We start from the raw sequence: 60,735 nt of genomic DNA on the forward strand, positions 1-60,735 counted from the left end.
TGCAGTTTTATATTTTCACGAACATTGAAGAAAAAAAGAAAACTGCATCAAGAAATAATAGAATCACTTAAGTGCATTTTGCATATAGCATTTCATGACATTGAACGTCTCATTTGATGTTTATAATGGCTTGCTGTCTCTAAGATTAACAATACTCTTGTGTCATTGAAAAATAGCTTTTGTTTTTTCTCCAAAGTTGCTTTGCTCACTTAATATTTGTTTAAATGTAAACTTTTGTCTCAAAGAGATTCATCTTTGATAGAAATATTTTATAAACCATTCTGTTACTGTGCCATTTTGCTAGTCAAGTGATTAAGCTGAGGTTGCAGAAGTACTTTTGGACCCAACGTTGCTAATAGAATCTTCTGATATTCTTTTAAACCCACTTATCACAAGAGTTAATGAATTTGTGATGTGCATAAAAATCATTTTTGTAGACATTTTACTTCACACACCACTCAGGATCAATGTCCAATCTCATTGTTGCTGGAAGCTATTGATACTGTGGGACTGTACATAAAGTTTGTGCATATATGATCATGAATGCATGTTTCCTTAGAGTCTCATGCCTATCATTCCCCCCTTTCTAAATAAATAATCTGATTGTATACACGCCAGTACAGCAAGAATAATCACACCAAGTCAACTGATGTTTTGACTTTATAATTTTCCTCCACTTCCTGTAATGTGAAAATGAGTATGATACCTGTAGCAGTGGGTCATGACCACTGCACAGAATTCAGTCATGTTCTTTGTCAGACACTGAAATAAGCCACAACAGTGATCAGTTTGTGTCATTTACTTTTAATTAACATGTGTCTTCTCTTATGACATTTTAGTAGCCTGCTAAGATATTTAGTCCCACCCATTGAGTTCTATAATAGAAATGAAGAATACAGTATTAGATATTTTGTTAGATGAAAACTGTGTTTTTTTAAAAATGTTACTTTTTTGGTTGCTTCTGGTGAAGTCTTGTACTTCTTTCATAGCCAATATGCATAATCTTACTTTTGTGATTTTCATTTTATAAGTGTGTGGGTGGTGCATGTTCATTACTTTATGAGGTTAGTATTTGAAAGGATGGTTGGGTTAGGTTTAATGTGAAGGTTAATAATTTGAAAATGTTGTCAGACCATGGCTAGTTGTTGATCTCTGGTGCTTTTCTTGACAATTTTTTTATAATTCATTTTTATGAATTTTTGGATCACTTTCTGAATTACAGGATTTTTTGTTATTAAACTTTTTTCAGCAGGGTATTTGTGGAACATGCTTTGAATAATAATCTATTATTCCTCGTTTAGAATAATCAGGATTAAAATCTATATTCAGATTGTAAAATGTTTAGGGAGAATCCATTAGTCTAAACTGAAAATGACACATGCAGAGCAAAGATGACTTTTTTGGTCCGACTTCGATATTCCCTGCCCATTATAGATGAGAAAAACGAAGTACAATTATTTTCATTGTGTGGAACTTAAGAGACTAGTAATGTAGACCAAGATTTTTTGCTTTTGAGTCTCTTTCCTCAGTTCTGCATTTTACTGGGTTTCTTTTTTAAACCCATGCCATTGATGATCTAATTAGAAAAGTGTTGCTGGGACCAGTTTACTATTTTGCCGTGTGCACCTTATTGTTGTTCATTACTCATAAAATTTTAGATTATAAGTTAATGTATTCACTGAAGTAAAAAACAGTCTGAACTTATATTTACGAAAGCTGTGCTTGTTTTTGGTAAGGTGAAGCAGTAAAATTATTGAATAAAGATAAAAATATTTCCTCTCAAATGTGGAGTGACATTTTGATACACTGTATTTGATGCTTTTCTTATGTTGGCTTTAGAGCAATTGGTAATGCATTAAAAAAATGTAAGAGATGAACTCATCCATTTACAGCTGTCTGTATAAAGACTCATCCGACAGGTGGGATGCTCACAAAGTAAATCAGTTTTCTGTATTTTAATAGGGCGGTCCGGTGGCGTAACAGTTACACCTGTTACCAATACAGTAAAGGTTGGCTGTCCTGGGTTCAGCTCTTGTCTCGGGCAGGTTCTTTCTCTGCAAATGGCATCTGTTTACAGGGCTGGCTGCCTGCTGTGATATAGCCTTCATTGCTGGCTCGGCTTAAAAAGCCAACCCCCACCCTTCTCTGCATTTTAATGTTCAGAGCTTTCTTAAATCTTTATGCATAAATCCCATGAAAACTGCATCATCTGATCGTGTGTCAAAAATCTATCATCTTGTAGAAGCCATGCTTTTTTTCATGTAAACCAAAATCAGTAGTTTTAAATATAAACCCTGAAATCAATTTTTATGTTTGCAATAGCACAGAAAAAACAGTCTAGGAATAGTGTTGAAGATATATATGAGCATAAACCCTCTGATTTGTAGGTTCCACCCATCCCATCCCTGGCGTTGTCTTGGCTAGTTTTTTGTCTTACTTGGCACTGGCAGACTACATATACCCCCCCCCCCTCAAAAAAAGGCAGAGATAGAGGGGAGGAAAAAACATGAACAGTTATCGGCTTCATGTTATTATAATACTGTTGAGACTTTGCATGATACAATCATCAACTTTAACAATAACTTTGATGCCTTAGAAGATTTGAACTGCAAGATCTCTGGGCAATGTGCAGTAGGCTTAGATGTGTACAAAATCCAATGCCTATAACCTACAATACAGCTGAAAATATTTTTCCTTAATATATCGATCAATGTTTGATACAACTATAAAATTTGTTTATAAAATGTATTCCGATAAAATGGAATTCTTTAAACAGTTGCAAGTAACAAGGTTGAACTGCACTGTAGCAGCATGTAAGAAAAGTCATGACGAATCAACATGTGCATGTGCAAAATAAATTCTCCCCATCTGACTGGAAACAAAGATGTGGACAGACATTTCACAGCAGCTTGACAAGGTCAGTCTTGTCTTCAACAAACAGTCCATGTCACTGGACTGAACTCTTGCCAGCAAATGGATCAACCTGCCAATGAGCATGACAGTTACAACAGAATCCACGATGTGCTAGACTCGAAAGAATTTGAGCATTCTTTGTTCACTCTGACCCTCCATTTGTTTTGTCACAGTGCATTAGCTGCAGCTCACTGGTCATCTACAGCCGTATCAGTAACTAATGTTGAGATAGTGTGTCAGGCAAACACACAATGGCTGTATGTGTAGCCTTAAAATACACTAAAGTAACACAGTAATACACTAACACTAAAATAACAACACAACCTCTCAGTTCTTAGTTCAAAACTTGCAATGTATTCATTTTATAAAATAGAATGCTACAAGTCAGCAAATCAAAACACATGTTGAAATCATGTGGTGCTACAAAGACAGTTCAGATAGGAATATGACAAAACATACAAACAGCAGATACAACTAAAACAGTGGATGAATACAAATGTACAATGACAATATGGATGCACAGCCAGGACATTGGTGTTATCAGCTAAGCAACTTTGATGGAGAATGTGAACTTTTTACTGAAATGTGAACACATTTTGGATGAAAACTTGTTATATTGAGCCACAATTCAGGAGTACACATAAGACATCCTGTTCAGGGCACACATTTTCAAGCAGCATCATTAACTGAAGGCCTCTTTGCATCTCCAAAACCTTTAATCGATGCTAACAATCATGTCCTTGCCCCCAGTCAATTCTCTAACACATACACTGTAAATAAATGACTGTTGGCACAGAACAAGCCACTTAGAAGCTACCATTATTTTTTGTAAATGTAGGACTAACTTCCATCCAGTAATTATTAAAAAAATTAAAAAGTAGAAACAGTCTTACAGAATATTAAATGATCATTATGTACATCCAATAAAAAATATGACACTGCCCATTGCAGCTAACCCTTCCCATCTAAGGGTTCTTTAGAAATGTGTTGTCAAGGGCTATGCCCTCACTTTTTAAAAAACTGATTTAATGCTCAGCGTCATTAAGCCACCAACTCCTAGCTACATTATCAGGCATAAGAATGTTACAAATGCAAGCTACCCATGTCATGCAGCGAACAATAATTTCATGCTGCTGAAAAGCAAACCCCCTCTCCAATCACAAAATAACCTTAAAAAAAATTTCACCTTTTTTTATCAATAACTTCAATCAGTGGCTTTTCAGTGCCTTCTATGCATTTGTTTTTGCAAAGGTGCCATTTTTGTGTCCATGCATGACAGAAATATTGGTCATTGCTAATTAACCATACCCATTGTTTTAAAGCTCACTGAGCTTGCTGCTGGTAGAGAAATGAATACTCTAGACTCTAGAGAAATGTTTTGATTACTATTAAGTTTGAAAATTACAAAAAAATCAACCAAAAAAGAGAAGAACTAGGTAGTCTGCTTTGTGACCAAAAAATAAAATAAAAAAAAAAACAAACTTTAAAATAGGAAAGTAAATGCGACCACTCAAAAAGATTCAGAAATTAATACTTTGAAATTATGCTGTTAATGAAATTTATCCTATCACACAGTTAACTCCTGACTGTAACTAATTTATCGTGTTAATCATGTAATTTTTACGCATTCTTATTCCCTTATCCCTCCTTACCACCGACACAGAACTGAAAAATGAAAATGACTGTACAAACACAAATCAATATGTGCTCTTTAAAAATTTGTTTAAAATTAAAAGAGGGGGGAGGGGAGGAGAAACTGGTGTTTTATGCCAAGCCAGCAACAGAAGTTATATCACGGCAAGGCAGCCAGACCTGCAAACAGATGCCATCTGCAGAGAAAGAACAGTGCGCCTGAGGCAAAATCTGAAACCAGAACAGTCAACACTTGCCACATTGGTGACCAGAACGCCCTTTAAAAAAAAAAAACTGTCAAAATTAAGCAATCCAAGATCTTACCTGACCACCTACAAAAACTTTTAACCTCTTGATATAGTGAAATGATTTATCATGAGTAAAAAGTTCTAGTTACAAACAGCTGATTAAACAAGATGGAAAGGTATGTGGCAGGTGCCTAAATGCAAGAACCTGCAATGCATTGGTAACAGTAACATTCTCTGGGTCTGCTATGAAACATTCGCTATCCTTCTTTAACGGTTTTCCTCACAGGACACGGACAAATATGGATGAAACATTTGATTCAGTTTTGAGCCTTTTCACATTTTTTGGGACTCAACAGTGAACCAACTTGACAATAAATGCATGACTTGATTAGCCGTAGGTTTGCAAAACTGCTTGCTTGAAAACTTTTAAAAATAGGCCCCTCCATACTCAGTGTCTCTTATCTGTCCAGGAGAGGACTTTTGGTGTTTTACACAGAGCCAGCAACTACGGCAAGGCAGCCAGCTCCGTAAACAGACGCCACGTCTTATCGGTCTAAGACATAAAATGATAATGTACAAGTCCCCTGAACTTCTATTTCTCCCTTTCATTTTCTCTCTCTCACACACGCTCATATAGCCAAAGGTAAATACATTTGGTATTTAGAATTCAACTAGTCAATGTCATCAACATATAAACTCCCTTTCCTTATACTTTCAAAGCCTCTTTAACCTTAAGACATGCATTCTTTCTTTTTTTTTAAAATCAGGGTTGGGGGACAGAACTAAAGCTTTTCATCAGAATCTGTAACCATGTTTTTTAAGCCAGAATAATTTTGTTAGCATGGTCTACTTATATTAGGTGCAATTCCAGGGGCGAAATGACAAAGTTCTGATGCATCTCGGTTGCGTCATAAAAGGACACAAGAAGAAGAGACCTGGGGGTTTTGAGAGAACGATAAAAGAAAAAGGAGCGTTTGGGAGAGCAAGAAAAGGACTAGCTGAAGACGAAGTATCGCTAACAAGAACGAGTAGAAACTTCTTAAGACAAAGACATACTGCGAGTCATTGACAACAAGCAGCCCGGTTGTTTAAGGACTGTATTCTGTTTTGTATAAAGCGATATTTTGCAGGCGGACGGCAGGAGGTCCCTTAATTAAAAAGGTTTCAACAATCTTTTCCAGAGTCAGGTATTGATTGTATGCAAGTGCGAGCTGGTCGCTAGGTCACCCTATTACATACTGAGGAGAATTTATTTTTCTATATTATTTTAGATTTGATCAGGAATGGTTCTTATCATCAATACAGCAAAATCTGTCAAATTTTAAACTCAGAAGTGAGACACTCCCACTACTCAAATGGTTAACCTTAACTACTTTTAGTACCTTTTAAAAAGACTAAACTTCTCCCCTATTTCTGTGCATTTAATTTACCTTCCCCTCCAACAGTGTTGCTTCGCGTTCCCTTCTTTGTCTTTCAAAACAGATCTCTATTACATCACTGGGAAAAGCAGCCACTCTCATAATTTTTCTTTTGTCACAACAGAGCAGCAATTGTGAGATGTTGAACAGTAAAAACAACAAAATGGAGAATATATGCACTGTTGCACACGCTGGAAGTGAACAGATAAATGATTGAAAAACTACACAGGATAAAGTAAGGGCACACAGTTTGCCCTGCTGCCTAACTGTCCAAAAGGGGTAGGGGAAAAGGGGGCAAAAAAATAATAGAACAAGAATAATGAATAGATTTATAAAACAGCAAAGAGATAAATTGTCAACTTTAACAAATTATTTTTGAAGGAAAATTATAAGGGATAAACATTGCACAGTCTTAATTTTACTTTTTTTAAATTTTTGTTTAAAAATCAATCCTTAGGATGCATGGATGAGAGGAAAATGACAATGGGATCTGCAATATGACTTTGATATAAATGCCACTGAAAAGATGAGAAAAATATGAAATAAATTCTTTAGTGTCAAGTACAAATGTATTCTCACACTAAAGAACTTATTATGTAACCAGTCACCAAGAACACTTCATAAATCTTGTCCATTCAATTCTCATAAATGTTTTTAACTATAAGACTTAAAATGTAATGTCTAGTTTTTGCATTTTGTCTTTTCCTACCATCTCTCTTACCACCCTGAACCCATGCATCAAAAACAAAGCTGTAATGTCAACCACAATCGGAGGCTACTCCACAGCTGTCACTGTTCTATGCTTTAGAAAGTGACAATCTATCTGAAGCTGTAATAACAGAGTAGCCTTTCATCCACAATCTTCAGGATAATCTGTTTAGCACACTTGGCCAAAGTGAGGTCCCTCTGTGATGATAATGTCCCCAAAGGGCTCTGTCTGCTGTACACATGCAGCCTGATGTTTCTTTAAGACCAGCAAGGTGTAGAAACGAGAAGCCACTTGCTTGCGGTTAAGGTTTCGTGTCAAGTCCTTGAAAGAAAGGTTCCTGGAGTAGTTGAATGCAGATCTCAGAACATGCTGCATATGTTGTGTGCGCTTGTTGAGGCGCTTCTCATCCTGCTCCTCATTCTCTGGCATGGCTTCCAGGTCTTCAAGATCTTCAAATGCCTGCAATCAAATGAAATACAGCATTAGACAAAAGACTACACTAATAATAAGAAAAAGTTGCAAATAAACTTAAAAATAACATGCTGATGTTAAAGTCACTTATGAAAATTTTTGCATCAAATTAAAATTCAATCATTATTTATCAAAAGCTTATACATTCAGATGTACGGATATGCATATTATATTATAATATATCTCTCGTTCTCTCACCGTGATATAGCCTTAGTTGCCGGTATGGCTTAAAACTCAAATAACCAACCGCCCCCCACTCCCCACTGTTCTCCATGGGATTTAGGTATGTCTGAATATGCCAGCAAATGGGATCAAAACAGACCTTTCTAATAGAAAGACTGTCATGTAAAAAAAGCCGGTGTTTGTTTTTGTTGGCATTTTTTTCAGTCTGAAGTAGCTCCCAATTGCCCACTTTGAATGGATACTTTAGAAAATCAAGTATCTTCTGCTCCCTTTATGCAGAACTGAGATATAAATACGGTAAAATACTAAGTGATAGACAACATGTACTTCTTTATATCTAAATGGTGTGTGTGTGTGTGAGACAGAGAGGTTGGCATGTGACTGGTAGTCATGTACATTTGCTTATAAAATCTCTCTCTCTCACACACAATGCAGCTTACTTCACAAAAGTAGGTAACCCATTCACAATTCACAAATTGGCAGACAGCACAAACACATGCTCGCAGACTTCTTGTGTCTGTGTTATACCAGGTTATCATTATCCCTTTTCTCTTGGCAAGTATATCTCTTGGCTTCACCTCTTCACCCAATTGCCTAATCTACTCACTCTTAAGTCTCATGGATTTCTACCTAATTCTTGCTATCTACCAAAGATTTATTTTTTAATACAAATATAACTACTCACAGGTGGAACAGATGCTGGGGCCACAGATGGGGGAGCATTGGACGGTGGTGGAACGGAGAACGGTGCCACAGAGGGAGGACCCTCCTCCAGGTTTGGATCTATCGATGGCTCTATTGTTGTGGGATCGGCTGGCATGTCAACAATGACATCAGGGATCTGTGCAAACAGGTCGTGATGTGAAACTACAGGTTCGGGTTCAAGATGAGGCACAGGTTCAGGTGCCGTTGAATGTCGTGGAGACTTTGCGGGGAAAGATTTATCTGCAAAGGATCTCTCACTTCTGCGGGTACGGGTGGTGCTTGTGGTTGTCGTTTCAACCACACTGGATGGTTCTTCAATTATTGTACTCATCTCTGAATGACGGGTCTGGTCTGCTGAAAAGATGACAGAAACAAGCTAACAGATAAAAAAATTTGATGAAAGTATTTAATTTTCAAGCTACTCTTAAAGTGGTTGTAACAGCAACACAATCCTACTCTGCTCTGTTCATAATATAAATTGAGCATCGAAGCAAATCCACACTAGAATCTTTTAAGGTAAGCATATAATAATTAGCACATTTATGTGCAGTTGGCATGGACTCCATTGCATAGAATCTTCCATAAAAATTTGCTTCAAAAAGTAGCAAAGAAGTTTTTATGGTATTTGTATGGAAGCGCAAATCACAGTTCCTGGAAATGCAGCCCAGCCTTCACAGACAGAAGCATTGTTCCATCACACAATTGCTGTTCAGCAAATGGTCATTGCAAGATCAGCTTCCCAGAGAAGCACAATGTCAGCCATATCAGAAACTAGTCATCTATTTACATTTCTATAAAGAGAGATGGTCTGTGCTTCTCCATACAAAAATTTGAAAGGAATGCATTATTTAGTAGTTTTATTGTCAATCGAATAACACAAGAAAATGCCATCTTGCAAAGTATATAATTAACAAATGCATCATATCAATCTACTGAAGACAATTATTTTACATCATCTAACAAGCGTCTTCCAAATTTTAATTTTGCCCCATCTCTCCCCTTTATTTAAGGATTGTTTGATCTAAAAATATATTAACATTCTAGATTTTACTGTACTTATTTCACTTGTAGTAAACTTATATTATCTATAGTTGATAGCCAGGACTCATTTATCACCTTGAGCATTTGGCACAGCTATTTGGTAGACAATATTTACAATATGACTATTTTAAAGTACCTGTTTTCTCCTCTTCTCGTGTGATCTCTGGAAGTGGTGCAGACAAATCTAACTGGTGTTCCTCACCAAGCTCAAGGTCATCAAGCACAGGCTTAGTAACTAGGTTCTTGGTGAACAGCTGTTAAGAAATACAATATATATAATCCACTTGACAGAGGTTCAGATGCATGTCACTCTATACCTCTATACCATTCAAGTCATGATTTTCTATAAAGATTTTGTTTGCTTCAAAACAAAACAAAAAAAATGGAATAAAACCATTCACCACAATGTAGTTTTGTATTGTCAGTAGTTCTAGAAGAGCCTCAAATTATAGCTTAAAAACTAAAACACAAATTCTACTTAAAGCAATGTATTAAAAGAAATCTAACCCAGGTTGTTGATTTGGAGACTATGGGTCTGCCTGACAAAGCAAACAGCTTTTCCACACCACCAGTTTCCTTCCAATGCATTAGTTTCTTTGTGGGTGGAGCAAGATCTAAGGTGGTGACAATGTCTGTGGTGTCAGACAGCTGAAGCTTCATCGTTTCACTTGGAATACCCTTCTGCTCATCAACAATAAGTTTACGCTTTCGCTTGCCTTTTTTCTCTATACCACCTGAAAAGCAACAGAATGAATTTCGTAGAAGTAATTGTTTAATTGCCTTTCACATTTTATTTTCTTTCTTAAGGACAAACAGAGCAAAGCCAAAAGGTAAGTTAACAATAGCCATTTTTTAAAAAATACAAAAGCTTTAATTTTTTTGTAGGTGTATGCAAAAAAAAAAAATTGCTTAATGGTCAATTCCAAGTAAGAACTCACACAGGTCTGACCACATTTAAAAATAAGGACCTTTTAAAAGGACCGTACACACACTGCAAGTTTATAATAACCAAAACACCACCAAAGAGTATACTGAACAGTCTAGATGTATGACCATCCTGTCTATAATCAAAGCAACTGTAATAACTGTAACCTGGAACAGCCGTGACGTCTAATGGCTCAAGTGCAAAAGCTTCTTCTTCGTTATGTACCAAAGTGGTCTGCTCAGCAGAAATGCTAGAGGCACTGGCTGCTGCCTGAAGAGGTACTGTCTCCTCAGCATCAGCTGCTCCTCCAGATGATCCTTTTGCATGCTCTGTAACAATACAGGTTGCGATAACAAGTTCCAATACTGCGGGTCATTACAACAAGTTGTAACAGCTACTTATCAAAATTTTACATAGCTCTTTCCCCCACTTTGGTTAATACAAGTAATTTTTATACGTTAAGCATACCATCAGATTTTCCCACTGCTGGACCTTCCTCTCCGTTATCATGGGATATTGGTACCTCTGGCATTGGTGTATCTTCAAACAATCCACCTGTCTCCATGAAATCTTGCCCTGTAATTGATGCCCACATCAAGAACCATGCATTAACATGACTGTAGGACAAATCATATTGTGGTAGACCAAAAATGTATTAAAATGTAAAATCTTACAGCACCATCCTGCTTCATAATCATGTATATATGCACATTATAAACTCACGAGCATACCGAAAATTGTTCAAGACATGGGGCCATCTGTGGCAAATATGGGTACTCTGGTAAATAACTAATAAAAATGTTATAAAATGATAAAAAGCTATTTTTTTTTTTTAGAAAACCTTTGTAATTGTAATTTGCATTCTAAACAACCAGCATTAAACTAAAAAAATAATTTAACTCAAAGACTTTGTCCGAAAAAAAAAATCTTACCAAAGAAATCTTGATCAACATCTCCAAAATTTCCATCACTGTCATCACCATCATCATCAGCCCCACCACCTAATTCAAACAAAAATTACTGAAAGCTTTTGTTATACGTAAACAGCAGCAACCAGAAATGTCAGATCAAACATAAGAATCCTCTTTATGATATATGAGATATTTTCATCAGTGTCCACTGATTCTTTGCGTAAGGTGTGAAGCCACTGGTATTAATATGCATATTTAATAATTTTTAAAACACTCACTTTAAAGCTTATAAATAACAACACACTATAAAACTGATGAAAATACTTGCAGCAAAGTCTTACCAATAAAGCCACCAACACCATCTTCATAACCATCTCCCTCTACAGGAGGTTCAAGATTGATGTTCATGGACTTTTCAGTGCGCGAGTCATTTGTTAGGGTTTTGTCGCGATCATCCATATGAACAGCACTGGTCACTTCAGGATTCTTGTAGAGAGGATCCTCAAGATGGGAGGTATCTCGCAATATTTCTCGTTCATCAAACCCTACATCTCCTGTTGTAGTGTATATTTAGATATCAGTTAACAACAATTAGCTGGAAAGTAAAGGGTAAGTCACTAACAATTGCAAAATAATGCATAAACACTTAAAACTGATTGTTTTAATGACTCTTTTATAATGAAAAAAAAGAAAGAAAATGATCGTATGTCTTGTTGGCTCCCTTGAAAAGACCAAAATGATTAAATCAAACTAAATGAGTAACAGTGACAGACGGTACCCACCCAACATACTGCATGTCATCAGAATGGGGATTCCATAAATTTGATAGAGCAATTACCTGCTACAACTATAGCAAGCGTTACTTACACTTGCTCTTTTGAGTGTGCCACCCTCTGAAACGCCAAGCTGTCCTTGGTAACAGTTTTTGTGTGCTACCATACTTTTAAAACTTGTTTGATTTTGACTGGTAAAAAAAAGTGCTGGTCCCTATTTAAGCCTGTCCTTCGTAAAATGGGAGAAGAGGCCCTTTTACCAGATCAAGTTATGAGACTCACTTCCATAGCACGTACATACACACACACAAAAAAAGGTCAGAAAAATGGTGTATGTGACCTTAATACTACTTGAGCCCTTAGTCTACCCACTTTTAAGCTTCTAGCTATTTAGGAAAGAGGTAGAGAGAAAAAGGATGAAAGATTGAGAGAAGTGAGAGCCCAAAACAAGCATTCTTGATGCCTAACACTTATCACGACAGAGCATACCAGAACACCTGCACCCCTAGAAGTTTATATAGCATCTTAACATCCTTAGATAATACTATTTTTTAAAGTCTTGTACTTGGTTATTTTAAACAACTCCAGCCTAATGGCACCGAAAAAAAAAAAAAAAAAATCCCAATTGGAGTCAGGCATAATTACAGACAGGGAAGGGGTAAGGGTGAATAGTGGGCATTGGAAATTAGTTCTTTTGTAGCTCCACAAACAATTACAAATCCATTACATGAAACATCCATAAACAACAAGTCATTGTTTCACTAGCACACCAGCAGGTAGAAGTCAACTTGGGGTCAAAGTCTTAAGAACAAGTGTGGTGTGTTTGCAAGAATGGTGGCAAAAAGATTCTCCTAACCCTTTTCCACCAAAAGATAACCGGTGCATGTCTTTTTCTATGCCTGCCGGACTCCAATTGGAATCTTGCTGGAGATGGACTGGTTCGAAGTCTTAAAAACGAGGATGGAATAAAAGGTAAGCTTTGACCCCAATCTAGCTGACTTCTTACCCTTTGGGTTGCCAGTGCCAGTCGGCGGACAAAAGTCAAGGTCACTTGTCTCATCATTGGAACCCATGTCCTCAGAGATCCCTGACTCAGCATCAAAGTCGTTGTAACCTGGATCACTACCAAGGCCAAGACTGCTGTCCAGACTGCTGACAATGGCCTTGTGTGGCTCAATGGTCTCTGGTTGCCACTTATAACTCTCAGCTCGTGATTTGCAGATTGTGGACGGCGGGCTTGCTGCGAATAATCTACGTGCTGCTTGACATGTCTGAGACTTCATACTACTACTACTTCTTTCAAAAGAAACATCTCGAGATAAAAACGAATCAGGGCTGCGAAATGCATCTGTGGAATGGCAAACATTCAAGCCATCTCTATGTCCTAGTGCAATAGTGGAAGTTGGACTTGCATCCATTTCACAGTTCGAACAACAACTGCAGTCTTTGTCTGAAGAGACTGAATGTAGTCTTTGAAAATCACTGCCATAACCAGAGCTGGCCGCAGACATAGCACTAGTTCTTCTTAACAACACTGCATTGCTTAATGGGTCATCTGTGCTCCATCTTTTTGAGACAGGAGAAATGACCATTAACCCAGCTTTTATAGTTTGCTCAGTGAGATAACTGGAAGGTTCATGCTCGTTAATGGATGGTGAGGCCGGTGACTGTCCAACACCCAACACACTGCAACTAGGTCTGCTGGTAATAGGTGAAATCCCTGAGGTATGTACTGAAGAACTTGGAGGTATTTTGTTACTATTGATATTTAAGTTCGGTGAGCTGCCATTTGCTGCTGTAAAATGCCATTTGCTTCTTGTTTTATCATTTACTGAAGCACAACATAAACAAGTCCTTTTGGCTTTAAATGGTATGTCTGTTAATGGAGAACCGAGTTTATCACAAAAAGGGGATGGGGACCTTGTATAATTCTCAGCACTGTCACATCGTATATTTTTATGGTGGGGATGTACAATATGGGATTGGTTACATATGACTGGAGATTCTGTGGGCTTATGGCTAATAACAATGTTTATCCATGACCCCTGGCAACTGCACCTGTTCTGGAGAGTGCTTTCAACAGTGTCTAATATTTGGGCAAAATCTAATGGGTGGCTTATGAAGTCAGTTTTGAACCCATGGATTATAAGTGTGAACTCTTCATCGTTGACTTCACCACCTAAGCTGTCCTCTTCTTCCAGATTATCTGTATACAATGACAAGACAGCAGCAATGCATATCAGACATAAGAGTACCGCACATCTTTCACTGCACTGAACAGGTACTAGTCTGACTTAAGCAATGCAATAAAATTGCATCATGAAGCCAGCAAGGAAGACACTCACCAAATCCATCATCTCCCATAAGAGGGATGGAACCTAGGTCTTCTCGCATTGTAATCTCCTCAGGACGACTTTGGTTGACAGAAAACTGAGCTTGAACATCAATGTCCCTGTTTTGTTGTTGTTTTTTTTGGGGGGGAGGTAAAAAAAATAAAATTAGCACAACAAAATAATTTGCAATTTACTATTTCCCACCTAAGCCCAACATTTCCAAAATACAACTGGGCTTTTTAGTCATTTCAAAATCCAAATCCAGATGTTTAACTCTTTCTTTTTTGAATTTCCCATTCTGTCCTTTTTCGCAGGTCAGTTCCCTCCCATTCCCAAACTTTACAAATAATAATTTTTAAAAAAGAAAGAAGCATTGACATTCCCCCTTAGATCTGAAGCTAACCAATTTAACCTATTTATGGTTTGTCATTTACCAAATGCAGAATAAAACACTTAGAAAAACATCTTAGAAAATGAAAAAAATCTTCAACATAAACAATAAACTCCTTATTTTCTAATTCACTTATGATTACAGTCAGATCATTTTCATATACAAAATACACCACTGCTCGAGGTGCATGAACACATAAACTTACTCAAGGTCTGCAAGAGCAGTCTCAAAATCATGAAAGTTTTCCTGAAGAGTGATGGCAGCAACTGCAGCTTCTCGGTTTTCTTCTGGTAGATCAACCACACCTGGCCGAAAAGCCATTTTTATTTTTACAAAGGCCTCATTGCAATCTGCTAGCAAGTATTTTGCTTTGCGTGAGTAGATTCTCACAACACCAAGCATAAGATGACCTGAAGTGCGAAGTGCCATCTTCACCTGCAACATAGGTCAATACCAATGAGCATAACACCACAACAATATATATACAGCATCTTTTCACAGCACTAAAGCCAGGTTCAAATTGTTCTATATACAACATACAAACAACACTCATGAAGGTATTAAGAGCACACCTTTTTAAAGAAGGTATCAAAAACATCTAACAGCTGTTATATTTTGTATTGTCATAGGTCATGTTTACTGATCTGTGCGCTGAAGATGAAAAAAAAAAAGTATCCTCCAGCAATCTCTGTTTTTGTCAGTCAAAAAATAGTATCCTACAAAAATTGCAATCAGTGTGCTAATTATATAGATCAGGACTGGCAAAATATGGCCAGTAAAATATAGAAAGTTCACACGTTTAATCCGCATATTTTTTTTATAAAAAGGGATCAGGAAAAAAAAACCAGTTGTAAAGAAATAAATCCATCAAGAAAAAGCTTTAGATACAATAATCAAACAAAAGGCTACAGAGACAGTGAACAGCAGAAATACAAGTAGAAATGAAGAGCCCACCAAACTGAAAGACATGAACACTGCTTATAAGATTTTAACTTCTTACAGCTGCTTACCATACAATCATAGGTTTTAGAATTCTTACCTGGATAATTGAGGGAAAATATGCCGTTCCATTTGACATATTTTATTTATTGACTATAAGCCCTGGGGGCATCTTTAGCCATAAAATCAAACAGCAACAATCACACAATAACCATCTCTTATGTGCAACAATGTGAAAATATTAGATGAATGCATGATACTAAAAAATATAGAGATTACTTAAACAGTGATATTGAAATCTGAATAAATTTGCTCAAGTAAATAAGTTTACTTTTGGGTTTGATAATCATCAGAAATTCCTCTGGATGATGCACAAAATATACCAGAAGCAGCTCTTTCCATTAAATAGTAAACAAAAGGTGAGCACACAAAAACATATAATGAAATTTATCACCTACCTCATTTAGATTACACGACAGACATGTTCTTAAATGTCTAAGTATATCAATATATCTTAACTGATGAATAGGGAATATATGGCAACTTAATCTAAATTTTATTAAATTTATTAAGTAATTCCCCAAGCCAAAATAATCTTTAAACATACTGTATTTCATTTTTTTACCATTTCTTTCTTCCTGTAAATTATGAATGTGTCACGCCCTTAACACAGCTGTCAAGATTTCAAGTGGCATTTATTTTAGTTTAAAAGATAAAAATGTTTCTAATATGTTAATTCAACATCTTTCAGCCTTGCTTGATTTCTCAAATTTTGAGTTTATGGATACTTTTCATCTGGGTTTATTTCAGAACACGTTCCCAAAGTTAACCTATAATCATAAACCAATGATCTTGTTTGAAGGAATTAGTTTAGTTTTTCTGCTACTCCTCAAGGACCGTAGGGCCTTGTTTGAATGAATTAAAAGCAAATGTAGTTGCAAGATGTATCAGACTGGAAAGGTTCCGCCATCGCTTATTATCTTTCTTTGACCCAAGTATCATTACCTACTGGCCAATGTATCTTGTAAAGAGCAATAAACTCACATCCATGTGGGGGAACTGCACTATTAACATCCCATTATTATTATTATCTCTGTTATCATCATCTGTTATAAAATATGGCAGACTTGCAAAATCAAGAAAAAGAATATGCTGGAAAACAAAACCTTGCAACATGAAAGTAGCATATTTCTGCTTATATAAAGAAGAGAGCCTTGCTTATTAGTTGTTGCTTTTTATATATTTATATACACTTCATATCATACAAGTGATATAAAGGAAAACCTTTTGACTGTCTCCACACACACTAAAAAGGCAAAAATTAATGAAACTTGAATCAGTCATAATTGTTTCTTCACAACACTCTTCCCGTAACCCACTCTGTTATTTTGCATCAACACCAAGTCACCTTAAGTCATAAAGATGCTCTCTGATTACCTTTGGCTTCAATATAGCTTCCACACTGCTGTCTATGTTGGTCTCAAAGACATGAGCCTTGGTCAATTTCTTGTCCCAATGTGCAGCCAGCCATATCCGGGCCAGGGGCCCTCTTTTACTAAGCACAAAGTGTGCATAAAACATTTTGCCAGGAAGCTTTGTCAACCTTTCTGAAAAAGGAAAAAGTACAACTCTATATTACTAATAATATATTATAAAAATACATTTTGTGGCTCCTGGCCACCTGCAGAATGCTGAGGAAAATGATACTAAAGTTATTTTCTGATTAAAAAAAAAACAATAAAAAACTCTAGCAGAAAAGAAATGCCCTAAACCTTCAGTCTGAAGTTGAATGGAAAACCCAATATTAGAGGCTGATCCAATTTCTTTTCTACAAGGGGCACACTGCTTATGACCTGTTTACACTATTCACTTAGTGTTGATGTGATATGGTTTTCATCATGTTTCAAAACAAGTGCTTCTTGCATCTATTTCCACTTAGTGACTGTCCTATTTTTTTTTTTTACTCTTGTTGCTTTAGCCTTTTCAAACTTTTATTTGTGCAGGTTTAGTGTTAGCAAGTGAAATGCAGTGTGCCAAAACAGCATGTACTCTAACACATACTCTCACATTATAATTTCCTTTTATATAAAGTAAAAAAATACAACTTGCATGGCAAAGGCATTTATCCAACTAAATAAGCTTAACCAATGTAAATACTGCTGGTGCACATTTTGAAATCTGCTATTGCTGAATTTTATCTTATCTGTATTCATATTTTAAGTATCAACATTTTATTTTCTTATTTCCCTTTTTTTGGCGACAGTATGAACACACATTATTACATAAATACCCTATTTAATAATAAAAAATAAAAGCAAAATTTGTAAAGCGCATACACACACTCCTAAGGAGCATGCTCTTAGAGCCTAAAAACAAGAATAAAACATGGACAGCATACAAGGGTCAGGAAACCAAACAAATAATACATGAACTATAAAAGAATAATCAACAGTACTAACGAAGAATAAAATCAAATACAGAAAACACAAAGAGGAACAAAATAACAAAAAACTTTAACGGCTGCTGGCATGTTTCACTTAAAATGAACCAACAAACCACATTGCAGTTTTGCCACAAGCCTCAGCAGCTCTTATATTATTCCAAACTCTAATTTTACTTAATATTTAAAGCACAGCTATGTGTTTCTTCACTGGTATTATGGGCTGCTATATTAATCATCATATAATACCTGAACTTATGCCAAATATAGGACTTCCAAAATCATGACAGAAAAAGTTTAAAAGTTGTAACAGCTGGAACAACATGTGTAATGTCAAGATCCTGAATAAAGATGAAAATTATTTGCAACAGTATCAGAAAACGGATCAGAATGGCAGATGGAAACCAATGTATATTTGTTATATTTCAACTGTGCCATGCAGTGTAACAATACAGTGACAAAATAAAACCTGCATACATAAACAAAAACGACAAATGTTTGCAGTGTAATGGAGATGTCCTACACTGATATTATTCTTTAAAACCGGAGAAGCTTGATGATTTTTTTCTCACTTAATCGAGTCCGACACTGAATCGAAACAGAAGGGGGTGGGGAAAGCGGTTGTGGTGAAGAAGGGTGAGTGCGTTTCAACATGTGTTCGTTCCTTCAGTCAATAAGCGCATTCTAACAGTCAATCCGATCACACGGAAAAAAAAGTATAAAATGTTTGAAATATGAAGTACACATCAATAAAACATACAATAATACAAGTATATTGTTCCACATTTTTGCTATGCTATGTCGCCCACGATAAAAAAGAAAGGAATATAAAATTGATAGCACGTTTTTGTGGTGCTGCTCGCTGAAATTTGGACCTTAACAAGTTAATATTGTGGTAATAATGTACTATTTTGTTTTATTTTACGCTAGCACACTTTTTACAAACTTTCTCGGTGCAACTAACTCCACGACAGCAATTTACTTCCCACAGCTAACAAAATTTCCTGCATTGGTTCCTGGAACTAGAAGGCTCGAATTTCTACTGATAGTATTCAACAGTATTAGTAATGATCGCTCAACATTCTATAGCTTAGGGAAGTAAAATTACAATGTACAGATCCATTTGACGAGTAATTGAAAGTTAACAAGCCATTGCAAATGCAGGAAATTCGGATACATATTCAACTGAACGTAACTGACTATTGAGATTGTACTCGTAGCATAGGCAAGCGACAAAAGTATGTCTAATGGTGCTCGTCATATGATATTGGTGCTTCGAGGTAAACAGCATGCCAGATTTTGCCATGATTTATTATACACTAACATTAAGAAACAACGATTTTACAGTTTAAAATACTGCAGTTCAAATTGATTATGTGGTCCAAATTCTGTGATCAATAATTTGTAGCTACTAACACGAAGGTGATAACATTGAGTTTGCATGCGACTGTTCCGGCGTTTTGCTTTTTGAAAATTAGGTCACTACTAAAATTGAATAAAAATAGTATACCGTATGCTCACCTTGCCTCTATTAATGTGATATGTACTCCAAAGTTCAGAAACTAATATAACACAGAAATCAAACATCAATCAGGGGGTCTGTTGCAACGGTATCCACGAAATTCCCACATTCTTTCACGGAAGAAAAGAAGAACAAGATGGCGTCCCTTTTGTTTCCCGCCCAAACATGACTTTCGAATACAGCCGCCTTACACCAACATAACCACCAGAAGAAAAGTAGTTTCTTATAAGTTTTTCCGCTTTTTAAAGCTAAATATTTTATTCATATCAGCAAATGAGCCACAACGCTAAATATTGTGATTTTATTAATCTTTTCTTCTTCAATATTTTCAGATAACCGTTTTCTTCTCTCTTGTAAAATGATTCAGCGTATGAATTTATGCAAAAGTCTATTATGCAAATTGAAATTGCCTCGTTGATTGTATACGTCAATTCAGGTTAAGTTAGATACGAGTAAATTTTTGGCAATCACTGTATAATTAAAATAAAGCAATTAAAAATATTAGTATATATAACTGATTCGGTGACTTTTTTTTGGCCAAGCATATTTATTTAAAGCTGCTTCGGACGAGGCAAAATCGTTCTATGACTAAGGTCATTTTTTGTTGTTGCATTTAACATTCTTCCGCTACCCCTCGCAGCTTAAAAGCGTATCACTCGACAGTAGTTTTCTTTACTAATGAATGGCGTGGACGCATTCCCTCCCTATTTCGTTCCACCAAATAAGAATAATTTTGACCTTGAAACCTGTCGGTAGTGACGAAATGCGGTCACATGACTACGCAACATGGATCCCCCATGAGCTTGCAAACTGTTGACAGTGCACACGTTCCTATCACACAATCTAAAAGCTGAATCTGAAGGAAGACGACAAAGGACGTGATTGCATAATGGATGAGGTGCAGGATGACGAGGAGGATGAAAAAGAGCTGCATGGTAAGTGTTCTTACATTCCTCAGACCAGCTCCACTCAGTGGGGTTACTCAGTGGGAAATCGGAGTATCTGTTGCGTGCAAAGCTCTCAGTTCTCACTGCCAAGCATCGTGGTGGCTACATTGTTCACGCCTTACAAGAAACAAATTCATTATTGATAGAGTATGAACGCAGATAGTTGATGTAACAGCATTTAAAAACAGATTATTTTTAACGAGCAATGATAATGTAACATCTTTTGTTTTTTGACATTCCACCATATTTTATTTCACTTTCCAAGCAACTCAGTTGTTCAGAAGTTCAGTGCAAGATCATGCTATGAAAGTATACAGGAACAAATCTGTAGTTGACTTATTCTTATCTCCAAGCCAGTTCTTTAATTGATATCTGTTTATGAAATAAACACAACGCCAGTGGTCACCAAGTGCTTCATGAAAGGCATCAAGAATTGTTTTCAGTACAACATATGACATACAATTAGGACTAACCTAAGGAAGAGAGGGTGTAACTGTAAGCAGTGAAAACATTATGACAAAATGACAGCCATAGACAAAAGAGACGTGTTTGACTTTATCATATAGAACTTCTATTAGAAGAGGAACAATATTACTCTCATAAATGGTGTAGTTATAAACACAAAAATATGTTTCAAAATTCAGAGTTTAGCCAGTCAAATTATCATTGTTTTCTGCAGTAGAACTCAGGAAATGTATCTGTTGCTTAATGCTTATGGTGGTGGCTCTGAGCCTTATGTACCTGATGAGAATTAGTCCAACATTTTGCAGGGGTGCAACATCATATTATTTCTTCCTGAGTCTCTTGCTGCATCATAAGAATATTTTATTTAATCCAGCCCTACACTTTTCAACAGACCATTTTACAGAAGCTTACCCACAACGATCATACTTAGTATTTTTTTTATTTGGTCCTAAGTTTCAGCAGTAAAAAGATCTAGCAAGTTACAGCAGGCTGCAAACCATTGTACCAACTCACAGACCTTTTTTTTCTAAATGTTTGAAATTTAAAGTCCTTGGCTGAACTGACGTCTGGTTAACTTAGAATATATGTAGACTGCAATGTTATAACTAATGTAACTATATCACCATTTTTTATGTCCATTAGTAACAAGTAGATAATGCTTCTATGTAGTCACTGATGTAGGAAAGTTTAGCTGGGGTTTGTTGTTGTTCTTGTTATGTCATTCATATGTTTAGCAGCTATCAGCATCCTTAATTGGGCAACTAAACCCATATACTCAGTTTATAGGAACATAATCAGGAAGAAGTGTTTTAGTATTTTAGAAAGTTTGAAATACAGCTCCAAATCATTTTGTTGAACTGTGTGTATTTGAAGTTTGCTAATGCATAAATATAGAATCAAAATTCAACTTAGATTTCTGTCTTTTATGTGCTGTCATAGTCATTAAAAGTTTAGCAGTCATCTCTATTCCTCAGTAGTTGGTTTAAGTGCATAGGTCTTGATACTACTATTGCACCAGTAAAAATAACAGTGATGATAATAACAGGATTCTTATATTGTGCCAGGCTCTAGCTTGAATCTGCTCATCACAAAAACATCCATACATACAATAGAGCCATTACTGGAAAACACATGTACCTACCTCTGCCTGGCTAAATTTGTCCTATTTTTAGAGCTTATTCAGAGAAACTAGGTCAGGGCGGTAAAACTTAGAGGTATTTTTTTATACAAACACACACATGCAGAGCATTTACTTTGTACCCATTCATCTTCCATGCCTCAATGAGGAGACTGAATGCAGTATCATTCTGCAGGTATTTTTATCTTTGTGCGGTGGTCCCCAACCAGACTTCAGTGGTCTATTGCAAGTTGTCAAAACATTTTCTTTCATGCACTATTATAAACTTTAAATCAGCATTTAATTTTTTTAGGGAAAAAACTCCAAAAAAGCAGATATTAAATTTGTAATGAATCATAAAACTTTGCAATTGGGCAAATGTTGGTCATAGTCTTCAGATTGTCTCAGTCATCCTGAACCTGAAAGCGCAGTAAACATTCTAAATTTATTCATTTTTGTATGCTATCAAGACTCAAGTTATTATCTCTAAAGAAAAGAAAGAGAAATCAGCAACCTTAAAGGTTTTATTTGCTGTACAGTTTATTTCTAATATTTTAAATGAAAGAATGAGGTTAGGCCATAAAGTATTTCAAAAATAACTTTCCACCATATCATATATTGATGCCAGATAAGTACTGGGACCATTTATTGATGTTCTGTATAACTTGTTCCCATAAACAAGGGGCAGTAGAACTAGGTCAATCCTATACAGGGTTGGAGGTAAACTGGTTTCAAACAGGTCATGAAATGCAAGTAGCTTTACTTGAGACTGTTGAATATCATTTCCACTCTCTAGTGTTCATATGACAAGTAGTGTGCATTGTATCACCAGAAATTACAGTGTTCATTAGAAGATTTGTGGTATTAGTGGGGAAAAAAGAGTGATTGGCAGCTTTTAATTTAGAAGTGTTTAAGCCACTGGTTTTTTAAAAATTATCATTAAAGAGCTCTGTTGTCGTTTGTATTAGATCCACATTTCCCTACTAGTTGCCACATGGAAGTGGCCATTTTTTTATATATTGCATATAATAATATCAGAGATACATTTTATGTGAAGTTTACAATCTGTTTACAGTATAGCATGCAGCTGATGTTTTACATGCGTAGGTGGAGTTAAAATAAAGCATACATAAAATGTGACCAGAACAGAAATTCTTGTTTATTTGAGTGATGCCTCAGGTATCTGCATTCTTCTTTCTTAGAAAATTGTTGTATGTTGTAGATATATTTTGATGTAAATAAGCATAGGGCATTTCTTTTTGGCTAAATGAAGCTGATCTTGAATTGTATTCTACACAAAGGGAAAAGGAGAAATGGTTTTGTTGAGTGTCAGACACCTGTCAAGCTATGTTTGTAAGGGAGCAGATGTTAAACAGTGTTGCCTGCAGCAGTTTGTTGCTTGTTTGGACACCTACGCAATTAAATCTGATTGTTTTTAACAGTGTTTTAGGCAAAATAGCGCTTCAATGTGTGGCTTTACTGATTTGGAATAAAAATGTGTTTAATTTAAAACATTTATAGTGCAAGAGCAAAAACTTTGATCTAGCATTGTGTTTATGCATGCAGCTTAAAATTAGGTATTGACATGGGTGGGAAGGGCCCTGCTCATCTCTCCAAAATCACTTTTTCATGTTTGCTTTGTTGCAGAAGTATCATTGAACTGATGATGTGTGGTTGTTCCTTATCTTTTATTGTGCAGAAAAGATTGTATCTAATCCCCCTGCTTTCTAAGGTATCTTATACCTTCCTAGAACTTGAGGCTAAAACAGAGGATTTAGACATCATTGCTAATATTATTAATATTATAATTTCATGATGCACAGAATTTATACTGAAGCAGAGTACAATACCCTTTTTGTCTGCAGACTCAAGGCGGCCGAAGGCACCGAGTAAAAAGAAGTTTGAAGAAGACATGGAGGTTCTTGGCAGCAGTATACGTGCCAAGGAGCAAGAGTTGGAAGCAAGTGTATCCTTGACTTGTCATCTTGAACTTTTTGTTACCTTTAGTTTGTATAAGCATAATATGCTGCATTAACTAACAGGGCTTTGGTGATAATATGGAGTGACTAAAGGTAACCACACACAGGGCACAGTATGTTACGTATAGTTGCCACTTTGTGTTTCAAGCATAGCCTCTGTTGTCCTAAGGCAGAACCATAATCCATCTGTGAATTTTATTCCAGATAAGAATCATGCTTAGTACTTCACCAGGAGTTATCTGTTTGGAATTTTGAACCACCATTGATAATATGCTTAGTACAGACTAATATGAGCATCTTCCTGTAGTCAGCTTTAACAGAAGAGTTTGTGAAGTAGCATCTGAAGAGTTCCTTATCACTGTCACAGAAAGTTGCAGGTATGCCAAATGCATCTGACCAGCTGAAAAACTTGAAGGTAGAGAAAAATGCAAGTATTGAACAGCGCAAGAAGATTGATGTGGACCTACAAAAACTGAATAAAGACATTTCAGAAATGGTATAAACATCACTTTCCCGTCTCACTTGTGAACTCACTCTTTTATTCCCTCACAAGACCTGTTTCATCCAGTGTCATTTTATGTGTGTTTAATGCATATCAATGCAGTTTTGAATTAATTCACTCATCCATATGTCAAGAATCGTTGTTAGTTGAGCATCTGTTGCTTTGTCATAAATATTTACCTTTAAAGCTTTGACTTCTAGGAACAATAGGTATAGAATGGAATGTTTAGTCTAGAGTAGAATGATGAACTTGGACAACTGTGTATGAAAAAGTTACTGACATGGATAAAAGAACTGACCCTAGGCTGGGATCATCTAGAAGAAATGTCTTTGAGATTTGTGGTCATTTACGGAAGTAAGTGGTCATTTATGTCTTATTGAAGGTCAATGCAATACTTAATGACAGTTTGTTCTCAGAGGTGTGCTTAAAAAGTGTGATGACCCATATGCTTATTTTCAGATGTGCAACCTATCTCGTTTGGAATCCACGCTGCACTACAGAAATGAAGACAAAATCAATGAAGCTATAAAGTAAGTTATTTTGTATATAAAGAAACAGTTACTAAAAACAGTTTTGCCACAGCAGTTACTTTTAGCTATAGAAATTTATTTCTTGTTTTGTTTTAACCATGGCTATATTGTTGACATTGCTATTTTACGGTCCTATGACATTTTTGTAAGTGTATAAAATTCCAGGGTCAGTGGTGTTGATAGCTATCTGGTTTTATAAGCCAGCCTACAGGTTTTCCAATACAGTATGTGTTTCATTATATTTAAGAATAGGATGACTGTCTAAAAAAATGCATGTAACTGACATTTTTATGAGTAAGCAGTATCTGTAGGTATGAGGATGGGTATAATGATAATGTTTATATCTCTTTGTAGTAGAGACAGGGTTCCCAGGTCCTTGCAAGGTCCTTTTAAGTCCTTTTATATTGAATTTTTGCCAAAAGGCCTTTTAAGTCCTTTTATTTGCCATGCGGTCCTTTCAAATTCTCACACAGGTCCTTACATTTTCTCTGTGACCCTTTTAAGTCCTTTTATCGATAAAATATTACCACAAATTTATTTCCGGAGTCGACTTTGGCGCAAAATACCGACGATTTTTCGCTGCATGTTTGGTCTACACATCTGTACAACACTAGTTGCCCTTCCGTATTCGCAAAAAGCACTCTTTTTTCAAAAGGTCTTTAGAAACTTACTCTTTCTTGAACTTTGATCTTCTAGTACTACTGTGCATAGCTCTATTTCTCTCTCTCTTCCCGTTAGAGTGTGCGTGCGAGAGAGAGACACGTGAACTGACTTTTGTATTACACCAAAGAATGGCTTTCAGGTTTTGCAATTATTATTACTTAGATTTCTAGAAAACTTGGAACATTAACGGTGTATGTTATCAGCGCGCTAAGGACACTTTTTAAGTTATCTAATCTAAATATGGCAGACAGGCATCAAAATTAACTCTTTGATTATTTATTACTAGAAATACATGTATTTGAGAACATAGAGAAGACCACAGATTCATAAATAATACATCTTTCCGACCACACAAGAGAAAAACTTAAGCATTGATGACTGTCACTTAGGTCCTTACGAATGCATGAAAGGTCCTTTTAAGGTCCTTTTTTGGCACCATCCCTGATCCCTGGGAACCCTGAGAGATCACATGTGTTTGTGGAAAAAGTAGGATAGTGATTCGCTTTATAACAAATAGAAGTACATCATCATTAATGGCAGATGATAAAGAAAGATCTGATTATGGTCAACTGTACATGTTAGGATTGTAATTTACAGTGGTTTATTTCCTTTTTTTTTAAGACGCCTAGAATGGAATATGAGTGTGCAAAATTTCAAGCTTTCTGAAGAGAAAAAGATCGTGGCAGAGATAGACAGTCTGCGTCGTTCCAAGAAGACCCTTGCGTAAGCATTAAGCAGGCTGTACACTTACAGAATTTTACGTGACTGGGTTTTTGGCAAACTTTCTCATCTACAAACATTTCATTTAGCTATTGGAAATCAGAGTTCAAGGTCACTTGATTTCATCTACATCATTTGTGATCAGTTGCTTCCCAAAATCAAAACCGGTGTTTTGTCTTACTAACATTGGTTTGATACTTCCTGGACCAGGCAAGTGGGGGGAGGGGGGATTCTGCTTTTTTTTTTCAATCTTTTCATCAGTCCATCCCTTGATAAGTTTATGCAACTTTCGCACTGTTTCTTTCTTTCCCAAACGTGAAAAAAAGAATACTTAGTGCATTGCTTTTCATTGTTGTCTATGTCAGTGCCCTTTTGTCTGCATTTACTTGTCATCCTTGACTGCTTCATCCATAAGTTATTGTGAGTTGTGTGGGTTTTTTGGTTGATGCTATTGCTTTTGAGAAGGTTACATTAGTGTGATAGCACCATTGTATCGCGGTTTACAATCTGTTTTAAATAACAAAAAATAATAAATAACAAATCATTTTGTGCTCTCAGATGTGGCTTATTATTATCATCTTTTTTTTTTTTCTATCACCATGTAGACTTTACCTGAGTCTTAAAAAGGAAATGGAGCGAATGAGAGACCAGCAACGCTTTATGCGTGAAGAGAGAGATGTAAGTTTTCAGGCTTTGATAGTGTGCTCAAGATTTTCATCTGTTAAAATCCTGTTTACTTTCTGTGCTCTTTTACTCCATTTTTTGTATCAGAAAGATGTTGAAATTTATAGTAAGATTGTTCCAAGGCACTGGCAGTCAACAAGGCTGAGGAGCCATTGATATATTCTAGGGCTTGACCTATTTTTATATCAGCAATGAATGTTTGAGCCAGTAGTTTTACACTGTGCTTTATGATTATCCTACTCCATGTCCCAGGTTAACTTAAAAAATGAACTCATGTCCTCATGTACATGTGAACAAATTATAGCTTCTGATCAAACCCAGCCTACTGTTTCTTTTAAAAATAACACCAACAGCATTTTGACACAGGATTATTTTTGTTATTTGGTTCCCTCTTTGGGTTTTCTGTATTGGATGTTATTCTTCGTTTAGTACGGTTGTTTATTCTTTTATAGCTCATATGTCATTTGTTTGTTTTCCTGTCCCTTGTATGCTGTCCATGTTTTGTTCTTAAGCACTAAAAGTATGCTCCTTAGGAGTGTGAGTATGCACTTTACAAATTTTACATTTATAATTATTATGTTACATGGTTTCAAAAAGATGAGCACAAACCTGCTTAAGAAGTCAGTTTGTGTGCCCTTTGCCCCTAGTATTTGTGAACTGTATCAGAGAAAGACAGCTTTTTGTTACTTGAGTAAAGTTGCCACTTCTGTATGTTGTAGCACTGCTTTCACAATGTGACACAACTGAAACAGCAAGAAGAAAAAGTCCGCAGTGATGCTGTCAAAAAGAAGGCTCAAACAGAGAAGCTGAAGAAAGGTAATGGGAACATTTCCTGCATTGCTTTTTCCTGTTGTCTTTGCCCTCATGGCTTTACTTTTACTTGTTATCCTTGGTTTTTTCATACATGTTAATCTATAAGTTAGGGATTCGTGTGTAATTATGTTGGTGCTGCTGCTTTGTCTATCTCACTACTAATTTTCATGTTCCTTCTTTAGAAACTAGTTTTATACACACTGTACTAAAAACAACACTTTACATTTGTCAGAGGTGGACGGTCTGTATGAGGCCAAGCGACAGATGATAGCCACATACAAAAAGCAGAGGGAGGAGTTCAATGACATGCGAGAAAAGCAGCGGCACGAGAGCTTCAAGAAGCGGGAAGAAGAAAAACGAGCCATTCAGGCAAGACTCAAGAAAGAGCTGTGAGTGATGAACTTTGTTAGAATTCTTACCTTGACCCTTGTATTAGTTGCCTGGTTAATAGCTGATGTTTTCAGATTTCCTTGACAGTTTGTAAAATGCAACTTGTCATTTGCCAGTTGTGGCAGCTTGTCTTTCCAGGTGTGATAAAGGTTACATCTAAAACGAACAACAACAGATTGTAGTCCTTGACATTTCGCAATTTTAGTGATTTAATAAAAGTTGGTTCCATTATGCTATCTCATATTTATAGCTGTTCTGTGTTTATGTACAATTGTGACCTTTTGCATGTATTTGTATCTGTTTTTCTTGTGAAGAAAAGTCCTTAAATGCAAATTTAAAAAACCTGGATCTGTAAAGAAGAGGAAAAACAAATCTTAGGGGCGCTACTCTGTGGCTTGACACCAGCTCACTTTCATCTTGTGTATGCTTGTAAGTGAGAAGCGGGCCATGAACTACACAGCATGGGTACAGAATAGTACTCCCCATCATGAGATACTGACAGTGTCCCTCAGGTCACACTATTTACCTTATGAATTTGGTCAAATCACTGTGATACTAACCTATATTCCCAGCCCAGACTTCAACCTCGCAGCTGAGCACATAGTGAACACATTCAATTGAGCGGTGACTAGATCAGTAGACCAGCCAATATTTTTGCTTGGGGACTTAAACCACTATCCTACAACACTTGGACACCTCTGGCACCTGTGTTCCGGTCCTGTTCATGGGTTTTTCTAGTGCCTTAAACACAGTCCAGCCACACTTCATAAAGCCCCTGCTAGACCTGGATGTCAACACCAGCCTAGTTCTGTAGATATGGTCATTCCTGAAGGACCGACCACCAAGGATGGGTCTCAGAGTTCCACCAACAGGTACTGTAGGGTCTGGCTCATCTGAAAGGGTAAATCTGTCAATGGTTGGAATGATTTTGTCAGACGAGCAGATCCTCAACACATATACATCTTCAGGGATGTGTGCTTTCCCCTATCCTGTTTTCTGTATATACAAATGAGATTTCCATTAACAATGCTATTCTCAAACTTTTAAAGTATGTAGGTGACATGGCCCTGGTGGCCTGCCTCAAAGACGAACAGTCCCCTGTCACAGTACCTGGCCTGTTGGGGTGGGGGGGGATGGAAGACTGGTTTTACCACAGCTTTCGGGAGCTGAATGTTGAGAAAACTGAGGAGATGGCCTTCGGCCAAGCATTCAATGGAAGAGATCGCAGTACCCCTCTCTCCCCACCAATCCAAATCAAAGGACAGCAGGTACAGAGGGCTGCCAGTTTTAAGTACCTCAGTACAGTGATGGAAGGCTTTCTGTTAGTGATCACATGAACCAAGTGTACAAAAATGCCCAGCAAAGACTGTGCCTTTTGAGGAAACTCTGCAGTTTTAATGTCAGCTCTGGGGTTCAGACTGTTTGCTGGTTCCTTGTTGAAAGCATTCTCACATTTAATATCGCTGCCTGGTATGGTCATATCCTTGTCAAAGACAAAGCAAGGCTGACCAAAGTTATCCACCACACAAATAGAATTATTGGTACAACACAGCTGCCACTTTCTGACTTGTACCTTCATGCAGTTAGAAAGATGGCATACAATATCACATCATACCGAACACACCCTCTCCATCCCATATTTCATCTGTTGCCCTCAGGCAGGTGCTACAAAGTGCCACGTGCATGAAAAACTGCCTATCAGAGGTCCTTCATGCCAGCAGCCGTCACTACTCTAAATAAGAGGTACAAATACTCATAAGGGTGCTCTATTACCTGGCATCCTCCTTGGGAGGTTCACATGTATAGGTGTAGGTATGCGTGTGTTTTGAATGTCTTGTATGGGATTTGTGTCTGCCCATTATGTTATGTGTGTGTATATATATAGATATGTGCTCATGTTATGTTTGTGTATGTGGTTTGGGTTTGTAAGCAAAAGAAAAATTTCTGTCTTGGACTTCCTTGGACAGACAATAAAATTTAATTTGATTTGTTAATGCTTCTCAGAGATGATCTAGAGGCCCAGAAGCGACCATATGAGGATGAGATTTGTCTCTGCAACACCTTGATACACTACCTGAATCGTTTTGTTGCCAACACTGATGTTGAAACTGTCAGCCCTACAGGGTTTGCATCTACACCAGTTTCTTCTCCTGCCACGGAAGAACCAGCCCCACTGAATAACCAAGGTTTGTCGTTTGCTTTCGACCTCTTCAGTGTGATATTCACATTTCATGGCTGTTTACCTGTCATTTGCTAAGGAGACAAGGAAAGAAATTTTGTGTTAATGGACACTAAAAAGAAACTTAGTTTTATTATTTCTACGGAAAAAAGATTGTTAATCTTTTTGTCTTATTCTCCAAGCCAGAAAGAATTATAGGTTTTATGTGGCTATAAAAAGGATTAATGAATGAAATATAGAATAATCAGAGATAATAAAACAACATGGATAATATATTAATTACCATCCAACAAGTTCATGGCAATATTATAAGATTTTAGCGTGTATGTGTGTGTAAATCCACTTGTATTCTAACATGTGTCTTGTTTTTGACATGCTCGGCACAGCATCTGGGCTTGCAGAAGAGCTGGAAGATGGCCAGTATGTTCTCCTGAGAAAATGTGAAGACAGCAGCTATGTTTCCTGCTCTGCCAAACACTTAGCTCGCAAACAGCGCCGAAGCCGAAAGGCATCCATGGTCAGTTACGCCAGTTATATATAAAACAGCCTTATTTTTTGTGACCTTCCTCATCTTTCATCCACTTTATTAAGTTCTTGAGCTTGTTCTATGATTTTCTCTGCGCACAGTCACTTTAAAGTTAATAACATTGCATTGACCTTGTACCGCTCATGATGTCCCCTTCATGAAATGTAAATTAAAACAAAGACATTTTTGTTTAAAAAAAATGTAATATGTTCACATGGAGAATGATGTAGTTTAGCCATTAAATTTGTGTGTGTGATGTATGTCAGAATGACAGAAGAAACTATTTTGCAGGTGAAGCGAATCACTCATACACCAGAAGTACTATCCCAATTTTTAGCTCTCAATCTTAACGCACCTACGACTATGGCCGAGGTGCTTGCTTCTCTGGAGCAGCTGCGGGCAAGAAGGGTAATGCTTTATTGCAACGTTATTTGTCTTTTTCTTATTTTACATATCATCGGCCTTTCCCTTAGCTGTGTTAGTATCCATATACAACGATTAGTGTTCCTTGATTAGTACTATGCCTTGGTAGATATGCTGTAGCCTGATTCTTTTAGCTTCAGCCTTCTAGAGTTTTATTATGGTTGATTACCTGCTGGTCCTTTGCCCTGTACAAAAGGAGGAGTGTGTGCCAAGGGCTCATCTTGATAGATCTAGATGATTCTGTCATTGAATGCCTCAGTTGTTATTTCAGAGGAGGTAACAGTGCCATTTTTCTCACTGGCCTGTCCTTATCAGTTGTTCCAGGATTGATTATTGGTCCACTAATCATTTCACAGCTAACCTCTTTATCTGAAGATTGTTCACCTGGAACTTGGTTGGGGAGGGTCACCTCACTGCCTGTGTGAATGTAATCTGCTCACAGAGTATCCAGATTTACAAAACTCCAATTTATTACTGCATAACACTTGTTCTTCAGCCTGATATAAGCAGTGTGCATTACACTCCACAAACCATCCCTATTCTCTCACCACTTTAGCATGGTTAATTGCAACCTGTTTTGTGCTCCAAAATGATATATTGCAATATGATAAAGATTTTATATTTCTTTGCTTGCCAAGAAACCAGAAATAAAAACAAGATAAAATGTTTGTTTAAAAAAAAAATTCAGGAAGTTTGTGCATTGATTTGTAAGTGCTGTTTTACTTGCTGCAGCTGCATTATGAAAGGGAGGCAGAGGCAAAAAGTGAAACAGAGAGTGCGGTGTATGAGATGTCAAGGCAGGCCAGCCACACAGAGAGCTGCGACGGACAGTCAGAGGCACAGCTCAGTGACCAGGTGATGGAGGAACTGCTGCAGGTTAATGGTTGCTGGCAATCTGCAGAAAATGTTTGCTCACTGAAGCAAGAAGAGGCATCCAGTTCTGGCTGGGTCAATAACCATGCAGAACCAGACATTTTAAAAAATTGCTCCTCTACTAGAGAAGAAGGAGTTACCTTAGACAAGTGTTCTTTCCCATCTCTGCTGGAAACGGTTGCAGATTCTTTCAAAAGCAGCAGAGGACCACTTTTTAAACGGCCTGCCAGCATGTTTTTAGGGGAAGAAATGGATAGTTTTAATGGTGTTACGGATGTTGTGCATCGGCATCTTGCAGGATCTCCAGATTGTGTTGCTACCAGTTTTTCAAAGGCAGCTTGGGATAGCACACCACAGGGTATTCTGTTGGATCATAGAATATCTACTGTTCCTGTTGTTAATGGGGTCAGCAAATGCGATGATGTGATAGAACTCGGGAATGGCTGCCCTACTGTCCAATGGCAGGAAGTTGCTCAAGACATAAGTGACAAGGGATCAGCCTGTCATGAGGAAGATGCAGTGATTCTGACAGGAAATGACTCAAACAGTGGTGGAATAAACAGATCCCAAATGGGATTTTGTAACAACAGCGAGACATACTGTAACATCCCCATTGCTACTGTCAGCCATCCTTCTGATTTCAATGATATCCTGATTGATGGAGCTGAAGTTGCATCTGAACTTGGCAAAGAGTCCGAAATTTGTGTAGCCTTAAACAGCTTGCATCTCAAAGGTGACGGTATGGTTCGAAAAGAGGCAAACTTCACAGACAGGGGCAATAAAAACAAGGATGGGGGAATTTTAATTTAGACTGCCCTAATGGGCACTGCATCACAGTGACATCAGTAAAATGCACCTGCCCACTTCCACTCACACTCCTCTTTGATATTGGTGGCTAATGCTGCCACCTCTGCATTATCATTCACTCTTGTTGTCTCCATAATTATCAGAAAAGGCAGAGCCATCTGACACTGTTAGTGAACTTCGAACTTTGCAAACTGACAGGAACATTTGTGCTTTGACTATACATATGTTCACGCACGCGCAGACATGTACTTATGCACACACAGAGCTTTGCACTGTGACGAACAGGTCTATGAAAAACATGCAATGATTTTGTAGCTACTTTTGAACTACATGTATTGTATCCAACTTCTAATGAATGCAGTCCCTATTTTTTTTTTAAACACACTAAAGATCACATATTTACCAGAATAGTTGAACATCTCTTTTAGCATTTAGTATAATTATGGTTATTTATGAATATTTTTAGTGTGCTATTGATTGGGTGGAGGTGGTGTTGTGACCTCAGCACATGAAATATTGGAAAAGTGTGGCTGTTACATTTTTAATTAAGCATTTCATGTTGACAGGTTGCTTTCAGTGTTTTGAAATATTAACCTGATGACTTATTTATTGATGATAAAAATGAGTGTGATAAAATCCAATTATGAATATATTTACATAAACATTGATTATGAGTAAGCTTATAAGTTTAGTGGAAGAACTAGTTGCAGTGTCCCTCCATTGTGCAACATGTTTCTGGTCAATATGTTGAGTTTCTCAACCTTTTCTGATAACTGCCTGGAAGTTGACTAACATCAGTGGAGCTCAACCTCCTTCTCAGTTCGGCAGAGATTAATTGGAGTTTTTCCCCCCACAGAACTTGGTGAATATCATGTTGATCTTTATGATTCACTTTGTTATTGTATGTTTAAAAGTCAAGGTGGACAAAGCTGAGGTGATCACTCATCTCTTAGGAAAAAAAAGCTGTTTCTGTAGTTTCATTATAAAGTGATATAATGGATGACATCCTTACATTTTTCCTTCGAAAGCTTTGGTCCCTAGAAACGTGTTGGTGTAATAGAATGTTAAATTTTAACTTTTGGAACAGTATTCATATTACATATTATTTCATGATTTTGACATTATGTTTACATGCTGACACATCATTGTACTGGGTGTCTCCCAGGTGTAGTCCAACTATTGATATCCATCACATTTTTAATGGTTTCTTGATTTTCTTATCACTGCCCATGGAAGATTTTTGTGTGGACCTTCTCCAAATAGTGGTTTATGCCTGACAGCACTGTATTGATACTGTTGACTTGAACTGATGGTGATAACACACTTACGTCTTTTTTTAAAAAAATAGAGACTCTTGCATGGTTGTGGAATGCTCTGGGTTCTGCTGTTGAATATAACTCTTTGCAGACTTGCTTTGAGAGATGGAAAATGGTCTTTAAAGAAAGTCAAGGTTTTCTAGAATATAAATTTGATGGCTTACATTATTTGTCAACTTAGAATATTCCATCCTGATTGGTGACTGGTAAGGGAAAGGATGGTCCTCATTTCCAGAGGGTGGTCTTGTGGCGCAGCGGTTAGTGCCTGTCACCAATACAGTGAAGATTGGTTGTCCTGGGTTCAGCTCTCGCCTTAGGCAGGCCATTCTTTCTCTGCATGATGGATCTTTTTACAGGGCTGGCTGCCTTGCTGCAATATAGCCTTAGTTGCTGGCTCAGCATAAAATATCAGTTCCCCCCTTCATTCCCAGACTTCTTGACCTGGCATTGATGATTTTGGCTTGGTTCTGAATAAGAATTCCTATATGTGTGAATCAGAAGTGGAATATTTTGTTCTTCAAAGTTTCACTCTTTGTTTTCTTATTTGGTAACACTAACAGTCCATTGAGTACAGAAAAGATTAATAGAAAAGGAAATGACAGGTTGTGCTTAAAGGATAGATACTGACACTCTTAATCATTTCCATTCAAAATTTTAGATCGCAAAACAAATTACAGTCTAAAACACAGGTTTTGGGCAGTTCACAGAGGCTTATGCAATGGAAAACATAATATTTCTTCAGGAAAAGTAAACCATTTAAAAACAATGTTACTTTCTGTCACGACAGTCTTGTCCGCTTTGCTAAGCTCTTTCTCACTGTACTCATCTTCAGAATTTTAGTGCACAGTACTTCGATTCTAGTGTTTTGATGATTTGACAGCAAAACATGGCAGCATCTTTGTACCACCCCAGATAAGTGCTACAGATGTAATTATAAAGTAGATGATTGTTTTTGTAGCCCAACAGTTTGAGTGGAAATGATTTGGAACATCAGTTTCCATCATTTAAGCTAAGCTTGCCATTTCATGTTCCTTTTCCTTAGAAGAGTCAACAGGTAATCATCTACTCTCTACTCTGCCATCAAATACTCTTTCTTGGTAATGACAAAGGATCAGCCTGTCATAAACAAGATACAGGGGTTCTCACAAGAAGCAAACAAGAGGTGGGTCAAGGTGAAGAGTCTTTAACAGACATCCTAAAAAATTGGCATTCCCAATTTAAATGGGTTTTTTTTCTAGGCTTTTTTGGTGTATTCTTCTCAAATGCCTGCATTATTCCTTTTCCTGTTTTCATTGGATTGTGGTCTATATTCAGATAGCTTTGTACAAGTGTTCCAATCTCATGCTTGACTGTTGTTTGACAGATAGACATGCCAATAAGCAGTTTCGATAACCCTTCTAATAAAATATTTGGGGAAGGGGGGGTATTTTAAGTATAATCTATTTGACAAGCTGAAACTAAACATTGTACTACTTCCTGTCTCATTTTTTTGTTTGCATATTCTGAATGCTTGGGTATTGTGAAAGCATTCATGAGTAAAAACAAACTGTACATTCAGAGATAGGGCATTCTGGAGTTTAAGGAAAAAAACATTTTTATGAAAATGGCATATCACTAGTATAAGCAGATCAGAATGCGCTTTTTTTCAATGTCTGCTCGAAACCATATATGCGAGGTATCAACAGTGCTGGACATGTTATAGTAGCTATTTGGTGGGCCAATAACTTGATCACATATCATGCATTCAAGAGCTCAGCTTTGTTGACAAGAATAATGAATTTGATACATGTTAAGAGATATAATACTGGTTTCTAGATATATAAGATTTGTTTGTGGGATTATTTCTTTATTATGATTGCAAGTATGCTGTTGACTAATCACTTTTCTACTGTTGGCCCAACTGTTGTACAAAAGGTATGTCATTAGCTGAAGTTTTTAGAGAGAATAATGCAGCAGAAAGATTTGATGGGGAACAGAGTTTTGATAATTATGAAGCTAATATTGTTTGCAATAAAAGTAAATGTGAATATCATGTGAATTTGATGAAAGGTGCCCCACGTACAAGTAATGGGGGGATGTTGTTCTGGCTACATTTTCTGGAATTAAACATGTTTTACTTGTTTATAAACTTTTTGCCTATTCAGTCTATTGTTGAAGTTTTGTACTTTTCCAAAATATCGATCTTTAAGCTAGTTTTCTTTCCCCCGTTTTTTTTGTTTTGTTTTGTTTTGAAATGTGGATCCTAATCAGTTGACTTCACTTGATGGTTGATTTGGGAAAAACATGGACATTGTTGGGTGAAATTTGTAAGCAATGTGGACTTTATGGATTTTTTGTTCTTTCCTAGTCTGTTCAGTCATTACAACTTTTCGTACCAGTTTTAGTGTGATGGTGAAATGTAATAGCACTCAAGGGTGAAACTTCTGTCCCTCAACCCACCCTTCCTTTTGCTTTAAAACTATACTTCCTCACAAGAATCAAATTCAGATATGGTACACTAATTTTTTTTGTTTCAAAGTTGGATGTACATTTCATTGACAACCTGTGCCTAGAAAATCCAGTCTGTTTAACTGCCAGTTATATCATCATTGTGTTTCCAGTGTAATTTCTCATAGTCAGATCTCATGGATCTTTTTGTTATGTGATTCAAATAGATTTTTGTTGTCTTCACTATATTCCTAAACAGGCCTGCCTCTTCATAAAAATTTGTTGCAGTTGTAAAGTATGAGTTCTAAATAGGTGAGAGCACAAAGAACGCATCTATGTATACACTTGTGTTTAAGTAAGGTGACCAGACGTCCCGCTTTTGACCTCGTGTCCTGCCTGCTAATTGGGCGGGACGCCCAATGTCCCGCTTTCTGGCTTTCTGGCAAGTCCATCAAATGTCCCGGTTGTCTTTAAAAATCACTTTTTTCAGCGTTCTTTGACGGTGACGAAACCATCATCGGTACGTGTCCCGCTTTCGCCCCCGAAACGTCTGGTCACCTTAGTTTAAGTGTACCTTTGTGTGTTTAGATGTGGTTCAAACATGCATTTGTATGCAATTCTTAAACCTCTTAAAAAATCTCTAACATGATCGTGGGTTTTATTGAATGTGCATAGCAATAATGTCATTTCAAAAGCACTTTTCTTCACATCAGCATTCTGATGCAAGTGTATATGCACTGTTGTACTTTTTTTTGCCATATAAAGTCAGCATCAAACAACTACTGAAGGTTATCATGTACATATTGGCATAGCCTGTATGCAAGCAGGCAAATTCAAGAATTGTTTGTTCTATGAGAACAAGCATGTCCTGATCTTGACAGACTTATGCCCATGTGCTCATGCAAATTGGAGAAAAGTAGTTTTCAATCCTCCACCATAAAACCTATCTCCAACCTCTAAAATTACCAAAACCAGGATCTGTTAGCTTTGGTAATTTTAGAGGTTGGAGATAAGTTTTATGGTGGAGGATTGGAAATATACACTTGAATTAAAGCCACAGTGCTGCATGGAGGTGTGCTGATCCAGTAGCAGTATACAGCTGAATATGGGCTAAGGCAGGAGTGGGGAGGTGTCTCGTTATTCAAAGTTTTACTTAAAAGAAACTATTATTTTGTTTGCAAGGGAACTATGACTTTGCAATTGTATACAGTCCTGGGACTGCTAAAGCAGCAGTGGTGATCCTGATGTTCTTGTAAGTGAAGTTGCTGTTTGCAGTGTGACACACTACATTGTTTGGTAGTTATGAGTGATACATATTTTTTATATGCTGGTGGATGACTTTTTGCAAAGGAACATTTGCGAGGCATCCTTACCAGAGAGGCTTGCTTTTTTTTTCTTCTTGTTATGGGAGTGGGTTGAACTTTTGACTTCATCTGTCACATTTACACCAGAGCTTATCATCCCATATCTCATGCCACTTGTCTATTCCAGAAATTGTGGTGAATGAAGGAAGTATACCACTGGGGATTCCTTTGATCAAATTGACAATGACATTGTGTGGGGAGAGGTGGGTGAATCTTAATGCACTTTTAAGGTTGCTGTTAAATGACCCTTTGGCATACAAGTATGCCATAAATTCCAAGTACTGAATACATATTTATTATGGTATGAAGTTCATATAGAGCAAGAAGTGTCACTTACCCTCAATATTAGTCATCACTTGTTAACTTCTTTAATTATTTGCAACCTTTTGAATTTGACAGAAGTTTTAGGTACTCTTTATTTGGCATTTCTTACCTTTACCACTCCTTACCACTCGCCCTTATTCTGTAGTAAAATTAAATTACTGTGACATCTATAATGGCTTTCAACAGAGACAGTTCTATATATATATCATTATACAAGAATTGTGCAAAGTTGATGACATTGTCATTAAACAGAACATAGTGTGTGATTTTACTAGGGCAAAAATAGTGATGGCATTGATTAAATTATTGGCCTTAAATTAACACACTTCTGGTGTTTACTTACGACTTCATTTCCTTGTTAATTTTGTGGCATTAGGACACACTAAACCACGATGTTATTGTTAGAACATTTTAAACAATATTTGGTGGCAGGGATTCTTAAAGGACGAAATGCAAACTTTTATGTGTGTCATTTTGTTTATGCAGTGCACAAGTTATTTGCCAGTCACAAACTTTATTTTCAGAACTAGTATTTCACAGATCAGAATATACCATTGACTGATAACGACCAAAACAGCTTTTGTTAAGCTGCTTCTGGTACTGTTTTCTGCTGGTAAGAGAACTTTGCTGTGCTAGATGATGTTGTTTGTTGAGTTTGGCTGAAATATGCAGATGGCAACTTGAGTGCTCTTATGTTCTGACAGACTGAAGTGAAGGCTTGTGATGATTCAAGTTTGTATCTGATGCTTACTTAAGTATGTTTGTTGCAGAATACATGGTTGTCTGCTGGTAAAGCACTGTTTCATCATGCATTGTTATAGAACAGGCAATAAATGTGTGAGACATTTTTGTCTTTGAATTTTATTTGACCTCCGAACAACAGGAGTCTGAAGGTTACTGTTCAGATAATTTTTATTTTCAGAGTGTTATAATACAAGTCTGCCTTGCATATCTCCAAACACTACTGCCCTGTTTCACAGTTACAATGAAGATTGGAGGGAAAGTTACTTTACTGATGGCTGTAAATATGTCTGACAATGTCAGTGTAGTTAAAAAAAAAAAATGAGTAATGCTTCTAAAGAAATGAAAACTGCATGCACATTTGAAAGACAATTTACTGTCGTTAGTATCTTTCCCTCATGTCTTTGAAGCAGCTTGTGACATCTCTTATTACACATGTGCTGTCCAACATGCAAAAAAAATTAATGCAATATGCTTTGTATTTAGATACAAATTTTTAACCCTGCAAATAGCACCCTACTATTGAGTCATACACAAATGTTTTTCAATATGGAAAAATACCATTAAGAATGATAACATACACGTACTTGTTCATTGAATGATACCTTCCACCTTTTTGTCAAGAGAGACTGTCTTTGAAATAAGTGGACTGTTTACATCAGTTTGTCAGAAGCAAGATGAATAATGTTAGGAAAAAATATAATTTTCATAGAATGACATTAGCAGGACACCATTCCTCTGCTTGTAGGTTCACTTCACACGCGATTTTCTCAGTTCATGTGTAACAGGAAAGCCTATATAGCATCCGAAGGCGCATTTGCAGTGACCACTAGCCAGCGGGGAAGGAGGGGGAAAGGGGCTGGTCGGGGGGGGGGGATCCCTAGGATGGATGGGACATATCAGCCTCACCTTTCTCTCTTCTAGCCTAAGTCGGAAGAAGTTTTGCACTTATTCAGAGGAAACACAGCAGCTGAATTCAAGGACAACACTTAGGGCTGTGTACACTACTGGGGATTGACGACCTATAGCTTTGTACATACTGTTGCGATTCATGGTTGTGAATATTTCACTTTCTTAATTATTATATTTTCGGTTCAATGGGTGCATTACTCATTATCTGTGGAATTGTAACGTTTGTTTATTTTGATTTATTTTTATTATCTAAGAGTGTGTCTGTTTACATACAGTGTGAACGTATAGCTTGTTATGCTCTATTGACAGAATATTTGAGGTTGGTTATTAAGAGATAATGCATATTAAGACCTATATGTTATATACCTCTCTAGTTGTCAGCAAACTCTGTCAGGCCGCACACAGAGCCAGCGGTGCTGGCTATTGGAATGTGTTTGGGCAGCACCTGTATACCAGGATTTTACTTCACGACTTTGTATTGTTAGCGTCAGCCTGTCAGCGTATAACTCTTCGTACGTATAGGTTTGATCAACCATTAAAATTCAGTTCTGTGCTGTTATAATTAGTCCTGCACATGCAACATCGTATAAGACTGGCAAGACACGATTCCAACCCAAATTAGATCGATCAGTGATTCTGAAGTTAAAATTAATTCCATGTTATATTTAAACATAATCACGGGGAGGTCAAAGACAAGATTAGTTCCAAAATATGACACATGTTTTGGCCTGCTAGAGATTAATTGCTTTTCTTTTCCTCGTCAAAAACACTTAAAAGATGTAAGCAGCGTGAATCGATAGATCAACAAACAGATGCAGCAAAGCAGATATATTTTTCGGGAAGATTTTCTACGCGACTTTAAAACAGCTGTCGTAACAGTTATACGCGACAACACGTACTATCCATAACAGAACTGAATTAAATTATTGTAGCCACTTTTTAATTCATATAGAGCTACCAGCATCACATTGCCAACACCACGTTGTACAGTATCGCACCCTTCTTCAGATGATGCTGATGACGGAAAGCGGGTGGTGGTGGTGACGGCATGTGCCAAAAATAGCACGCATCCTGCAGTGATCAATACTGGCTTTATGTGACGTGCTGCTGAAAATAGAAATGTTCTTCCGGCTCATCCGCCCCAAGATCGATCCCTCTCTAAACCCCCGCTCGAATTCCATTATCATCTGCTCCTATATATAACTGTGCATCTATAATTTGCTCCCGCACGTCCAAATCTAGAGTAGTGCAGTCCGTTTGCGCGAACAGTCGATCGTCTCCATAAAATAAACGCCGACTCTATAGGCATCGACCCATACAGTGCTGGCGTCACCTCTGCAACTTAATTAAAGTATTTTCACTCACTATAAAATAAACGTCCATTATAGTATAAGCTGCACACTCAAAAGTAACAAAAATAATTTTAAAAAGCAATTAAAATGGCATAAAACCTTACACCCGTGCACCCCTTTAATTTTTTTTTTTTCACTCCAAAAAGTGGGTATTTTTAGTGAATATTTTCTTGTGAGATATGCTAGGGACGTGTGTGTGTGTGAGAGAGAGAGGGAGATATATATTACTATTATATGACATACTGATCTAATGATTCTGATGCGACTGACAGGAACTTCATTGAATGAATAAATAGGATATAAATGTTCAGTCAGTCCGCCGTTGTAGTTGCGCTGGCCAGATATATACAAACATTTGACATTGTAAATTTCCTGTTGAGGCGTAATCCCCTTCCAACCGTTTCTCTGTTTTGCCACATTCTAAATCAACGAGAGAAGCCTCGAATCAATATATAATGATGTGGTTAATTATGTCTTGACCATAGTGAAATTGGATCGTGTGGCTCCACTATAAAAGAAGGTTAAAATGATTTTGCAAAATTGTTACCAGAAATGGGTGTCATCTCAGAACTACTTCCCTTTTGTGTATATATTTGCATGCATTTATAATATATGCCAAAGGATGAAGAAACTGCAAAGAAATGCACAAAATCATACGTACATTCATACATGCTTACAAACCAATGCCTTTTGAAGTCATTATATAAGTATACATTTTTTTTTACATATTCATTTAAGTCTAAACAGTATAACAGCTTGCCTGTCTTAACAACAACAAAGAGTAAATATTTTTTTATTTCATGGAGCAGAGCCCCTCAGTCCAGAACAAGGCTTAACTGCAGGCAAGTGACACCAAGACTCATGTGATTAAGGTACAGCCTGAGATATATGTCATAATGTCATTTACAGTAGGATATTAAGATGTCATTCACATCTCAATAACTAATTTTTTAAAATCATTCTTTAGTCATTATTGGCTAATGTCTGGTATGGTTAGTTTTCTCAATATACAGACATTAACTGTAACTGAAAAAAGCTTGCACATCGACAAGCTGGGACATTTTTTGTGAGTTACTAATTGCAACCACAGACAACAATTATCTGTGCAAGTCTCATGCATTTACAGGTAGTCAGAGATAAGGAAGAAGTACAGTTTATCTGACTACCAAAAGAATCAAACCTGGAGTCAAGCAGATCTTCTATTGATGTGGAAAGTGGAGAAATCATGGTAACCTTAACAACCCAAGGCATGAATATTGCTGACATATCTGCTGTATGCCTCTTATTATACTTTGGCAGAAAAACACTTACCTTTGATGTCACAAAAACCAAGTTCACTACTCCAAATTAAGATAGAAAATTAAGTTCTTTTCACGTAAATTAATGAAATGCTAACATGAAAGGTCATCTTGATCAAATTATCTTTTGTTGATTTAACTGGCATATTGAAAACAGACTAATCAGTTTATTGCTAGCCTGCAGTTGCGCAGTAAGTTCTGGAAACTTTGAAGGGGCCCAGCATTCAGGAGGAATATCACAGACTAACAATCTGACCATCACACACACAAAAAAATTCCTTTTACAGAAGTAAGCTTGGTCTAGCTATCAAACAGCACAATCAACATACACATCAAGACATACTGTGTAATATTTTAAAGTTTTTTTTCTTTATAGTGTTTGTTCACAAAAACATTTTAAGTACATACCCATTTCACAAAAATGTTTGCCATTTCATCTGCAACAGAGGTCCTATTTACTTCTCACGCAGCTTATTTAAGATTTTCAAGATTTTTTTCATATGCTAGCAAGATTCATGTTCAAGCATTTTGGCAGTTTTTGATTTATCTGAAACAAAATGCACATTCTGCTTGTTTGCAATAGAAGCATTTGATAAGATCGCAATGATTAGACTGATCACACCATCACATTAATTCAAAATAATTTGAAACCAAAATTTAAGATTAAAGCAAGATTTAAGTTTAGAGGAAAAAAAATCCTTATTTTAAATGCATACATAATAAAGTAAAACTAAGATTTTCTCACTTTAATTAAAATATCACAAGTCAGCTGTGGCATGCAAACAAATGACATTTTTGAACGGAAACATTTGCAACTGCATGAACAAGCACATGTATGTGTGTGCACATACACAGAGGCATGTGCATGTACACACACATGTTTGGGTGCACACACACACAAAAACCACTGACAGTAAACATCAATTGCACCGGCTGATAATCAAACCTTGGTTATATGTGTTAGTTTGATGGGAGATGTTTGTGTGTGTGTGTGGGGGAAATCCACTGTTAATGTTTACTTAATACTACACAATGGATAACCATGCTGTTAACCAATGGATAACCAAGACCTGTTCAGTATATAGACTCTGTTCAAAATGATTGTTGAGTGAAATACCCTGTCAAACAGGATTCTGAGAAGAAAGCTTAATAGGTTAAAACTGAGCTGACAGAACATGCTTTGGTGGCAGACATCATTTGATAAACAATTTGGAATCAACTATAGCTGACATAATATTTTTTTATGGTAAACTGTATACTTTGTAAGGAGTTACATAAAATTGAATGACATGTGCATACATTCATAGTGGTTATGTAACATGACTTGTCAACACCACAAATTTAGTTAACACGCAAGTTACTGCTACAAATTTTAAGAGGTCACAGTTATAATCATAAAACATTCTTCAGACACGACAAATCTTACAAAACATAGAAGTTACAAAAATACTGATTAAAAACAATAACACCCTCACATAACAGTAAGCTAACATCATAAATTCTAAAGGGCCATTAATGCCAAGAGCTATTAAATGACCAGATCACAATTACTAAACACTTGACATATCCATTACAATTATGATGGCTATGTCACAGCCATAACAATTAAGGTGACAGATTCAGGATGTCACAACTATTTTAAATAATAGCAGACAATAATCAAAAGGTTGAGTCACTGTCATCATCACTGCAGAGATTGACAGTATATACCTGGGAAAATTTGCAGTTTGAAATGGCTGGTCTGTAGAACTTGCCAGCAGTCAAGCATTGTGTGAAGGTGAGTTATCATAAAAATAACAGTAAATGAATCTGTAATATTTCCACACATGGAGGCAAGCTCAGAGAACTGCATATTTAAGACTACAAACTGAGTCACCATACAACAAAGACAAACAAACATCAGCAAAGAGATAACTCATTGGCAAACATGAACAGAATCCATGAATTTAGACAAAATAAAACTGAGGAGTGAGCAGAAAAAAAAATCTATTTTTCTTCAAGAGGTGTGTCTTGAGGCCAGAATTGAAAACTTTGAATGTTTACACACTTCGAGGAAAAAGCATTAGAGAATTTCAAAGGGTGGACCCAGAGAAAAAAAAGCATTTGCCAAATTTCTCTTGTCTGATGTTTGGCACAGAAAGGAGGGCAAAACAAACAGAACACAGACAGACTTTGGTGGTAAGGCGTCAGCAGCTCGAAAGGCTATGCCAGAGCAAGGCCATGCAGACAACAGTAACACATTATGGTGATGTTGTAATCAATGCAAGCTCAAACTGGCAGGCAGTGGAACTTGTAGAGGAGGTGTGTAGCATACTGAAGACATGATGAACAGGATCATTCTGATCCCTCTGAAGTTTTTTCATAAGGAATGGTGACAAGCAGAGAGTTGCAGTAATCTAGCTGGGGCAGTACGAAAACTGACAAGCTTTTTTGGTGGTAGAAACTAACAGAAAGGGTCAAATATGATCCTGCAAAACAAAAGGAAGATGAACTTGCAGATAGCATTAATGTGAGATTCATGAAACTATAATGCCCTGAGATTTCTGACGATCTGGGAGAGATGTTTATTTCAGAGAAATTAATAGTAGTATGTTATGGTCCGGATCTCAGTTTACTTGGAGAGGCTGTTAGAATGACCTCGGTTTTGTCCTCATTCGTTTTCTGTTTGTTGATGCACATCCATCCAGGCTTTCACATAATCTACTGCTTATTTTGTGGTGGTACTGACCTGTAGATGCTGATAAGCAAGTTCAAATGCTACACTGTGTATCATCAGCATACAAGTAATACTGAAGGCCCAAGTGGTGGATATTGGGACCAAGTGGTTGAATGTATATTGCAAATAAAAGAGACCAGAGAATAGATTGCTGTGGCACCCATACTTCAAACTAATGGAAGATAGTGCTTTCATCTACCACAGACTAGGTGGGGTCAGTCAGGTAGGACCAGTTTAAAACAGCACAAGAGGGACCAAAAGTATCAAGAAAGTGCTGGAGAAGGATATCATAGTGAAAGTTATCAAATTCATCACATGCTAAGTTATGACTTCATTATGTGTTGTATGTTTCCACCCTGTCATAGGCTCCATGGTTTGGCTGATACTAGTAACAAATGAACACAATGCTTGTCAAAATAACCTGAGGTTAAAGTGGCGGAAATTAAAAAAAAGTAACTGTGTGGAAACCATTGAAAATTCAATGAAATAATATTATAGATGCATAACAGATTTAAATGAATATATTAACACATCATAAAAGCTTTAATAAAAAGAATCGTAAGACAAGATTCTGCAACAAGTACGTACATGCACTCCAAGGCTTTTGGAAGAACACGATGCCTGCTGAGTAGAAGACAATAATTACTAAGCTTTACCCAATGTCTGAAAATGTGATAGACTAGGAGGTGCGGAAAAAACGAGGTTTTAAATCTGAAAGCAGCTACATGTATTGCATTCTGATCTGATAGCAGATATCCACAAATAAATATTGTGCTTTTTGTTAAAAAAACAGCCATAATGTGGAAAATTTTAAGCAAGGTCCTTGAAAGATAAATCTTTACAAGTGTGACAAGCCAAGCCTTACACTCCAGAAACAGTTCATAATTTCAGAGTTTGGAAAAAATCCTCCCAAGTCAGTCATTTGTGTAAGTTTTGGAATCTAAAGAGACATACTTCCACCATTTTTTAATGTGTAATATCCACACTTGAGACAGCTGCAACAGCACTTCTGGTACTTATTTAGGTCTTGCATCAATATGACTATAACCTCCATAAGTGCAAGTTAGAGCAGTTTTAGGTGTGTGAGGTTTTGTTGGCAACATTCAAAAAGAATAATTAAGACATCTATAGGGTGTCTCTATACTGATATCCGCTACATAATTAAATGCTCAACAATGCAGGAAGATTTACTTTCATTTAAAGATATCTTTATATGTAAATCATTGGACATCTCTTTCAGTAGTTATGAGAGCTAAGAGGATTATATGTATGACACTAAACTGATAATGAGATACTATCACTAATCTTCATGTTCTATTATCTAAACAGCCCCCTCAGCATATATATATTATGCAGAAAACAACATATTATAAGCACAGGATGACTGGGCAGAACCAAGTAATTACTAAAGGTAGTTTCATTTGAAAAAAAAAAATGACTGCATTTTTCAATTGGTCCTCCTCCTCAGGATTGCTCACAAGTCATGCTCATTACATGACCTGAACACATTATACATCGTCCATTGAGATTGTGCAATGAGCATATTGTCTACTTGGTGCACAGCAGGTGCTTTGGCTGCAAGACACTGATGTTTATTAAAAGGAAGTTGTCTTAAACAAGTTAGTGACAGTGACTATAATTATTTCATTTCAATAAGGGATGTTTCTATAGCTGCCTTTATTACCCTGCATAATATCTTTCGTATGATGCATGCTTTGCTAGTTTCTGTTAACTGATCTAATCAATCATATATTTATTTTGTTTACACTGGTTTTCAGAAGATTTTTTCGTGAGTTAAATCTTTACTGTCTGAGATTCAAATATAGTGAACTGTTATGATGTAATTTTATATTTATAAGATGCAGTTCTATGACAACTAAATACCCATGATGTTTTAAAAATAAAAATTGAAGGGCACAGATAAGTATAAAATATATGCAGGAAGAAAAGCCCATGCAATCATTTGAAACAAGAAAACTGATAAAATTATCAGTAATTGTGAAATGAAGTCTTTGAACTCTTAAGCCAGATAAATATATTTGTCACACACTTCATAACTTTTTAAGTGGTTTTCTGTGGTGGGTAGGCATAAATTTTAACTGCATATGCCAATAACTTTTCATTCAACAACAGCGCAGGAAACAAACTTAATCACTGGTGTAGTCATCAAAATTATCTCCCTGCATAACTTCTGACTGGTGATAGCGCCCCCTGTTTGCAAAGTCCTCGTTGTCTTCTGTCAGCTGGGCTGCTAGTGTTTGCACAGCTGGCGTGCTAGGTGCCACAACAATCTGCTCTTCGTGGGACCCTCCATGCCTGCAGAATACAAAAATCCCATAACACTTTACACACAAAAAAACCCCTAGTTTTAGAACAGAAATATAACTAGAAAAAAATCATAATATCTACTGTGTGGTCTGTCTGTAAAATACAAATTACTGTAACTGCCTTTAATTAGCATATCCCCCCAGAGGAAAAGAATGTGGCTTGTCATATAAAGCAGGTGAAATAGTGCTGCAAAGTTATATAAAGGTCAGAAACTTAAAGTAACACACTGACCCACAGCAAAAGCGACAGCAGTCTTTCAGCCAGTCATACAAGTTGAATTCTGCTATACCTGAAACCATCAAGCATTACCCTCTGACATAAATATTTTTTTGAAAATTAAAAAAAGTAAGCACACTGACCAATTAAAATTGTTCAAACTTCTATATCTGAAAAGCACAAAATCCACACCTTTAAAATTCTCAAATAATACTCCATAAAATTGTCTTTCTTCTCAGATATTGAAAAGATAAAAGTGAATGACAAAATGATTTTTTTTTTAATTATTAAAGATTTCAGCATGAATTCACTTGGAGGTGGCAAGATCTTACTACCAGGGAAATAGCCAGGGCTAGCTCTGCCAATGTAGAAGTAGATGATGAAGAAGACTGCTAGTTCTATCAGAGAGTAGATCCACTGGATTGCAAACATAATTACAAACGACAGAATCACCTGCACACATAGTGAACACATCAGCAAGGATGATTATGTACAAAGACCTGCACATGCTATGGGGTTGAAAAGAATATATATAGATACTTGTAAAAATTTTCACCTCTAAAAAAGTCTTTGAGGAACACACAAATATGCAGGCATGCACACGTACACATACATGTACAAAAAACACACATGCACACACATAAACCCAAACCTCTACCCCTCCCCCTTATACACACATGAACACATGTTAAAGGCTGATTTGAGCAATTGGTTAATAACACTTTTTGGAGCAAGGGTCTGATTTGGTCCAGAGGGAGGCACGTACTTAACCTCCCACTAGGTGAACTCCTGCAGTGCAAACAGTCTCTCTTACAATACAGATTACATATATATGGCACAACAGCCCTTAGCAAGCAATAAAATGCAGATCTCAAATTCTCAGGTTTCAGTTTTTAAATCACAGCATAGTGTTGCAAAGCTAATAGCCGTCGCCCTATTATCCAACAGTCAGAAACCCTCATAATATACAACAGTCAGAAACTTTCTCCATACCATCCAACAGTTGGAAACCCTTGCCATATCAACCAACAGTCAGGCTGAGAAGGATGAAAGCTGACTGACAGGCATAGGAAGATGCTCGGTTCTGGGGGGATGGAGGAACACTCCATGCTGACAGTGAAGAACGTTCACATTCTTAAATCCTTATAGTATCTTTTTTGAGAGGGCAGCTGCCCCCTTGCCCTCCTGGTTCCTACGCCACTAGGTCCATGTACAATCTTAACACTGAAAGTTTGCTGCAAGGGTTTGCTTTGATATGGTGGTCATATTAATGGCAGCAGGCATCAAGCAAGTGGTCGCCACAATAAAGATTTAACATGGTCCAGCTTTTTTTTCACAAAGTATGTGCGATGTGGCAGGCAACCCTGCTCTCTCTCTCTCACACACACACAGAGGTATACATATATATTTTCCTATACACACGCCGATATATGTATATAAAGGTTCAAGATACTTACCCCAATAAGGGAGAGCCACCTATTGCATAGTACTGAGTACCATGAACGTGGCTGTTTAGTAATCTCTGTGTTGGGAGTCTTCTTTGTTCCTGAATCATAGTGATAAAAGCTCTCTATACTAAAAGCTTCTACACAAATGCATGTGCATGCATACATGCACACAAGTGAGAAAAAAGAGGAAAAAAGAAAAAAAGCCAACTGATAGTACTTTTACTGATAATCAATACACACTTACTCTCAAATGCTTGCTTTCTTGTTTTTGATATACTAACCCAGAAGCTGTGAGGCATCATTGAGATTTTCTGTTGAAGCGTCTTCAACAGCTGACATGCGTCGCTTGGTGGCATCAAAGTCAGCATCTGGTGTTGTGGCAGCACTGTTAGTGACGGAGTTCTGTCGCACAAGATGATGCTGTCCACGTTGTGCCAGTCGTTCAGGAAACAGCTTGTCCAAGTCCACTGCCAATTTTTCAAATGAGTCCTGAAAAAAGAAAACTGCTCTTAAGGTATAAATTAGCTGTGCCAAAAATGGGGTCTACTGTACCGCATATAAAAACTACAAATTTGAAGCACATAACACACGTAAAAGGAGCACCTTACAACTTTATCTCAATTGTAGAATACCATGTAACAGCCATTAAGCTGCCGATTTAATATTTAAAATGTGCTATATGATTGGTACATGTATGTTATATTAATGACTGTAACACTACAAAAATGTTACATCATCTGTATGTTGTGTGCATCCATGTATGTCTGTCTATTTGTGTGTTTTGTAAAGCACCATGAGTTTGCCCATAGGGGCAGGACATGACGCCCGATAAGCTCACTTTATTTTTATTATTAATAGCAACATCTATTAACCCTAGCCCTACTGGCCTACTCCCATACCTTATGGGTGGAGATGTCTATTGTCGTGCCATGAAGAACCCCAGCAACAGGATCAGAATGTGGGATTTTCTCCTCTATAACTGTGTCACTGGGCTCTGCTTTTGTTTTTACCAAAAACCTTATAAAAGCAAAGGCGAAAATGTCTGCACCATCAAAAACTTATAAAAAAAATTCAATAAGGGGCTTAAACATGAATCTTTCAATGTTTTGTTCTGCCTGTTGGCAATGTAGTCTTGGCATCACAAGTACTCAAAAGCCCTAGGATGCACTTGCTGATTAACATCATTACTAATGACCTGAACAGTAACAACTTTTACATTGGCTCCCATCAACACATTTTCCAGATCACATCAGCATCATATGTATATCATACATCAAAGTTTTAAGCCGGATCTTCGAAACTGTGTTTTAAACATAATGAAAGGGAGATAATAATCCTCCAAAAATCTCCAAACAAAAGACATCCCCATCACTAAATATATCCACAAAAATGTGCACAGACTCACCGGGCCTCTCGTTCCTGGCGTTTGTCATAGGACATTGCTAGTGCAAAGTAAGAATAGTCAACAGCAGCATATGTCAACAGAAAGGCTGTTGTTACTACAGGTGCCAGGGAGTTGACATCACCAATACAGATAAAGAGGAGTCCTACCAATGTAATGACCACCAAAGCATAAACAGGAACCTTGTTAGGCCCACGCTGCAAAAATGGGACAAAAATACAGACTGGCATTTTCTTAGGTCCATGCCAAGAAAATGGAACAAGTTTGTAACAAAACTTTAGGACTAATTATGAAAAGTAGGGAAAAAAAAATAAAAAGCAACATTAGATACTACTACCATTTGAATAATGTTATTGCTGATTCAACCACTGTAACAATGATGACTGATTTAAAACATATACTACCCATATGACAAAACCTCATTAAGACATCTGAAAGATAGCAATGTGCAAAACACATCTGACATTTCAGTGAATGATAAAAAATTACTTACGCCATGCCCCAAGAAACGAACAACAGGTATGACATTTTCATTGGCAATAGACTGAAGGATCCGAGGTGGTCCATAAAGACTGCCCATGCATGAAGACACTGATGACAAGTAGAGACCAGCTAACCACAAAACACCTGTTATTGACACCTGAAAAGTACACAAAATGTAAGCAAGGCTGTTAAGTCTAATGTATTTTTTTAAATATGCAAGAAAGGTCTTTATCGATGATCAATATATATATAGTTTCATTTAAAAATATTAGAATAAAAATGACAAAAGCAACAGAAAGTAATGGAGAATAATAGCTGGTAAATTGGGTAAAAGATAATGACAAATAAAAATATTTGTTAACCTTCTCTGCAATCATGTAGTCATTCAGAAGAAATGTTCGAACACAAGTTGCTCCCAGCACAAAGATAATGATTATGTACAGACTTGTTCTGCAAATTTTTTTAAACCAATTTGAACAATTGGGCACATATACATGACAATAATAATAACAACAGCAAACCAACTGAACTTTTATAAAAGTCCATAAACAAGCAGTCTATTTGAATCCAAACATTGCTGTTAATATGGAATTTTTTTCAAAGACATTTCTTATATCAATATCATTTTAAAGAAGGGAAGTCAGTCTAGTTCAATAAAATCTATATCTTGATAATATGCTAGAATTTAAGTCAAATACAGATGCATACCCAGCTCCCAGGGCAGCAAGGGTGCCATGTGGAATATTGTGAAATGGATCACGGAGGTCTCCAGACATGTTAATGCCAGCCAAAATTCCTGTGACTGTGGCGAAGAAGAGTCCAAAAATTGTGAAAAAATTCTCTCCATCAATGAAGTCTGGGCCTGAATTGTTCACAAAGTTCACCTCCTTGTAACCAATGAACCCACTTTCTGCAAATGTGAAAGGTGTAGCCATTATGCAAGCAGGATGCAATAAAGACAATACAATTACATGCACATGTGTGTATATGCATGCGCCCACACACTCTCAGGCACACACAAAGTACTGACCAGGCTCTGTGTGCACAAATGATCCCACAACCAGGTCCATGGCTGAAAGGAACAAAACCAGTAAGAGAATCAACTGGAGACGGATGACCCATTTCACTCCTGCCACATTGATGCCTGCAAAATACCAACACCCCTAACATAATCATTCTTACTGCAGTGCGAACTCCACTGTCCTATGCTACTTAGTTTTAGCAATCAATAGCTATTATAGTTATATTAGTCAATGGAAGTCCCCCCACAATAAAAGGAATCATTAGAAATATAGTTGGATCATTTAATATCTATTGACACAGGAATTGTTGTGCCATTTCACACACAGTGAAGAAATTGTCCAATGGAGCATAGTGATGGGATTTTCTCTCTCTTATTTTTAGTTACCACCCTCCCTCTCCCCTTCTTTACCACAAACACATACATATATGCCAGATAGGTAAGTTTTGATTGCTATTATTACAAGAATGATGAATTTCATTGAAAATAAAAACTTTCCCCACTTTTTCATGGTTTTCCCACTCGATCTATGCTATTGATTCTTTGATGGCTCCTACTCCCACTACTTCACTGAAATCTTGTCTGTCCAAACTCGCTTCTCATCAGACTCCCTCATTCTATCCCTCCCTCCTACAAAGACAGCCACATATGGACAACATTCTCTCTCTGTGTTGCTAAGCAGTGGAACTCTCTTCCACATCACATTCGTCACTCGGACTCCAAGGCTACATTCAAACGTTCTCTGAAAACATCTGTTCACAAAGTACTATCCCTGAACTATTATTCTTAACTCCCTGGCAATACTGTCATAGTAACCATCATGTAATGACTTCATCTTATACTGTTTATGGTATCTACATCCCTTCATACCTTCATCCATTGCTTTACGTTCTACTCTTACTCTTGTAACTCATCTTAATTATGTTGTTCGGTGTGTTCAGTGTGTTCAGTTGTTCAATATATTTACCTCACTGTCCACTGGCTGTTATCTTTTATTTATTGTAATTGGTCTGCACATAGATCTTGGTCGTGATGTTGTGTGTTATAAGTTGCCATTATTATTATTATTAGAAAGACAAGAATGTCTTGCTTTTAAAGAAAGCACAATTGGCTATAGTTTCTCTGTTACTCTGGTTGCCATCACCATCCACAATCAGCACAGCTACTGAAATATCTGCTACATGTAACACTAATAGACAGTTAAATATTCTTTAACTTATTTACCACTGCCCAAACTTCCCTCAACTCTGTGAATATGATTTATGTGAAAGACTTTCACTCACCTAGCAGCAGAATCACAACACCAAAGGCAATTCCACGAGCAATCCATGGGTTGCTTTGTCCCAGCAAGGTCATAATTGACTCACCAAAACCCAATACACTCAATGAACAGCCAACAGCCTACAGAAAAGTGAATAAAATTGTGTCACAATGAATGAATGAATGTTTTTAGTCTTCTGACATTTCAAACACAATAATGCCTTAAGTTCTTCTGACTGTGATATATCTTCGTCTCCTTTCAAATGTTTGTGTGCTAATGAGTACCACGATGGAAATTGTTTGTTGTTGATCAACTGGACAGCTTTTTTTCAAATCTAGAGATAATTTTGTTCAGTGGCACCCAAGAGATTTTTAATGAAGTGAATACCACTCAAGACTTTGTTTATTATATTTTATTTCTGCATTTAGATCCTCTAGAAAATGATTTTACTTAGCTGCTTAAACCCTGGCTCAGCGGTTCTCAACCTTTTACTTGTGATGCCCCCCTGACAAACAAAGGTACGTCCACACGCCCCCCTTAGCCAGCAATGTAAGCTAATTTCACTAATACCAGTATAAGAAACTTTAAAAAAATGACCACCTTTGCGCCCCCCCTTGTAAGCATGTCGCGCCCCACCCCCAGGGGGCGCGCCCCACAGGTTGAGAACGGCTGCCCTAGCTGCTACATACTACAGTTCTATTCAGAAATGAAAGGCAGGTAGGAAAATCCAATAAAGCCCACATGGTGTTGTAAGAGATCAATACAGAGTCAAGATGTGACCATGTTGAACAAACAGCCTGAGAGTTTTTGAAAGTAGTCCTTGCGATGGCATCATCTTAATGTTCTGTAAAGTCTATATCGATAAAGACTGCATCCACTGTAGTAGAGAGATTTGTTACTCTGAACTTCCCTTCTTTACAGTTTTAATTCTTTGTTTTATACAATGTGATTCAATTTTCGATTTTATAGACAAATCAACTGCAGAAAATAATGATACATTTATATAAGAATTTCTTCTCATTATCTCATCTCCATCACTGAACAATTAAATTATATTTTGAGAATCTGAAATGATGCCAAACCTGTGCAAAGCAGTAGAGAACTCCAATGCTACCTCCAATACGAGCGCCAAGAATATGAGCAATAAGGAAGTATACGCCACCACTGTCCACATGGCATCGCTCACACAGTCCAATAGCACTCAGTGCAGTGATAAGAATAATGGACATCGACATTAGCACAGTCAGAATGGACAACCCAATCCCGGCATTCCCCTGTAAGCAAAAGCAAAACACATGAGTACATGTGAAACAAAATGACAGTGATAGTTAGAAGTTGAGGGGGGGGGGAGTTATGTTTTCTCCCTCCTAACAGAGAGAAGAAAGGAGATAACCCAGTGTAAAGAAAGCAAAAAAAAAAAAAAGTAAAAGAGAAAAAAATCCCAAATATGTGACTAAGATTTTCAATAGATCTTTTATTTAATTTGATATTTTAGGCCAAATCACAAGCTGTCTTTATCATGGGAATTGACACAGACTTGTAAATAGGCACCACATCCCAAGGAAATTACATGTGCAAGATACAAGATCTGAACTCTTGGAAAATGATGGTCACTGATAAAAAGCACTTTACTGCTGTGCCACCTGCCCACAAAGATTCCACTAAAAATTTCAAATCAACACTTACAACTATCCATCCCATGCGAAGGAAGATGACAACACTGAGTATATTAATAAGACAAGATGTAAAGACACCATCCCATGTGCCAAACAAGACAGGCTGTGAGATGAAAAAGTTGGCCTTCCACCATGGTACTTGTTGCAGCATCTGCAAAAGTGCATGTAGTGACATGCATTTCAGAAAACAATATAAAGGAGTGCTTCCAAATCAGTACATATACGCAGCAACAAAATGGTTTAATTTTATTAAAGACTTAAATGACGATCATCTCTCTCTCTAACACACACACACTATAATTACTCACTCGCTCAGAGCACCATCATTAAGAGATAAATGTGGCAAAAAAAACCCCAACAAAACTAAAAACCAGAAAGCAATATGTGTGAAATCCTCCTTGCAAGTTTTCATACTTTCCTGGAAAGTATCATTACTATCTGTGCAATTACTGCATCACACATGACATCACACCTACCTGGTCTTCCCTGAACAGCTCGTTGTGTTGCCCTATGTCATCAGTCTGATCGGTGGCTGCATAATGTTTCTGTGACTGTGCCTGCTGTTCACGACTTAAACCAAAACGACTCCAGTCTGGCATTTTTTTCTGTTGTTTCCCACCTGCCCCAGGCAAGAGAGAACCTTCTTCTGTGTCTTTTTGGTCAGCCATGGATGATAGCTTTGTCTGTTCACAAAAAGATAATTACATGATCTAAATATGAAACCATTCATTAGGTTCTGTCTGCTAAATTTTTCACACTTTCTTCCATATTCACTTTTAGATAAGACTATCAGCACTATGAAAAAGATTCCTGTATATTGGCAACAGCCAAGCTCTAATTGTCATGAAATATTTAGTTTGAATATTCAGATACATCCAAACTCTGAAACCAAGTAAATGAAGCTGAAATGGCAAAATGTTGTACTGCTATTTTTTTTTTAAAAAGGACACAAGACAATTATCTTAACATAAAATTAATGAATGTAACAGTTCTATTAAGAACTGCATATTCCAGTAATTAAAACCAAAACGCTAAGTTTAGCTTATACATAAGGACATGAACAACTCAGTATGCAATTACTGTTAAAGAAGAAATTTACAGAATCATCTTTTATTGGATATAAATACAAAAGCTGCCCTTTTCTCTTTAGACTTGTCTTTTCCCCAAAGGCTAGAAGCTCAGGTCTGCTAATCACCAATGAAAGTTTGTCATTTGTTTTCTTTTAGCCCAACTCCTATTTTAACACACACATCCTGACTGGACGTACAGACTTCCAAACAGCTAAATTGATTTTAGCAGTGATACATGCATGGTTGAAGTTTGCAATAGTATTAGCATCCAATATAAATTCAATATAAACTACTGGGCTACTGCATGGGTAACAGCTGTTCACTTTATACAGTTTTCTGTAAAAGTTACGACAATTTTAATTCTACAAGCATAATATACACATAATATACAGAAAGCCTGCTTTAGTATAACACCAAATCTGTTGAAAGTACGTCACTATATCATTACCTTTATGAACTTTTTGGAACAGTTTTAAACTGTTTAAAGTACCTAAAGTATTGTAAATAATTAGAATTTAGGATGGATGCATGCAGTCATCTGTGACCAGTTGCTTCCATTCCAAATATAAACTGCTGCACAGTTGATGATTATGATGAACCACTTAAAGGTAATCACCTCTGAAGCATATGCTTCATATACATCTACATAAATATATTCATTTGTGTAAAAGCCAGACAATTTACACTATTTTTAATAAGTAAAGCAAATATTTTAGAACTGCCTCATTGCACTAAGGGAGACAATATTGCCTCCTCCCCTCCTCCCATGACACTACCGCCAACACTATCTAAGCTCCAAATTATCATGCAATGTGCAAGAACTAGTGTTTTATTTTTCTGCTGCTTAACCCAGGTAGCATGTCAGCCTTGCATCCATTACTAAGTCAGGTTTAATAATGACAGCCCCACAGATATGCAAATCATATCAGCTAGAGTCAGCAGTATTATTAATAGCGATGGTTATTATGATAATTACCACAATTATATTATAATTATTACTATGATTATTTTACGGCTTTTTGTAATTTGGAAAAAATTATGTTATATACTTGCTGCAAAGGTGTCAGAATTTTGCTAGGAAAAATAGTTTGTCACCTCTAATTTTTCCTGACCTGTAGCATATACCCACTACACTGCTGAAGAGACTGACATTTTTTTTCTATCCAAGACTGGACATTTAGCAGCTCCAACTAGTGGTTTTTCACCCTCAAGAAACTTAACTGTGCCTGAGTATTAGCAAAACTTGAACAAAATCTTGATTGAAATCACAGAGTAAAATGTCAAGTTCCTAAACCACCTACTAGCACTTCCCTTTGGTATCCAGCAGAAGCGGCCTCTGGGGGTGGGGCAACTGCCCCAGGCCCTGCTCCTGAGAGAAGCCCTGAGATAGGAGATTTTTGGGGTATGGTATACAGCCTATACTTACGGTTCTCAGCCCAACATATGACACTTCCCAAGGGCCCCATGTACTACTATGGCTGCCTCTGGTATCTAGAGTACTTTATGCACTCAGCTATGGAAAACCTGGTTTAATCCTCAAATTGTCCTGTAGCTGGAAAATCGCCCTCTTCCCACTCATAATTTTTCCAGAAGGAATGGGACGTGATGTACCAGAGAAGGTAAAGGCAGTAGAAAAGGAGGGGACGGCTTTGTCTCAACCTTGTCATGCTTTAGACACACTGAACCACTTACATTCAATGCCTCTAGGGTCACTTTCTTTACCTATAGGTTTTAGTTTCTATCTGTGCATATTCAGCTTCTATCTCACTTATACTGACAGTCACTTTTTAGTACCTTCTAGCTTCCACCCTATTTCACCATGAAGATGTGAAGAGATCATACTGAGTCTGAAATTACTGCTCAGTTAACTTCTACAAAGAGTCTTGCAATAAAAATAAAAAACAGTGGACTGTAAGTGAAGACTACACTATAGTAACAGCTGTGTTTGCTTCCAAAATCCAATAACCGGTGTCTCAAGTATCAAAAATTACATTTTGCCTAGTTCAGCAATAGTGACCTTAATTGTGATCAGGTCACACTAATGCTAAAGCCCAGGTGGTATGACACCTCTCCAAGATCTTATTCATGCCTTCTAATCTAATAAATTAATTTTTTTTTCATTAAATGTCTTTTTGACACAATGCGCTAGTGTTTCTTGCACAATGAGTACATGCAGATCAAGAAGATATTATTATTCTTATTGCTATGTGATATAGCAGCCTATTGCATGAATACACTGGAAGCCAAAAGTAGATTCTTTGGTTATTTTTTTGTCTTATATAATCTTGGTAGATGCACACCTATAAACATCAGGTCGGTTGGTTGGCTTGACAACAGTAGGCTAATATGCCCTAACAGCTGTTATCACAGGAATGGATATAAAAGAATGTGGATTGAGAAGATATTCATCTGAACAATAGTAAAGGTGTTCTGTGACAATTATTTTTTATCTTCTGGACATTCTTACCTCTCGCTTGTTGACGTGTTATTGGAATCTTTCTGAGGCGATGATTATAATAATATCCTTTCCTTCATCCTGCCATACTCCAGTCTCAGTCACAGCACGGCTTGATGGCAAGAGCGCTCGGGCTCTGTGGTTGCACCGCCTTGCACTTACTATCTAAATGCCACACACCACATTATCTTTCTAAAATGTTTTGTTATGTCGCTAATTGCAGACGTTTAATACCACTCACGATTTGGGGGGTAATGCTGCAGGTTCTAATCGTTTTAAGATCAAACAGCCACGCCAGCATCGCTTTATATTAAAAAACAAACCAAACCAAAAAAGAAACCTTTACATCGTCTGCTCAGATTGATTGGCAGATCGGCCTGAGAAACGTGTTCCCATTGGCTAACCTGTTTATTGATTTTCTTTGTAGTTCAGCCTACAGCCGTGGCGGTGGGGGCGTTTGTCAATATTTAAGACACAATTATTTCTGTACGGTAATTTCGATTTTCTACTTATACGTAAGACAGAAAAAGAGAGAAACACACAGACACCGAAACTTAAGAATGAGAATAAGAAACGCTACAAACGTCACAGAATAATACACGATCGAAGTGTAAGGGGTGGGGACAGAAAGTGGTCCACCGTGTCTAAAGCGTATGGGTTGTGAAATCCAACCAACTCGATCGATCTTCTGTAGTCCTTATTGCTGATCGACTTCATCTAGACCACGGTTGAGAGCACTGATATCACTGTCCATCCCCATAACATTATTATGAAAAAAATTAAACATCACACTGTATATATACGGTTACCATCGATGCGCCATATATGCATTTTTATATCAGTTTTAAATCTAGAGCGCTGACCGAGAGAAGATATATACGTTTAAACAAGCTGATCAATTGTCAGTGCGTGTTATAGTGAATTAGGGGGAAAAAATGCTGTGACGACTGGAGATGTTAGATCATTATATAGCCGGTGTGGTATATAATTACTATTATTTAATAATAATTAATAAAGTTGATTTGCATAGCGCGCTTTACCCCTCGATCCATAAAAGGCGGATTCAATGCGCTTTAATTACTAAGAAGAAAAACACACAAACATATAATAAAAATGGATGCTGGTCTCAAAAACAATTATTACTAGCAGTTTCGCTAACGATCAGTCGTAAATGCTGACTGCAGCAGGACATTCACATTAGGTATAGATATATATAGCTGCTGATGGTTATATTAATGACTGCACAAAACGTTGATGCCGAAAAGCAAACTGATGATATATACGCACCTATACGTACTCTCTCAAGCATATAAATATACTCTCTCACATTAACACTGATCGCATGCGCATGCATACATCGCGCACGAAACAGACTTTTCAGCCCGATTAAAGGCCCTATAATTGTTAATGAGGCTTTGTCGAACGTTTGACCAAGATATATGTGGTGGCCACTGGGAACCAATGGTTTTGGGGCAAGCGTTCTGGATACTGGAACTTTGGTCAACAAAGTTGAAAAACATTAGCAGATTCAGGAAACTCAGTTATTACGGTTTGTTATCCGAGTCGATCTCTTTGAGTCTTCTATATTTGTCTTTATCATCAGTACTGTTTATCCTACCGTCCACCCTATGCTGTTCATGTTTCATTTTTGTCTCAAGCGATGATAGTATGCTCCTTAGTGAACGTGATATAAATTACTTGCTCCTAATGCATTGCCACAATGTAATGGTTTTTCTGGGTACTTCGGATGTTG

At 37.0% G+C, this 60,735-nt stretch overlaps 4 protein-coding genes across 6 annotated transcripts in view; 2 read left to right on the top strand and 2 right to left on the bottom strand.

Annotated features, from left to right (window-relative positions):
- The window catches only part of LOC112562947 (pyrroline-5-carboxylate reductase 3-like), a 7,036-nt gene extending 5,159 nt beyond the window's left edge, over nt 1–1,877 (top strand). The window contains exon 6 of the mRNA XM_025236574.1: nt 1–1,877. This exon is cut by the window's left edge and continues 241 nt beyond it. The gene's annotated coding sequence lies outside the window, so the exon portion shown is untranslated.
- Nucleotides 1,878–3,244: 1,367 nt separating this feature from the next.
- Nucleotides 3,245–19,747, bottom strand: LOC112562944 (double-strand-break repair protein rad21 homolog). Of its 2 annotated transcripts, XM_025236569.1 has the most exons (13): nt 19,554–19,747; nt 17,030–17,199; nt 14,859–15,088; nt 14,275–14,381; nt 12,936–14,135; nt 11,498–11,710; nt 11,178–11,246; nt 10,714–10,821; nt 10,413–10,574; nt 9,828–10,054; nt 9,457–9,574; nt 8,260–8,633; nt 3,245–7,379 (listed from the first exon to the last, which is right to left on the bottom strand). In XM_025236569.1, the coding sequence occupies exons 2-13, from the start codon at nt 17,171–17,173 to the stop codon at nt 7,089–7,091; spliced, it is 3,243 nt and encodes a 1,080-aa protein (XP_025092354.1). In that variant the 5' UTR covers nt 17,174–17,199; nt 19,554–19,747; the 3' UTR covers nt 3,245–7,088. The 2 variants fall into 2 exon arrangements, with proteins under 2 accessions (XP_025092354.1, XP_025092355.1); XM_025236570.1 differs by lacking the exon at nt 12,936–14,135 and having other exon boundaries at nt 19,554–19,741.
- LOC112562945 (golgin subfamily A member 6-like protein 7) lies at nt 19,035–39,450 on the top strand. 2 transcript variants are annotated; one of them, XR_003098945.1, is made up of 14 exons: nt 19,035–19,312; nt 20,311–20,489; nt 23,949–24,049; nt 24,430–24,558; nt 25,024–25,094; nt 26,379–26,480; nt 27,083–27,155; nt 27,881–27,977; nt 28,207–28,363; nt 30,369–30,550; nt 30,930–31,060; nt 31,361–31,477; nt 32,225–34,687; nt 35,109–39,450. XR_003098945.1 is itself a non-coding variant. In XM_025236571.1 (13 exons), the coding sequence occupies exons 2-13, from the start codon at nt 20,444–20,446 to the stop codon at nt 33,173–33,175; spliced, it is 2,157 nt and encodes a 718-aa protein (XP_025092356.1). In that variant the 5' UTR covers nt 19,035–19,312; nt 20,311–20,443; the 3' UTR covers nt 33,176–39,450. The 2 variants fall into 2 exon arrangements, 1 of the variants encoding a protein (XP_025092356.1); XM_025236571.1 differs by having other exon boundaries at nt 32,225–39,450.
- Nucleotides 39,451–42,310: 2,860 nt separating this feature from the next.
- LOC112562946 (solute carrier family 12 member 8-like) lies at nt 42,311–59,356 on the bottom strand. The gene is made up of 16 exons (XM_025236572.1): nt 58,995–59,356; nt 55,934–56,140; nt 55,468–55,608; nt 54,864–55,055; nt 53,804–53,921; nt 52,530–52,643; nt 52,208–52,409; nt 51,862–51,949; nt 51,510–51,656; nt 51,020–51,213; nt 50,514–50,631; nt 49,896–50,103; nt 49,624–49,712; nt 48,502–48,619; nt 48,182–48,239; nt 42,311–47,938 (listed from the first exon to the last, which is right to left on the bottom strand). The coding sequence occupies exons 2-16, from the start codon at nt 56,123–56,125 to the stop codon at nt 47,770–47,772; spliced, it is 2,148 nt and encodes a 715-aa protein (XP_025092357.1). The 5' UTR covers nt 56,126–56,140; nt 58,995–59,356; the 3' UTR covers nt 42,311–47,769.
- Between the last annotated feature and the right edge of the window lie 1,379 nt (nt 59,357–60,735).

This window comes from Pomacea canaliculata, linkage group LG4 (genome assembly GCF_003073045.1).
Source record: "Pomacea canaliculata isolate SZHN2017 linkage group LG4, ASM307304v1, whole genome shotgun sequence".
NCBI lineage: Eukaryota > Metazoa > Mollusca > Gastropoda > Architaenioglossa > Ampullariidae > Pomacea > Pomacea canaliculata.

Bases quoted from the DNA above. Each gene is read 5' to 3' on its own strand.
- LOC112562944 (XM_025236569.1), bottom strand. From the start codon at position 17,173: ATGTTTTATGCACACTTTGTGCTTAGTAAAAGAGGGCCCCTGGCCCGG. The intron at 10,575-10,713 runs GTATGCTTAACG...GTATTGTTACAG, and splicing joins AGCAGTGGGAAAATCTGATG to AGCATGCAAAAGGATCATCT. The intron at 8,634-9,456 runs GTACTTTAAAAT...TCATCTTTTCAG, and splicing joins ACGAGAAGAGGAGAAAACAG to CAGACCAGACCCGTCATTCA.
- LOC112562945 (XM_025236571.1), top strand. From the start codon at position 20,444: ATGGATGAGGTGCAGGATGACGAGGAGGATGAAAAAGAGCTGCATG. The intron at 20,490-23,948 runs GTAAGTGTTCTT...TTTTGTCTGCAG, and splicing joins GGATGAAAAAGAGCTGCATG to ACTCAAGGCGGCCGAAGGCA. The intron at 31,061-31,360 runs GTCAGTTACGCC...ACTATTTTGCAG, and splicing joins GAAGCCGAAAGGCATCCATG to GTGAAGCGAATCACTCATAC.
- LOC112562946 (XM_025236572.1), bottom strand. From the start codon at position 56,125: ATGGCTGACCAAAAAGACACAGAAGAAGGTTCTCTCTTGCCTGGGGCA. The intron at 52,410-52,529 runs GTCAGTACTTTG...TCACATTTGCAG, and splicing joins ATTTGTGCACACAGAGCCTG to AAAGTGGGTTCATTGGTTAC. The intron at 51,657-51,861 runs GTTAACAAATAT...TGTACTTTTCAG, and splicing joins ACTACATGATTGCAGAGAAG to GTGTCAATAACAGGTGTTTT.